The sequence below is a fragment of the Sorex fumeus genome, unplaced genomic scaffold (genome assembly GCF_029834395.1).
Source record: "Sorex fumeus unplaced genomic scaffold, SorFum_2.1 ptg000122l, whole genome shotgun sequence".
In the NCBI taxonomy this organism is placed as follows: Eukaryota; Metazoa; Chordata; class Mammalia; order Eulipotyphla; family Soricidae; genus Sorex; species Sorex fumeus.
This window is the reverse complement of record NW_026606179.1, coordinates 5,356,786-5,417,733: the sequence shown is the minus strand read 5'-3', so window position 1 is coordinate 5,417,733 and position 60,948 is coordinate 5,356,786. Positions and strand designations below refer to the sequence as shown.

Below are 60,948 nucleotides of genomic sequence, written 5' to 3'. Positions count from 1 at the left end.
TATCCCTGATTTCTGCAAGTTTCCCGGTTTTTGGTGGTCTAGCTAACTTTCTGGTGATCTTTCACTTGATGTGCCACCTCTAGCTGGTTTGCGTTGGGCAAGTGCATGTAGAGTGACACACTGACATCCGTGCTCTTACCTGTGGAATGTGCTTAGGGTTTAGCTGCGGCTCTGCTCCAAGGATCAAAGCAGTCTTCTAAGCCCAAGTTCCCAAAGACCAAAGCTGGGGACAGGATCTGCAGACTGTCAACTGCAGCACTGGCTGAGTCTGTAATCCACACAGTGAAAAAGTATTTTTCAGCAGAAAAGGTTGCATCATTTGAAAATTCATATGTGGGAGAGTTTAGGGGATTGAAGATCTTGGACCCCACATCTGGAGGAAGCAGTTCACTGGCCAGTGGACTAAAGCCTGTAGAAAACCATCCCCTTGTCCTGATAGGGTCCTGAAGACTAAGATCATGAGGAAGGGAGACAGTACTTCACCCATAAGGAAATCTAGGAACTCACTAATTTCACATGATAAGAGCGATAGCACAGTGGTAGGGCGTTTGCCTTGTGCGCAGCCAGCCTAGCAGAGCCGGGTTCATTCCTCCGCCCCTCTTGGAGAGCCCAGCAAGCTACCGAGAGTATCTTGCCCACACGGCAAAGCCTGGCAAGCTACCCGTGACACATTCAATATGCCAAACACAGTAACAAGTCTCAAAATGGAGACGTTACTGGGCCTCCTTGAGCAAATCGATGAACAACGGGAGGATAGTGACAGTGACAAACAATCTGTGGAATATTTGTGGGAATATTTTTTTGGGGGGGTAAGGGTACACCTAAGTGCTCAGGAGCAATTTCAAGCTCTGTGCTCAGGAGTGACCCCCTAGTAGTGATCAGAGAAGTATTTGTGGGGCTGTGGATTGTACTGGGTCAGCCACACGCAAGTGCCCTAACCTCTGACTAGCTCTCTGACCCTGGGAATGGATTTTGGAGATACCCAGCACCCGCTCATCTGAAAGATGTGCTCGCAGTGGGCAGAGATGGGCTCTGCTGCCTGTGCCACAGAGTTAGTGAATGCCTCCCATGCACGAGGACTCTCACCCCACAGAGCCTCTGACCAGGGCACTTGTCACAGAGAGGAAAGTGAGGCAATGGGCACTGCCTGGGGCCAGGTCCAACCACAGGCCCTGCGGGAGTGCAGACTCTCAGCAGGACGCCAGTGAGGCACAGATCTTCCGGGTGAAGATTTTCTTCTTCTGAAGAGGAAGCCAAGCCAGCTGAGACTCGGCCAAAGATAAGAACTTGGAAGAGGAAAGGAGATTGCTCAAAGACAAGGAACTGTGCTGGGCATATGGAAGGGCTGGGCTTACTCCTGGCTCCACAGATGCCCAAAGCATAGCCAGGAGTGAGTCCCTTGGAGCACTGACCCAAGAGCAGCTCCCAAACTAAACACCAGTCAACCAACCAGCCAAAAACTATGGACAAAGCAAAGGAGATGTGATGTTGTAATTCTTAGCATTGGCCTGTCATAATAAAGTGATGCAACTTTTTTGGAAGGGGAAGGCCACACCTGGCTGTGCTCAGGGATCATTCCTGGCACGGCTAGGGGACCATATATGGTTCCAGGGATGGAATCGGTATCAGACACATGCAAGGCAAAGACCCTACACACTGCACTATCTCTACAGTTCCTAGAGCGATGCAACTTTTAATTAATCTGTATCCCTCCCTTTTAATATATATTTGGATAGTGATAAACTGTCCTTTCTTTCCCCTTTGTTGGTGGGAGTTGCATTTACTAGTAGGAGTCAGAGGGATAGAATAGCAAGGAGCTGTCTAAGGAGCTGGACAGAGGGAGGGAAGAGAAGACTTCTCTTCAACCCTGTATGCAAACCTGTGGCACTGTAGCAAAACTGTCCTCCCATTGCTCCTCGATTTGCTTGAGCGGGCCCAGTAACGTCTCCATTGTGAGACTCGTTGTTACTGTGTCTGGCATATCGAATACATCACAGGTAGCTTGCCAGGCTTTGCCGTGCGGGCGAGATGCTCTCGGCAGCTTGCCGGGCTCTCCAGAGAGGGGTGGAGGAATTGAACTCGGGTCGGCTGGGCCGGCCTCGTGTAAGGCAAATGCCCTACCACTGTGCTATCACTCCAACCCCTAGGCAAGTAAAAAAGGTTGTGTGTGGAGCAGGGGTCAGCGAGTGTGGGGGACTGACCTAAGTCCAAACTCCCTGCCCCCAGGAACTTTGGGCTTGTGTAGACACTCTACATCCCACACTTTGGGGAGTGGAGGCCCAGTTTTCTTTGGAAGGCCTGTGGCTCTTCCTGCTGCCCCCTCCACTGGCTCATGCTCCCCACTCCCATCCCAACCTGGCTCAGGGAGGTGGGGATTACAATGGGGGTCTGGTAGAGGGCGGGGAGGGGATCGGAGGGTGCAGCCACTGACCTCAGCAGGGTATCGAGGAAGCCACCAAAAGAGAAAGCAGGCAGAGGGCAGGTTCAGAGCTGCTTCCAAGTATCCTCCTTCCTTCCAAAGCCCCTCTGCCCACCCCTCCCTGGTGAAGTGGAGGTAGTGGGGACCCCCTCCTGCCCAAGACCCTCTGCAGCACCCAAGCCACTCCTCAGGGGTTTGGCGGTGACCTGGTGGGGAGCAGGCTTAGAGCACCCATGACCTCAGCCCGCAACTGGGGCGCCGGAGGCTCTGGACTGAGACAAAGCTGAGGGCCCGAGGCAGCACCTCTAAGCTGCAGGCCCGCCCCCCTTACACATTAGCCAGGCTGAGGGGTGCCCTGGGCTGCGGCTGTGCAGCGGCCACAGCTGGGTGGAATGGACAACCTCCAGGACAGGGTCCCCCAGCGCCAGGGGGGCTACTGCCCTGCTTTGCAGAGGCTGCTTCCTGCCGGCTTTGCAGCTGAGGCCAGGACACTCTTTGTTCTTTCAGGACCCCTGGTAAGGAGGTGGGGTGGATGCTGTCACTGCTCAGACACAGCATGGGGGCGTGTGGGGGGGTTACAACACCCGCAGAACTGGGGCACCCCCCCCCAGGAGTAGGGGACAGAGAGGGCAGCTGCGGGCTAGTGCTGGGTTGATGAAGCCTTGCTCAGAGGGCAGGGGGCTGGGGAAGGAGCCGTGAGGAGGAGCCTGCTGAGTGAGCGTCTCAGGGTCCTGGTAGGAAGCCTCTGCCATGCTCATGTCCCCTGGGGAAATGGCAAGGGACATTTGCACATCTGTGCTTCCCGAGTGGCAGTTGGGATGGACCGTCAGAGAACGCGGCCTGCACAGCCAGCGCAGGAGGAGCGGGTGGAGTTTGGGTTCTGCTTTTGGTGACATAGACATTAGCCGGGGTTGGCCAGACCCCTACCACCCGATTCACAGGTTTCTCAAAGTCTCTGCCCCGTGGGCTGGGTCAGAGATCAGGCAGGACGGGCCATCCTCAACTGTCCAGTCTCCTGGGAGAGCTTGTTTCTGGTGTGGGCCGGGTGTGGTGACCCCGCCGCCCCCAGTTCCTATTCCAGCTGCTGAACTTCATGATCTTCGTGGTGAGCTCAGTGTTCTGCGGGCGCCTGGGGACTGTGGAGCTGGCCGCGGTGACCCTCTCGGTGGCTGTGAGTTCCCGGCATCTGTGCAGGGACGTCCTGGCATGAGGGCAGCACCACAGCAGAAAGGGTGGTGGGATCAGCAGCACCTGGGGCGCTGGTAGGGCGGTCTGGGAGTGAGGGTCCCCCAGAGAAGTTGCTGCTCTGGAGCCTGCCTCTGTGTTTGCCCCACTTCTGTCCTTTTTCCTCTCCTATCCAGTTTGTCAATGTCTGTGGAGTGTCTGTGGGGTTCGGCTTGGCCTCGGCCTGTGACACCTTGATGTCCCAGGTAGGTGGATCTTGGACTTCCAGCATGGCAGGACAGCACCCTTCACTCGATGCTGCCTGCTCTGGGGCCCTGTCTGGGGTGTGGGAGCTGCTAAACGGGTCTGGGGGCTCAGCCTCACCCAATGAAGAACCGGTGCTGTGCTGTTGGAAGCCAAATCCACGGACTAATTTAGGTGTGCCACACAGGCCTTCGTGTCAGAAAGAGTGCATTTATGGACTTCTCATTCTTGGGGTCTGCAGTCCAAAAGGGACTCATCTTCTGCGGACAGGGAGCTGTGCGAGGGGTGACTGTCACTTGGCTGCAGGTGGTCTGGTGGACCTGGGAACTGGCTGCAGCTGGGACAGAGAACAGAGCTGTTTCTGTATGTTGTTCTGGAAGGGCTGACTGACAGCTGCAGGGTCAGGGTGCTGGCTGGACTCCCCAGAGGCAGAGAGAAGGTGCTAGACACAGGAGTGGGGAGTGACCACACAACCTGGGGGCCCTGACCAGCTTGCTGTTTTGCAGAGCTATGGCGGCCCCAACAAGAAGCACGTGGGGGTCATCCTGCAGAGAGGGGTGCTCATGCTGCTGCTCTGCTGCTTCCCCTGCTGGGCACTCTTCATCAACACCGAGCAGCTCCTGCTCCTCTTCAGACAGGACCCGGATGTGTCCAGGTACCTCCTGGGTCCCCCTGAGAAGTGAGGGAGGGAGGCTCTCTCCAGGCTGAGCGACGGAACAGTGGGCAGGGAGCTTGTCTTGCATGCAGTGGACACGGGTTCAGTTCCTGTTACCACATATGATCCCCTGAGCCCCCCAGGAGTGCTGAGCCAGGCGTGACCTTGAGCACCCGAGCAGTGCCAAGTGTGACTCAAAAATCAACAGCAAAAATCACTGTGAGACAGACCCTTACAGACATCTTAGACTAGTCGTAACAAGCAATATAAAATAAACTATCTAGCATCTGCCTGTGGGGCAGGCATGAGCTGGTGGTGGGAAACTTCGAAATAATAGCGGTGGGACTGGTGTTGAAATACTGAATGTAATCAATTATGGTGAACAACTTTATAAAAAAAATTAAAAATTTAAAAAAATTTAAAATTTAAAAAATTAAAAATAAAAGTCACTCTCAGATCCCTCAGAGGAGAGGGAGATCTGCATTTGATTGGCCTTTGCCCCACGCAGGGCAGGGCTTCAAAGCTACTTCACAGGTCCAGAGGTCACATTCCAGAAAGAGAAAGAAAAGGGATTATATTTCTGAAAAATTAAGTTTAATGGTATATTTAGAAATGCCTTTTCAATAAGACAACTGGTTAATTTTTCTATATCATATATTTCACTTGATTCTTTCTTTCCTTTTTTGTTTTGTTTTGTTTTGTTTTGTTTGTGGGCCACACCTGGCAGTGCTCAGGGCTTACTCTGCTCTCTGTGCTCAGGGATCACTCCTGCAGGACTCAGGGGCCCATATGCCATGTCAGGGACTGAACCCAGATCGGCTGAAGCAAGGGAAGAGCCTGACCCACTGTACTATCCCAAAACAAACTGCATGTTACCCAGAATTTAAGTTCTCTAGTCAAGAGTCCAACATTGGTTAGATACCTTCCAAGCAGCTTCTTTAAACTTATTTTTTTCATTGAGTTAAGATTGTTTAATTTTTAACATTATATAAATTCCAGGGCTGGAGCAATAGCACAGCGGGTAGGGTATTTGCCTTTCTTGTGGCCGACCCAGGTTCGATTCCTCTGTCCCTCTTGGAGAGCCCTACAAGCTGAAAGTATCCTGCCCACATGGTAGAGTCTGGCAAGCTTCCCTTGGCATATTCAATATGCCAAAAAAAAGTAACAAGTCTCACAATGGAGACGTTACTGGTGCCCGCTTGAGCAAATTGATGAATGGGAGGACAGTGCTACAGTGTTACATAAATTCCAAGTATACATCATTCAAAGCCAACATGGAGGGATAGCACAGTGGGTAGGGCACTTGTCTTGCATGTGGTAGACCCAGTTTTGATCTCTGCACCACATATAATCCCTGAGAAGTGCCAGGAGAGATCCCAAGTGCAGAGCCAGGACAAGTCCTGAGCACTCGGTGTCCACCCACCCCCATGACAATCTGTACATACATGATAGGAATAAGTCCAAATCTAGCCTTCACTGCACTGCTTGAACTCTCTTTTGTACAGCTGGGATTGAACCCAGGGGCTCATCCTTGCAGAGCACCTACCAAGTCACATTCCCAGACCACAACAGACCCCTTTTGCCCAATTAGCACATCTTCTTTCCCCTGCCTTTCTGGTGACCACTATTGGTCTTTGGGTTTAAAAGGTATTTTTAGTTTTATTTAGTTCATTCATTTATTTAATATTTCCATTGAACCGTGAGTGAAATCATAGGTGTTTATCCATCTGACTATTCCACTTAGCATAAAGTCCTTTAGGTCCATCCATCTGTATTACTGCAAACAGCAGGATGTAACGGTTTTTGGTGCTTGATTTTTTTTTCTTTTTGGGTCGCACCCAGCTACGTACAGGGGTTACTCCTGGCTCTGCACTCAGGAATTACTCCTGGCGGTGCTTGGGGGACCATATGGGATGCTGGGAATTGAACCCCGGTTGGCCGCATGCAAGGCAAATGCCCTCCCCACTGTACTATCGCTACAGCCCCAGTGCTTGATTTTGTGAATCACACCAAGTGGTCCTCAGGAGTTCTAGCTTAGTGCAAGGTCATTGCTTCTGGTGTGCTCAGGGGACCATGCGGCATGGGTATAAACCCGAGTCTCAGCATGTCAACATGTGATCCAGTCTCCTGCTGGCCCCTGTCATCGTCTTTTATGTTGAGTGGGATTCCACCACATCTGCATCTACTCACCCATCCAAGGCCACAGAGATGGTTTCCAAGTGTTGACTATTATAAAGAAGCACTGTAGTGAACACATGAGTATTTCTTTGAGTATATAATACTGATTTTGTATTTTTGGATAAATAGATTTTGTACCTTAGAGTAAATGCCTAGGAACAGGGTAACTAAATCCCAGCCAGCTTCCTGAGTTCTTGTTGCTGGTACCTCCATAGCGTCTGCTAGCAGCACCCCTGGCTCAGGTTTTTCTTGTCCTGGGCAAGGTCTACTATGACCAGTAAAGCTGCACTTCAAACTTGCGGGGCCCTGGTTGCCCCTAGTCTCCAAGGCTCCAGCCTGGCCAGCTCAGAGCCCCCGGCTCTCTTGCAGGTTGAGCCAGGAGTACGTGCTGATCTTCATCCCTGCGCTTCCGGTAAGTGCCCTATCTGCTGAGCTTGGGGGAAGTGTCTTACATTCCCTTTAAATTCTGGCTTTTGCTGTCTCCCACCCTCTAATGGGGAAGCAGTGCCATGGTGGTGACTGCGGGGCCAGCAGCGGAAACACCGTCATGCCCGTTTGGGATGGGCAAGTGTTTAGAAAGTAACAGAACATATTTTTTCTCATTCGAAAACGGTTTGTGGGTGAAAATGCAGAAAGCATAGGAAGAAAGATTCAAATATCCTTAATCCCTTCACCCAGAGAGAACATAAGGTGGTATTTCCCTCCAGGATAGTTTCCATTCCTGAATGTGTGTATTCACATACACACACAGTTTGGAATGGGCCAGTGTGCATGATTTGTACTGTGACCAGCCTTTCCCCTTGCAAATACCATCAGCTTCTTGCTAGGACTCAGACCCTTCCAACACGTCCCGCTGGGAAGGCGCCGGCCAGTGTGAGCCCCTTCTCTGCCTGCTCTGTCCTCCTGACACATTGCTGCAGGGCTGCTGGGAAGGGAACAGGCTCCCTCAGCCAGGCCTGGAGGGAGAGGCCCATCCATGCTGGCCTGTCTGAGACTTGGGGCCATGACCCCTTTGTGAGAGAACCAGCTCCAAATTTCTTCCAGATCTTGGAAATCCCATGGAAAGTTTGATCTTTCTCCACCGTAAGGTCCCTACTTTGGCTTTTCAAAGCAAGGTGATGATAGCCTATCCAACAGGACCATGAGCCAGGGCGAGGAAAAGCCTCCCTTGAAAGAGTACAACACGGCACTCCTTTATCAGATAAAGCACATCCCATCCATGACAGGTTGTGATACAGCTTAACTGCCAATAAAACAGTATCAAAAATAACAATAAAGCCTAAGGAAACACACTTTATGCTTCCCTAAAGCTTGGAATGCTTGAATACATCAAATGCTGTTTTGCAAACACACTGCAATTGTAAAACATTAACTTTGATTGCATTTTTATATGCAAACACTAAATATACACACATTATTATATGCATTGCTAAGCAGTAGTTGAGAGTTTCTGGGACCCTTCCTGTCCATTCTGTGGATCAAAATTAGGTCTCCTCATGCATATAAAGGGCCCCAGAATAGCCAAGAGTACCTCTGACCCCTGAACTATCTCCCCTGCACCCTTTTATTACATTTTATAGAGGCTACTCTCAGCTGCACTACAGTGGATTTGAGGGGGCACCAAGGGTCTCCTGCCTGTGATACTCAGTCATGTTGGCATATGGGCACTTATTACATAGATTAGAAAACTGAAGCCCAGAAAGGCTAAATATTTTTCCCCAAGTCACACAGCTCATACAAGCAGAGGCAATACTTGAGCTCTGTGGTGTAACCCCATCACTGAGCTCCACAGAAGAGAAGGGGGTGCTAAGGAACAGTTGAGAGAGGCAGGTGCAGGCTCCGCCCACCAGGGGGTCCGGAACGAACTCAGGCGTCTAAGCAGCATCTATCCATGTTGAACTGGTGTTTTGTGTGTTTTCACTCCAGTGTGTCATGTGATTTTGTTTGCTTGTTTTTTTTCCCCACAGGCAATTTTTCTTTATGGCCTGCTGGCAAAGTATTTGCAAAATCAGGTATGGGTCCCTGACTAGAGGGGTGCGCTCCCCCTGTGCACACCCTGTTCTAGAGGGAGGGACCTGGGCCCAAGTCTGCAGCTCCCTGAGCCTCAGCCCAGCCTCAGCCTGCCCACGTCCTGGAGCAAGGCCAGTTTCCACTGATTTCAGGGCATCATCTGGCCCCAAGTCCTCAGCAGCGTCATGGGCAACTGTGTGAATGGCCTGGCCAACTACGTCTTGGTTTCCATGCTGAGTCTGGGGGTCAGGTGAGCAGGGGGACATGGCAGAGGGGGGACACTGAGAGGAGGGGCCACACAAGAGCATCATCCCCTGAGCACAACCAAGGTCAGTTGCCAGCCTTGACTCACCCATGACAAGGACTCTGCAGGCTGCCCAGGCCATCGGAAGTGTGTGTGTGTGTGTGTGTGTGTGTGTGTGTGTGTGTGTGTGTGTGGCGGGGGGGTCACTGAGATATGGGGAGAAGGGCTACTGGTTCTTTGGTCCTGGGGACTCTCCTTGTCTCTGTCCTCCAGAAGAACCCCAGACTGGGCACTTGGCGGGTGGCCTCTTATTCCTGGAAGGTCTGATTTGGGACGTGAGTGTGGACTTCTCGGTGCAGTGCCCCCTGCTGGCCCCACACTGCTCTCTCCTCTCCAGGGGTTCTGCCTACGCCAACACCATCTCTCAGTTTGTGCAGATGACCGTCCTCTTTCTCTACATTGTGCTTAAGAAGCTGTACCTGGAAACATGGGCAGGTGCAGAAGGCCATCTTGTACATAGGCAGAGCGTGGGGCACCCAGCGAGCAGCCTGCCCAGGCTCCCTGCCCTGCCCTTCCTCCCTGCCCTTCCCTGCCCTGCCCTTCCTCCCTGCCCTTCCCTTCCCTTCCCTGCCCTGCCCTGCCCTTCCTCCCTGCCCTTCCCAGCCCTCCCTTTGCCTTTGATCTTACCCGCAGCGCCCCACCAGGATTCCCAAGGTTCCTAATTCACAAGGAAATTGAGGCAGAGAGAAATTGAATAATTTGTCCCTAAATGGCAGAAATCATCGTTGGGGGAGAGGGAGGGCTGGGCTGGAACCCGTGCCTGTCTGATCCCAAACCTCGGGTTTGAGATTTTGGGCCTCCGGAGCTGACTCTGGAGGTCTCAGCCTCCTCTTCCCGGCACTTGGAGGAGCCGCGCTCTGCCCCAGGGTCTCATTTTGGGGGGGTCATAGAGTCCTGCGTGACGGCCCCCTCCTCAGCCCCTGAACGTGCAGACAGGCAGGCTCAGCCTCATGCTGTCCCCTGCCCTAAAGGCAGGGCAGACCCAGATCGAAGCTGGCCTGAGAGCACTTGGCCTAGAGGGCAGGGGAGGCCAGTTCCCCTCGGCTCCCCCGCCGCGTGCCCCAGTGCTCAAACAGCTGGGTGCCCTGCGAGTCCCCAGGGCTGCCTGCGCTGAGCCGGCAGCGAGTGGGGCATGTGGGGAGACTGCGCTCACTCCTGGGGTCCCCTAGGCTGGTCCAGTCAGTGCCTGCAGGACTGGGGCCCCTTCTTCTCACTGGCCATCCCCAGCATGCTCATGATGTGCGTCGAGTGGTGGGCCTACGAGATCGGGAGCTTCCTCACGGGTACGTGGGGCCACGCAGGGATGGCTCCCCCAGTGGGTCTGGGGCTTGCCCCTGTCTCCACCAGGCTGTGAGATCCCAGAAGCAGGTCTGGGGATGTGGGGTGGTCACTCCTGGTAGGGCTCAGGATCAGACACGCTTTGCTTGAGCCCTTTGGGTTATCATAGCTCTAGTCCCTAGCAGGTGCATTCTTGTTTGGGAAAAATCTGTCCTTAGGAATTCCTAGTCCTGTCCTGGAAGCTGCAGGGCTCACCCCCCACCCCACTCTCTCATAGGTCTGCTCAGCATCCTGGACCTCTCTGCTCAGGCCATCATATATGAGGTGTCCACAGTTATCTACATGGTGAGTCTCTGCAACCCAGCCCACCCTCCACGGCCTGAGGGACAGATTATCTGTCCTCCTGAGGCCAGCACTGAGTACTGGGGGCCCTCCTGACCTCCCAAGCCCCTCAGTGCCACACACAGGGGTCACAGACACTGTCCCACAGGCAGTAATGAACACATATGAATGTTAGAATTATTTTTTTAATTAGCTACACTTCAAAATTGGGAGAGTTTACATCATTATCTGGAGTTTTGCATTTTCTTGAGAAGAGGGACATTCCACATTCTGCACTCCTCAAAGGACAGTGTCCTCTCCACGTGGCCTCTGCAGATCCCCCTCCCTATCTCCAGAGGAACACAAACTGTAGGGGCCACGCGTGTGTACATTGGCAAACCTCCTGGGGACATTTAGTCCATGACTCCCGTTTCAAGTAAAGGACTCAGGAAAACCCACACTTCCAGGGCCGGCTGGTAGCGTAAGGTCAGGAGGTGCTCTGCATAAGTGGGTGCCCAGGGTGACCCAGCACTGCATGGACCCTGAGCACTGCTAGGGAAGCCCTGGCAGTACCAGCACCCTAGGACCTGTGCAGTAGACCGTCCAGCCTGGCTGGCTGAGCATCACCAGGAGGGATCCCTTAAGGCCTCCTTAACCCTGATTGGAAGGTCTCCCCCAATCCCCAGGAAACCCCAGGAAACATGATTCTTTGTGGGGAGGGGCGTTGGGCCACACCTCAGGGCTTGGGGCTTACTTCTGGCTCTGTACTCAGGGATTATTTCTGGTGGGCTTGGGGACCATATGTGGTAGAGACCAGATTGGCCACCTGCAAGCAAGCCCCAACCCACTGGACTATGTCTCTGGTCCTACTCTTATTTTTGCAAATGCCTTCCATTGACTTTATTTTCCTTACAGAGGTTTTTCCGGCCTCCTTAGGCCATACTCCCTCCTTCAGAGGCGTGTACTCATGCTTTCTTGTTCCACACTGGCTCCCCTTGAAGGAGAGTTGGCCCCAGAGGCTCAGGGCTGGGGGTGTGGGCAATCAGTACCTCAGGCGTCACTGCCCACTTCGGCTGCCAAAAGGGTCATTGCTGCTCCTGCTGCCTCCCCAGGCCCCACTTTCCTGCTCAGTCCCTCCTGGTGGCAAGGGCGACCCCACACCTCCCCTCCTGGCTCCTGACCCCATCTGCACTTCAGCGACTCTACCTCGGTGCCCTCTCGTTCCTCACCCAGGTCCCTATGGGGCTCAGCATCGCCGTCTGTGTGCGAGTGGGCACTGCCCTGGGAGCTGCAGACACCGTGCAGGCCAAGCGCTCAGCTGTGTCGGGGGTCCTCTGCACAGGTGGGTCACGCGTCCCCAGGAACTGAAACGGGTAATCACAGTTCAGGCCCCAGGGGAACCCGGCTGGCCACCCAGGGTGACCTTTCCAAACTGCTTCTAGTCATGCCAGCCCTGCTGGAGTACTGATGGCAGCCCATGGGCAGCACCTCTCTATGGTCACCTCTGCCTTCCTGACACCTCCTGCTGGCATGCTTGCTCTTCTGGGAGAGCTGGACATGCCATATCTGTCCCGAAGGGGACCCTGCAAAAGTGCATCGTCCTTGTCCCTCCAGGGGCCCCTGCAGGCTGCTCCCTGCAGCCTTCAGAGCCTCTCTGGGTTGGGTCAATCTGTCCCAAGGCTGAGGCAGGGCCAGTGTCCTGCTCCTTGTGCAGAGACACCCCTGGTTTCCCACTGGCCAGAGTCCCCACCTCATGCTGCAGTTGCCTGCCATCAGAGGAGCCTGAGAATCCGCATCTTGAAGTGATGCAGTAACACTGAGGCTGCTGCAGGGAACCCACTCTGAAAACTGACAGAGGAATGCAGTCTCCTTCCTGAGAGGCTGCATATGGATTGGGGAAAGGGGGGTTCAGCTCCTAGAGAGGGACTGGCTGGGGGTGGCTGGGGCGGGGCTCTCCCATGGCTAGAGTCCGCCACTTATCTCTTCCAGTTGGCACCTCGCTGGTGGTGGGAGTCCTGCTGAGCGTCCTGAGAAGCAAACTGGGGTACATTTTCACCAATGATGAGTAGGTGATTAGTTGTCTTGACTGGTCTCTGGGAAATGTCAGAGTGGCTCCCCATGGGCCTGAGGCACGTGCTGGGCTTGGTACTGGGTTTAGAAGAGTGAAAACTGCCTCAACTTCTTTTTCACTAAGTGGAAATCAGCCTCTACACTCTGCGGCGTGACCTCCATCACTTGCTCATCCACAGATAAATTCAAAGGGCAAGGGAGCAATAGTGGCTCTGCTGAAGTCTCAGATACGACCCAGAGCCAAGGACATAGGCAGAGAGACAGAGACAGAGACATGGATATAAACAGAGATGGGAATAGACATAGACAAAAATAGAGACAGATATGAGCACGGGCATGGGTACGGATGCAGAGACAGAGACAGACAGACACAGACAAAGAGAGACAGAGAGGGACACGGACATGGACACAGAGAGACACAGAGACATGGACATGGACACTGACTGAGACACAGACAGAAGAGACAACGAGAGAGAAGACCTGGACACAGGGATGACAGACATAGACATACTAGACTCTAAGGGTGAATTATGTTTGGTTACTCAAAAAAATGTCAGGAAGGCCTGCACTAGAAGGCATGAAAATGGAACTCTAAGAATGTGGTCTTGCACATGCTAGGGGAAAAGGGAGCTCACATAGAGAAGGGAACACCAAATAAAGGGTGTTGGGAGGATCCTCCCAGGATGCGAGAAGCATGCTTAAAGTAGAATATAATCCAAACATGATTGTCACCCATTGCTCTTTTGCAAACCACAATACCCAATAAGAGAGAGAGAACAAAAGGGAAGGCCCTGCCACAGAGGCAGGGTGGGATGGGGGGGTGGGGGGTGGGAGGGATAGTGGGATCCGTGGTGGTGGGAAATGGGCACTGGTGGAGGGATGGGTATTTGATCATTGTATAATTGAAACCCAAGCACAAAAATTTGTAAGTCTACAACTGCACCTCATGATGTCTCACTAATAAAAACTAAAAAAAAAAAAGGAAAAAAAATGAATGTGGTCTTGTCTTCAGTGCCAAATTCTCCCCTTTTCTTCTGCAGAGAAGTCATCAGCTTGGTGGAGCAGGCACTGCCGATTTACACTGTCTTTCAGCTCTTCGAGGCCCTCTGTGTGAGTACGTTTGAGAGCAAGCCTGATTCCCCATTCACAGGCCCTCGTGGGGGCCTTGAGAGCCTTACTACAGCAGGTCTTCAAACTCTGTCATCCCATCTAAAGTCATTTCCTCAAAACGTTACAACATGATAGAACTCCTACTGACACAAAAGGAAACATGATTCAAGGACCGGCTTTTTATCTGTTATACTCTGTTTTAATTTAAAATGCCAGTATCCAGGAATCTAACAAGGATTTTCAGAGTGTGAAGGGACAAACCTAGTGGTTGGTACCCAAAGTGTTTGCTCACATCAGTTCTATTATCACCCATAACAGCGACTTCCTTTCTCTTCTGCTCTACCAGCAAGTGAAAAGATGGATGCAGATGAGCAAAAAAACTGAACAATGGTACCAGTGTAGACTTTCATTTTCCGCTCTTATTTTTTGCCAGCAAGGATCAGTTTGGAATCAACTGCCTCATTTCCATAATTAAGCATTGTGTGTTTAATTAGCAACACTCAGCACCTGTGTTCCAGGGAGAAAACACCTCTACAATACTGAACTCATAAAATATTATGGTGAACTTTTAAATCCAATTATCTTTATTATTTTTCAGTTATAAAGTTGTTCGTGGTAGGGTCTGTCATACAATATTCCAACAATGGTGAACTTTTCCAAAAGTCTCAGTTTAGGGGCTGGAGCAATAGCACAGCGGGTAGGGCATTTGCCTTGCATGCGGCCAACCCGGGTTCGATTCCCAGCATCCCATATGGTCTCCTGAGCAACGCCAGGCGTAATTCCTGAGTGCAGAGCCAGGAGTAACCCTGAGCATCGCTGGGTGTGACCCAAAAAGCAAACAAACAAACAAACCAAAACAACAACAACAACAAAAAAAGTCTCAGTTTACTCCAGTTTGCTGCATGTTCTAGGAATCCCCTCTGGGTCTTGCTGAGTATTCAGAAAGAGGCTTGCAAGGGGCCGTGTGCTTTTCCTCAAGAGAACTGCACTCTCTGGGCTGTGTTTTGTCATCATTTCCATAGCTTTTATCATGAGCCATTGAAAGAGATATTATGAAACCTATTGTTGCTTTTGTCCTAGGACATCACCAGAGATTCTTTTTTTTTTTTCATTTCATTTCATCATCCTGTTATTCGTCGATTGCCTCGAGCAGGCCCCAGTAACGTCTCTTTCATCCTAGCCCTGAGATTATATTCAAGGCTATTTAGGAGAATGAGACCCATCATTGTTACTGGTATTTGGCATATTTGGTACGCCACGGGGAGTTTGCCAGACTCTGCCCTGTGGGCAGGCTACATTCGATAGCCTGCAAGTTTGTCCAAAGTAGGAATAAGACAATAAGATGTCATAAAAAAAAAAAGTTCTGATAAGATGTCACGCGGCCGCAAATGCGGCCGCGCGGTTCCGGGATCTGGATTTTATAGTCTCTGAGTCTTGGCCGCTGATGGGATTACACGGCACCAGGGGGCCAGGTGGTGGGTGTGACCCCCGCCTACTGGAATTTGGAGGATCTGGGTGGAAGATGCTCGACTCCAATTCGAGTAGGCTTGGAGGTCTCGGCCCCGGAACCCGCGTGGCTTTGTCCCTCTGCCAGTACCTTCATGTGTGCGGAGAGTGGTCTCAGCATGGTGGTGGCTGCTGGTCCTGGAGGTTCTATTCAGATTTTTTTCTAGCTCCAAGGTGAGGCCACAAACTAAGGAATTCTTCCACTAGTTAATTGGAGGATGTCGCTAAGTGAAGTGAGTCAGAAAGTTAAAAAAAAGAAGCAGATAAATAGCAGATGATCTCACTCATATGCTGAGTATAAACAAACAAAGAAAGGGACTAGACAATTCCCCATGGAAGCAACCCCTAAGGCAGGATCAACAGAGCAGGGGGATTTTTAAAATGTCTTTTTTTCCTACCTCATAGTTTGGATATAAAAATTTAAGATTTTATTATTGATTTTGTATCCTGTCATTTTACCACGTCTTCTGTTTCTAGGAGTATTTTGAGAGAATCTTTAGAATTTTTTTACATACAATATCATGTCATCTGAAAATAGTGAGTTTGACTTTTTTCCCCCCAATCCATATCCCTTTAGTTACTTTCTCTTTCTTGTCAAATTACTGTGGGTAAGACTTGTGATATTATAGTGAATACTAGTCATGTGAATAGGTATTTTTGTCTTGTGCCTCATCTTAAAGGAAAGATTTTTCAGTTTTTTACAATTGACTGTGATATTAACTGTGGATTTGTGATGTATGGCCTTTACTAGTTTGGGGCAGTTCGGTACCCATACTTTTAGACTTAAAAAAATGCTTTCTCTGCACTTGTTAACATGAACCCATGATGCTTATCTTTTCTTTTGCCAATGTAGTATATCTTGCATATATTGAACCATCTTTGCATCTTTTGAATAAATCCAACTTGACCATGATTTATAATACTTTTAATGTATTATTGAATTCCGTTTGCTAAGATTTTGTTCAGGATCTTTGAATGTATGTTTATCAGGGATGTTGGTTGATATGTAATTTTCTTAGTGATATCTGTCTACTTCTGGTATCATAGAAACTGAAAGAATTCCTGTTTCTTTGAATTTCTGGAAGAGCTTGAGAATAGGAAGTAGATGTTTGAAGGTTTGTGAGAACTCACTAATGAACTCACCTGGACATAAGTTTTTATTTGGAGTGGTGGGGGCAGTAGATGATAGGAGGGGGGGAGGGGGGAGGGACTTTTGATTACTGTTGCAATATAATACTGGTCTGTTCAGATTTACTACTTTCTCTTGATTGACTCCGGAAGTTTTAGGATTATAAACATTTATTCACTTCTTTTAGGTTCTCCAACTTTGTGACATTAACTTGTTCATAATATTCTTGTGTGACATTTTGTATTTCTCTCTCTTGTTTTTGTGGCACACTTAGCTATGCTTAGGCCTTTCTCCTGGCTCTGTGCTCAGAGATCACTCCTGGTGGGGTTCAGGGGACCATATGGAGTACGAAGGATTGAGCCCAGGTCAGCCAAATGCAGGCAAGCTCCTTACCCACTCTACTATTTTTTTTGGCCCTGGTTTTTGCATTTTTGTATATCTGTTGTAATTGCCCCTTTCATTTCTAACCCAGTTTATTCTGACTCAGTTTTCTCTTATTTTCTTCATTAATCTAAAGATTTGTTGACCTTATTCTAGCAGGTAGGGTGTTTGCCTTGCACGCGGCCAACCGTTCTGACCCGAGTTTGATTCTTCCGCCCCTCTCGGAGAGCCTGGCAAGCTACCAAGAGTAACTCACCTGCACAGCAAAGCCTGACAAGCTCCCTGTGACGTATTCAATATGCCAAATACAGTAACAACAAGTCTCACAATGTTACTGGGCCTGCTCGAGTAAATTGATGAACAACAGGAGGACAGTGATAGTGATTCTATTTTGGGAGGACCACACCAGCTGTGCTCAGGTCTTACTCCTGGCTCTGTGCTTAGGGGTCACTCTTGATGGTGCTCAGGGACCATATGTGGTACTGAGCATTGAACCCTGGTTTGCTGCATGCAAGGCAAACATCTCACCTGCTATACAATTTTTCCTGTCTCTGTTTATTCTTGTTTCATTATTTAAAAACAGCATTTGGTTTCATTGCTCTTTTGTTGTTTAGTTTCTATATCAAATTGGTTTCCATTCGAAATTTTATTATTTCCTTCCTTCTATTTACTTTGTGCTTCCTTTGAAGATATTTCTCTAGTTTCTTGGGATGTTAGATTATTTATCTGAGCCTTATTTTGCTCACCAATAAAAGCTGGCATTGCTATTAGTTTTTGTTTTTTCTTATTTGTTTTGATAACTCATGTCTTAATTCTTGTTTCTAGGATTTTTTTTTTCTTTCATAACCTGTTTGTCCTACTGGTTGGTCAGTAGTAAGTTGTTTAGTTCCAATGTATTTGAGTTTTTCCCATGTTACTGCTTCATGGTTTATTTCTACTTTCAAAGAGGTGTGGTCTGAGAAAATACTTGATATTCTTTCTTTCTTTCTTTCTTTCTTTCTTTCTTTCTTTCTCTTTTCTTTTTTTCCCCTTTATTTCTTCCCTTCCTTCCTATCTTTTTCTTTCTCTCTCTTTTTTCCCCCTTTCTTCTTTTTGAGCCTATTCTTAAATTCAAGGCAAGTGAACTTCATGGTCAATGTATAAGACTCTGGTGCACTGTGCGGGCTAAGGGTGAGAGTCTAATTTTGTGTAGGCCTGGACAGCATGTTCACCAACTCCAGGCAGAGCATGTGGGGCTGAGTTTTTGTGGCTCCTGACAGTGGTTGGACATTAGCAGTACAGACCAGTACTGCCCCCTGGGGTTCATAGTTCCTGGTGCCTCAAAGTGACTGTTTTCCATTTTTAATTTCAGGCTTTCACACACAGCAAAACTTCTTTGGAGGTCTCCTTTCTGACTCTTGGATCACATTTTCCCTCAGCCAGATGCCACTGGGGAAGAGGCAGCTTTGTGCTCATCTGGAAAGGGCTCACCATTGCTCTTCCTTGAACTTGAATGATTGAAAGTTGTTTCCATGACTGGGAGGGAAAATGTAATTGTAATTGCCAGCCATGGTCTAGCCTCCCTGTCAGGTGATGTGGAGATTTGCAAGGTGGGGGTGTAGATATGGGGCCTGTTGCTTCTTCCCTTACCCCATCAGTGCTCTGTATCTCTATTTCTGCTGAGCACATCTCCACTCCACAGGCCCCAAAGTCCGTGTCTGTCCTCCAGTTGAGTTCCTCTGGGAGGTTCACTGGACAGACCCTACACTTTGGCTTTGGGGTCGCACAGCTGATGTGCATGGTTGTGGAGGGGGTACCCAGCATGTTTCTTTTCCATCTTTAGTTTTTTGGGAGCTAGGGGCCACACATGGTGGTGCTCAGGTGGTGCTCGTGCTTGCGAGAACATTTGGCACTAGCGAGTAAAGCCAGGGTCACAGCAGGTGAGGTATGCATCCCAGCTCAAGCATCTCCCTGTCAAGGAACAGTTGTAGATTTATGAAAATTGGAGCAGAAAATACAGTCCCCAAAAGACCCTCTCTTAGTTTTTCCTGCTATTCACATCTTATATTAGTGTGTACATTTGTTAAACAAATGAGCAAGCATAGGTCCATTATTAACTGAAGTCCAGATTATAGAAGGGTTTAATTGAAGTCCCGATTACATAAGGGTATACTCCATATTGTATAGCCAATGTTTTTTTTTTCAGGATTTTATTTTACTAAAGCATCATGGATTACAAAATTATTCATAGTTGTGTTTTTGACATACAATGTTCCATCACCAATCTGCCACCAGTGTCAACTTCCCTCCACAATTCAATAGTTTTTTAAGAATAGTAAAATAACATCTATTCACAACCATATTATCACAAGAATAAATTCACTGCTAAAAGTCCCAAATATTACCCTAGTAATCCTCTTCTGGTACCCTCTTCCCCCAGTTCCTGGCAATGCCAATCATTTTGCTGTCTCTACAGTTTCTCTTCTTCATTTAACCTATGGCTGGGTCACATGGTACACGATCTTTTAGCGATAGCACAGCGGGTAGGGCGTTCGCCTTACACGCGGCCAACATGGCCGACCCGAGTTCGATTCCTCCGCCCCTCTCGGAGAGCCCGGCAAGTACCGAGAGTATTCGATATGCCAGACACAGTAACAACAAAGTCTCCAATGGAGACGTTACTGGGCCCGCTGGAGCAAATTGACGATCAACGGGAGGGCCTTTACCTTACCTTTTACCTATCTTTCACTTAGCAATATGCAGTTATGATTCCTCACTGTCTTTTTATGTCTTGATAGTTCATTTGTTTTTAGCAAATATAGTTCAAATATGATAATTCACTTATTTTTTATGTCTGGATATACCAGTTTACCCATTCACCTACTGAAGGACATCTTGGTGGCTTACACGTTTTGACAATTATAGAAAAAGTTTCTGTAAACATTTTATTTTGCATTGTTGGGAGACTCACACTGGGTGGTTCCTAGAGGTTCCTGTGACACTAAGCTGAAAGGTCGCTCCCAGCGGTGCATAAGGGGCAATGCGTTGCTAGGGACTGAGCCCAGTCCTACCCCACCTGTGTGCAGAGCATGTGGTCACTCGGCCTGTTGAAGTCTTACTAGCTCTCTATAAACATTCTTAGGACTTTGTTTTTTGGTGGACATAGTTTTCAACTCTATGTAAATACTTGGGAGCATGATTGTTAAATAGCATGGCAATACTCTTAACTTTTTATTGTTTTGTTTTTTTGGTCACACACCCAGTGCTCAGGACTTATCCTGGCTCTGCACTCAGGAATCACTCCTGGTAGGCTTGGGGTACCATAAGGGAGCACTGAGGGTTGAACCCAGATTGACAGTGTGCAAGGCAAGTATCCTGCCCACTGTATATTGCTCCAGCCACTATGTTTAGCTTTATTAAAAACTGCCCAATTAATAAGTAGCTTCAGAGATGATGTGACATTCTGCATTCCATCAACAACGAATGGGGCTTTCTGTTCCACAGACTCTCCAAATTGATACTGTTAATGTTTTAACTTTAGCCATTCTAATAGGTGTCTGGTGGTATCTCATCGTCATTTTAATCTGTATTTTCTGAGGACATCTGATGTAAAGCACCTTTTCATGAGCTTATTTTCCCAGTGTATCTTTGGTGAGGTGTTCTTCCTTTCTTTCAGTGTTTTATTTAAAGATTGTTTTCACCATACTGGAGCAATAACACAGTCGGTAGGGAGCTTGCCTTGCACATGACCAACGCAGGCTCAATCCCCAGCATCCCATAGGTGGTCCCCTGGGCACTTCCAGGACTGATCCCAGAGCCAGAGTAATCCCTGAGCATCACCAGGTATTGCCCCCAAACAAAAACTCATGTTATGGGTTGGGGGTTGGGTTTTTTTTTTTCCCCTTGTTTGTCTGGGCCAGTCAGCAGCTCTCAGGGCTTAATCCTGGCTCTGAGCTCAGGGACCACTCCTGGAAGGCTTGGGGAACCATATTGGGGTACTGGGAATCAAACCCCGATTGGCCATGTACAAAGCAAGTGTCCTACCTACTTTATTATTACTCTGATCCACAGAGTGATATTGTTGCTGTTGATTATTAAGAACCTTAGTGTATATTTTAAATACTAGCTTTTTATCAGAAGCATGCTTTGCAAACTGTCCCCCACTCTGTGGTTTTTCATATCATTTTCTTAGTTTTTCCGTTTTTTCCACAGAGCATGTTTTACAATGTTTAATTCAAGTGGTAATCCAACTGGTAAATCCAATTTACCAGTCACTCCCCAACCATGAACTGTTATTACATGAAATGTATCTAAAAAAACTCTCCTATGTTATCTTGTGTGCATTTATTTTGCTTTTTGCCTTTAGGCATATTATCTATTTTAATTTTTGTACATTTTTTTTCAGTTGTCTCAAAACTGTTTCTAGAAAAAGTTATACTTATTCCTTTTAGCTGCCTTTACTCCTTTGACAACAATTGATCAACTATTAGTGTAAGTCTGTTTCTGGGCACTCTATTCTTTTGGACTTAGTTTGTCTATTTTTTGGCCGATAGCACATGATCTTGATGATGATAGCATTTAGAGGCATTATGATTTGCAAAGCTTTAATATGGTTTCCTGCATCATACAACATTCCAGCACCACACTGCCTTCCAGCATCCACTTCCCTCCACCATTGTCTCAATGCATCCCCTGAACCCAACCCCCCAGTCCCTCAGCTTTGGCAAGCACAGTGTTTTGATTATTACAACTTTCCAATTGTCTTAAAGTTGTATAGTGCTAATTTTTAACATTGCTCTCCTTCAATACTGGGTCTTTTGCTTTTCCACAGAAATATAGTCGGTTTGCTGATGTTCTCTAAAACAACTTTCTGGGGTTATTCCTTGTCTTTATTATAGTGACCTACAGGGTCTGTACTGGTTTCTACCTGTGGTTTCTTGCTCTCTTTTAAAAATATTGGAGGTCCACACCTGGAGATTCTCAAGGGTTACTCCTGGATCTGCACTCAGAAACTATTCCTGGCAGTACTTGGGGACTAGGGATTGAACCCAGGTCAGTCTTGTGAAAGACAAGTGCCTTACCCAATGTACTATCTCTTCGGTCCTTCTGGTTGTGATTTCTTCATTTCACTTTTATTCTTTTTCCTTTCTCTTGTGAGGAAGGGTATAAGGCTCTAAGATGCATTTTCCTACTAATCGTGAGCTCCTTTTTGTGTGCTTATCATTCCTTTGAAAGTATTCTTCAGTGGAATGTCTAGTCACATTTATTTTTTTCCACTTGAAAAATTAGGCTACTTGGACTGGATCAATACTAAAACAGAGTATTTGCCTTGCACATGACCAATCTGGGTTTGATGCCCAGAACTCATGTGGTCCCCTGAGCCCTGCCAGGAGTGATCACTGAATGGAGAGGTAGGAGTAACCCCTGAGCATAGTTGGATGTGGCCCTAAGACAAGAAAGAAAGAAAGAAAGAAAGAAAGAAAGAAAGAAAGAAAGAAAGAAGAAAAAGAAAAATTAGATTACTTAAATTAGCTTGCTAGAGCTGTCAAACAGAGTGAAAAATTCAAGTGGCTTGATGTAACAGAAATGCACTGTCTCATAATACTGTAAACTGGAAGTGCTGAATCGAGGGGTTGGCAGATTCTTCCACTGAAGAGACTCGGGAAGGATCCAGGTCTCTCAACGAGATCTAGTACCTTGAGAAGTTGCTGGCCTTTTGATGGCCATATTGTCCTTGTCTCTCTCCTTTGTGTAAGAACATAGCCTATTGGTTAAGGCCTAACCTCAAGATTTCAACATGATTTAAACAAGATCTTTGCAAAGATCTGTTTTCCAAATAAAGTCATATTCAGTCCCCAAACTTAACTTTATTACTGAATCGAGAATTTGTCGATTTTTGTTTTATTTGGGGGCCTCTCCCGGTTGATGCTCAGGGGTTACTCCTGGCTCTGCACTCAGAAATTACTACTGGTAGTGCTCAGGGTATCAATAGATGCCGGGGATCAGACCTGGGTCAGCCACATGCAAGGCAAGCACCTTACCTGCTGTACTACCTCTCTGGTCCCAGTCAAAGAATTCTTTGCACATTCCACATTTTCTTATCAGACATCCGATATGTAAATCCAGTCCATGAATTGCCTTTCATTTTCTTACCAGCACGTTTTGAGCTATTAAAAATTTCACTTTTAGTTCTCTTTAAAATAGTATCTAAAAGCTATTCTAGTTTGGACCACATATTTATAGTAAACTTTAAATTTTGATGTACAGTTGCCTCACCTCACAACCACCAAAGTGCCCAAGACATTCCACCAATGTCTTTGTTACATTCAGTTCTCCTCATAAATCCTCTCCCACACGCCGCTTGCCATTTCCTTACTTCACATTTTCAGTTCTGCAATGCAGGCCTAAGAGTTTTCATCATTGCTGCCTTCATTTCCTTATTTTGTTTCTAATTTACCATAGGTAAGTGAGATCCTGCAGTATTTGTCCTCCCTTAGGTTTATGTGGCTTGACATAAAACCCATCTACACTGCAGCAAACTGCATGTTGCCTGATTTCATCTTTTATGGATGCATAGTATTCCATTTTGTTCATAGTATCCCATAACTTATTTGGACATTCATCTGTCATTAACATTTATTCCATATCCTGGCTACTGTACTAAGTTCCCCAATAAAAATAGGTGTGTGTGTCTGTATATATATATATATATATATATATATATATATAATTTTAAATTAGTATTTTTGTGTTTTGGGGGGTAGATGTCACGAAGTGGAATTGTAGGGTCATAAAGGAGCTCTAAACATCCTTTTTTTGAGAAACCACCATACTGAACCAGACAACACTTCCACCAGTAGGAGGCGAGTTTCTTCTTCACTGCTCCTTAACACTGTTTCATTTTTTTGATATGTTATTCTCACTGGTATGGGCTGGAGCGATAGCACAGCGGTAGTGCGTTTGCCTTGCACGCAGCCAACATGGCCGACCTGAGATCGATTCCTCCGCCCCTCTTGGAGAGCCCGGCAAGCTACCGAGAGTATCTCGCCCGCACAGCAGAGCCTGGCAAGCTACCCGAGACGTACTCAATATGCCAAACACAGTAACAACAAGTCTCATGATGGAGACGTTACTGGGCCCGCTCGAGCAAATCGATGAACAACGGGAGGACCGGGACCGGACTGATTCTCACTGGTGTGTGGTATCTATGTCATTTTGGTTTGCTTTTCCCTAATAATAAGTGACATTGGGTCCAGTGAGATACAGCTGATAAGGCACTTGCCTTGCATGTGGCTGACCCACGTTCAATCCCCAGCATCCCACTGGTTCCTTGAGCCCCTCCAGGAGGAATCCCTGAGTGAGAACCAGGAGTAAGCTCTAGGCACAGCTGGTGTACCCCCACCCTCAATTTTTATTTATTTAATTGAATCACTGTAAGATAGTTACACACATAATATCCAATTGTCTTAGTACCATTTCTTGGTGTGCAGATAACTTCTCCCTAGAGAGCATTTTGGGCACTTTCATGGAAAATCAATTGGTCACAAATATAGTGGTTCATTTCTAAATTCACAATCTCTCGGACTAAGTAAATCTCCCTATGCCAATACTGCACCACCTTAACTACTACAGCTGCAGAGTGAGCTTTTAGTTTAAAGCTTCCTATTCCAGTCTCTTTTTACTTACTGTGGCTCTTCTAGATCTTCTGTGTTTTCATATTGTGAATGAAATGGATTTCCTAATTTCATTTAGTTTGTTCATTACATACAGAAATATAACTGCTCTTTTATTTTATAAGCTTGTTCTAACAAGTGAGTGGATTCTCTAAGACTGTACTTACAGAACCATGATCCTGTCACTGTCACTGTCCTCCTGTTGTTCACTGATTTGCTCGAGCGGGCCCAGTAAAGTCTCCATTTTGAGACTTGTTGTTACTGTGTTTGGCATATTGAACACATCATGGGTAGCTAGCCAGGCTTTGCTGCATGGGCGAGATACTCTCGGTAGCTTGCCGGGCTCTCAGAGAGGGGCGGAGGAATCAACCCGGCTTGGCCGGGCTGGCTACTCACAAGGCAAATGCCCTACCGCTGTGCTCTCTCTCCAGCCCGCAGAACCATGATATCATTGAAATAAAAAACTTTATTTCCTTTCCAATGACTAGTGCTGCAATGAACATTGCAGTACAGATGTTTTTCAGGAGTAAGCCCTGAGCACCAATGGGTATGGTCCAAAAACAAACAAGAAAATTAATGAATCGCTGTGAAAGGCTGTTTATTTGTTTGTTTTGGGTCACACCCAGCAATGCTCAGGACTAATTCCTTGCAGCCAAGTGATCATACAAGGTGCTAGAGATTGAACCCACGTTCGCCACGTGCAAGGCAAAATGCTCTTACCCACCGTACTATCACTCTAGTCCCGGGCGACACCTTCTCTTACCACCCGTGGTAGGCAAACAACGGCCCCCAGGATATTTGCATCCTAAGCCAGAGCTGTGACTGCACAAAAGGGGACTCTGAGGATGAGTTTAAGTTAAGCCTCTTAAAGTAGGAAGACTTGCCTGTTTTATCAAGAAATCAAAGAGGGAGGCAGAGTGAGAGATGAGACAACAGAAGATAAAATTGGAATGATGTCCCCGCTGCTAGGGGCCATAGCCAAAGAGCACAGATAGCCTTAAGAAGCTGAAGAAGGCACAGAAAGCTTCTGCCCTGGGCCTGCAACTGACCCTGCTGATTTTAGTGCAGTAAGAACGGTAAAATACTGTGTCTTCTTTTAAGCCATTCTGTGTGCTGTGACCTCCAGCACCCCCATCTCGTGTGCGCCCGTCCTGTCTCCCTGACCGCTGGCTAGGGAGGAGCAGCCGCATCACAGGGTACAGGGAGGACTGGCGGCGGAGCTGTGTTCAGATGGCAGCTCTGCAGTGTCAGCTCTGGGCAACCTGTCTCTGTGACACCCGTCCTCAGGAGGGAGGGGGAGAGCCTATGGCAGTGCTGGGGGAATGCAGTGGGACCTGGGGTGTGACCCGCAAGGACCGCTGGCGCACTGTCCTGCTGTCCAACTGGCTGCTTGCTTTCTCCCTTTCTGTCCCAGTGTGTCTTCGGTGGTGTTCTCAGAGGCACCGGGAAGCAGGCTTTCGGAGCAATCGTGAATACTCTCATGTACTACGTCATCGCTCTCCCTCTGGGCATCGTGCTGATCTTTGTTGTCAGAATGAGAATCATGGGTATGTGCTCCATGCGAGGGAGAGCTGGCTGCGGCCGTGAGCCCCAGACACGCTCCCACTCTCTGTCTTCCACAGGCCTCTGGCTGGGCCTGCTGGCCTCTGGCCTCGTGGCAGTTGCTGCCTTCGTTGTTTACACCTTCCGCCTGAACTGGAAGCTGGCTGCGGAGGAGGTGAGGAACAGGGAAGCAGCTCAGCCAGAAAAGGCCCAAATGCGCCACAGTCTCAGCAGTGAGCTTCAGTGCTTCGGGGGAGTCACGGCTGGGTGGGGAGGGGGGCGGCGAGGGGGGAGGCGCACCTCAGCTACAACATCTGCTCTGTTACTCACCACTGGACAGTACCAGCATAAGCAACACTCTCCAAGACCCAGAAAACACAAATTCCCAAACCTTCCTTAGCCAGCCCCAGCTGCTGGCAACCAAGAGGACCAGAAATTCAAGAGTCTGAATCTGGATGAGCTGGAGTGCACCATGATTTGTACCGTGACAGAGGAAATGAAATCACCTTGCCCACACCCTAGAGGAACCTCCAACACCCAACACAGGGCAGAGGGCATTTGGTTTTCAGACACCAGAGAGGCACAGCCCAGCTGGAGGGGGTGGGGACAGGGGAGAAGGGGAACAAAAAGGGAGGGGAAGGAGAGGGAAAGGGGGAGGAGAGGGAGAGGGGGAGGAGGAGAGGGAGAGAGAGAGTGTGTATTCCTCAGTCCCAGCAGGGTGCGTAGATCACCTCATCATGGCACCTAAACCATTTCAACTTTGACATCGCTCCCCAAATTACGAACATGCTTTTACCCAGTGGGTGGTCGTGCTTTAAGGGCTGGGCAGAGATGGGGAGATGGAAACTGGGATGCTGAGAGGCTGACCCCAGTGAGTTCTCTCCTGCAGGCTCAGAAACGCATGGGGCTGCCCCAGCAGAGTACAGAGAGCCCCGGGAACCTTGCAAGCACGGTCCACAGACCTGGGCCTGAGAAGGAGGTTGCATCCTCAGGTAATGCTCTCACAGCCTTTCAGCAGGACACAGAAACCAGGCTGCTGTGGGTTAAGGACCTTTCTTCCTCTCTGCATAGAAAAACTGATGTCAGAGATCTTGTATGAGGCAGTTCACCTTTACCGCCTTATGAAGCAAAGAGCTGCATCCTTTTCTTAGCTAAGGAGGCCGGGAGCTGAACTTCTCCAGTGTCCCAAAATAGGAAACGTAAGAGGCAAGACCCGAGCAAGGACCTCTTAGATTTGAGAGTGTTCTCACCACTGAGCTCTGTCCCAGGGAGCTACCTTAGCCTGGCCTACATCTGTTAGGCCACAGTCGTCAGTGTGGCTGGATAACTGATGATGTGCCCCCTCCCATCCGACAGACGGGCTGCAATGGTAATACAGTGGATAAGGGGTTTGCGTTGCATGTGGCCAGCCTGGATTCAATGCCAGGCACCTCAGATGGTGCCCGAGCCCACCAGAAGTAAACCCTGGATGCAGAGCCAGGGAGTTAAGCTCTGAGCATTGCTAGGTGTGGCTCAAGAACATAAAGCAGACAGATGGCACCTTGGGCTAATGGGATGGCTCTGGGCATGGCACAGGGAGGCTGCCTACCAGCTGGTGCCACATGCCAGGCAGGAGTGCGCAGTCTCAAGCTCTCGTTCATCCTGGCCTGTGCCCTGAGGGACGCAGGAGTGAGTCAACGAAAACTTGGATCTGAAATTGCGCACTGCTATGTGAAAGTGATATGCATACTCACATCTGATCATAGGTAGTTTTTTATGTATATGAAATTGGGTTTAAGATGCTTTCCAGAGCTGACAGTTCCACAATCACTGCCCAACTGACCCCAGAAGGCTCAAAGTAGCCCCCTCCACCTGACCTGTCCCATATCACCAGGTGTTATCACCAGGTGTGGTCCAAAAGCAACAACAAAACCAAGACACTTTCCCACATAATCGTCCCCAGACCCTCTGAAATGGTGGTCCCTGCAGCCAGGGAGCTGCTACCCAGTGGCACCAACTGGGCCCTGTCGGAGGGAAGGCCTCTCCCACCCACCCCTGCTGACTCTGCTTGTCTGCTCCCACAGTGGCTACAGGCAGCTACCCTGGCATTATCCTGACAACATACTCAAGGCCCGAGTGCCACCTGGATCTGTCCAGGACTCCGGAAGCAGCCTGTGCCTTCTCAGTGCCCGCCAGCCAACCTTCGGTGAAGCAGCTGGCTCTCCGCCGGACACTGGCTCTGGGGGCAGCCTCAGCTCTGCTGACAGTGGGGCTTGTTATCAGATGCTTGACCAGCAGCCACTAGCAAAGCAGCGTGGACACAAACATGCCAAGGAGATCTCTGGACCATAGCTCAAAAGATGACCCTCAGCCAGTGCCTCCTGGGACACAAGGGGTCCGGAACTGCACAGACAACACTATCGTGGTTACAACGGCCTTCCAGGACTGCTCTTTGATCTTAAACAACAAAAAGAGCAAGGACTAGGGATCACAGTATTATTCAATAATGGCCACAACTTCCTACTAGCAATCTGAAAATCTCTTACATTAAACACTAAGATATTTCCTAAGCCCAACTGCTGCCCGAGTCTGTTCATAAAGTCTGTGAAGTTCTCCCCGCCTGCTCCCTGCCTTGTGCACGGGAACTGAGGTGAGTGACCACTGGCTGGGTCTGCTCCTCTCACCTCAGGAGCACTTTCACTTAGCCTCGGCATAACTTGTCCCTAGCACACCTGTTCTTACAGAGAGGAACGGGTATTGGTCACAGAGGCTCTGGACAGAATTCAGTATCGATCCAAAATCTAGGACACTTTTATTTGAAAACCCAACATGCTGTGCCTCTAGTATCACAAGTGAGGGGCCAGACCACCTTTCAGGTTCAGGAGGTAAAAACGTGCTCTCACACACACACAATACACCAAGGCCTACAGAAAAAAAAGATGAGTGCAAAGCTCTTTTCCTGTTTTCTTTTTCCTGCACCTCTCAAGTAGGGAACACTGGAGGCCCCTTCTGGTGATTCACCCGAGTTCACCCGAGTCAGAGCCTCACTGCAAGGGTCCAAAGATGCAGTGCTTTAGGTGCCGTGCAGTGCTGGTGATTAATTGGGCTTCGCACATGTGCTTCATTCCATGTACCATGTCCCCAGCCACTAGTTCCCTATTTCCAGAGTCCACAGCAACACCCCAGGCCCCCTGCTTATCAGGGAAGAACCTCTACCCTGGCTTATAATATGAAACACCTTTGCAGATACACAGAAAGAGAAACAGTTCCAGGCTTAAGTGAGTTTGGGAAACAACAAACACTACCATTTCAAAGGCTCAACTAGGATTATTTAATATGCTGGCGTGCTTTACAGATCCCTGGTTGCAGGTCGATGGTTATTTTTGTGTAAAGAGTTGTGAAATGAGTTTCCAGTGAGTATGCCAGCTGACATTTGTCTTATGGTACGAATTGAAAGATAGTTGGAAAACACGGATTGTACTGGGACTTAAAAACAAACAAAAACCCATGTGTGACAAAAACCAAGCTTGAGGGGCTGAAACAGTAGTACAGCAGGCCTTGCACATGGCTGACTCTGGTTCAATCCCCGGAACCCCAGATTACCCTGAGAAACAGAGTAATTTCTAAGTGAAGATCCAGAAGTAACCCCTGAGAATTACCAACTGTGTCCCAAAAAACAAAATAAAATAAAAATTTTAAAAAGCTTAAGAGAAATCTTGGCTGAGATTTCTTTTTAAATAAGCATAAGCTCATAGGAAGTTCAGAGCTGGTGAGGTGGCTCAGAGGTACAGCACTTGCCATGTGTGTCTTTGGTGCCCAGAACTTCAAAATAACAAAAAAATATAAAAAGGCTGACAAATACCATTTCTGATAAATGCAAAAATTAGATTTATAGTTAGACTAAAATTTGATTAGAAGTATCTCTAATAGGAAGTCTCAGGTTTCAAAAAAAATGCTAGTAAAATGCGTAACAACTGTTTATTTTGAGCAGAATATATTAATAAACAAGTACATAATTTACTTCATATAATGTACAATTTAATATACTACATGGAAAGTCCCACTTAAAATTGTCTAAAATATTTTGTAACTAGTTAACTGGATAAAATCACAGTTCAAATGATTAATTCTTGGCATCTCATACAGTGATAAAGACATACATAGAGGCAGCCTTAATACAACAAACTCATTCCATTTGAATGATCGTACGTTCTAAAAAGTGAATCCACTGTCTAAGTGGACTCAATCTGCTTGTATAGATCAGAGGTTAGGTGCCGGGGCAGTTCCGTTCAGTCAGAAGTCACACGGTCACTCACCAGCAGGAAGGCTGGACTCACGCGGTTTCATCGCTTCTCCTCTGAGCCAAAGCACCTCAGGTCTTGGCCACATTTAGGAGCACCTTGTCCAGTGTCCTCCAGCCCCTCCACATGGTCAGTCACTGTAGCTCACAATTCTCCAGCTTCTCCAACGATCCACTGTCAACCCTGTAAGGACCTCAGGCTCCAGAGTCTTGATTATCCAAGGGCTCTTTCTTGTCCATAAGAAATGGCTTACTTTCAAGTTCTATAGGCTGAATTTATTCAGAAAGGGATTTCGCTGAAGTTTAAAAACGTGAAATTTAGTTGCACTGTGCTACAGAAATAAACAAAAGATTTAGCTTTAAAGATCTATAAACGTACAACTTTAGGGTCCTGAGATAAGTGTTATTATACAAGTATCATAAAAAGTATTATTGAAAAATATTTTTAAATGCTAGCTAGATTTTATAAGATAAAAAAATTCTACAACTCCTACACCATTAAGAATAAAAATTAATCTTGTGTAAAACTGGTGACTACTTCAAGTAAGCCCTAGGATTTACAAGGTGCTGAGAGGTATTAGTCACAAAGGACCCAATGGACAGTCCCAGAGACTGTCACAAACCAAATACAGGTCAGAGAATGGAGGGAGAAGAAACATCACAGGTGAGATGGGCCAACTCCTGGAGGTCTAGTCCTCAAGTCCCAGTGGTCAGATAGAGCACCCCCCATCTCATCACTTCCCCTAAGCTTCAGGCAGAAGAGGAAGATCTCGCTTCCCCTGCTGGATGGAGAAGACGATTGGCCACTGTGGGGAGGCCTGGGCTCTTAAACGCTTCACAGAGAATAATGAGGACAGCAGAGGAGATGTGGGTGGGAGGAGTGGCGATGCCTGTGTTCCATGAACTAGAGAGACAAGCCACTGGGCAGCTAAGACTCCTTTAGCTAAGACCGCCCCATCCCCCACCCCAAAGAACTCTGATTTAGCTTAACAGAGTGCCTGCCCAATCCTAACCCAAAGCTTTAAGGTCTAGGAAACACAACCTGGGAGAGATTCTCCAGGTTTCCTTACTATACTGGGACTTTATTAAAGGGCAAGGTTTGAAAAATAAGCGATTGGCAATGACTCGTAGACTTAATGATAGTGCAACTTGCATATTTTCTAACAATTCTTGATAAGATTAAGAAGTGCTGCTTCATTAATAGAGGAATAATCTGGTAGAGGCAAGTAGGAAGTTGAAGAGGATCGTTCTTCAGTAATATCCAGCCTGGAGAGAGAAGACCCAGGTTACTCACAGCTGATTTAAAAACCCACCCACCCAGTCCTGGAATGACTCAGTGTTGGGACACTAGGATCTCCAACCTTCAAAGACGCTGACTGCGCTGCTCAAAGGCCTCTGCATCCCTCAGAAGCCTAACTGCAGTTGGGCTGAAGAGAAATGAGTAGGACCTCCCCACCCCCACCTCCCTGCCCTGCCAAATAAAAACCACTGTGTGGTAGGGAGCTTGTAGTCTGTCCAGTGTCAGTGAAACCATATCAGAGGAGAGTGAGAGGTTGAAACACTTTTCTACTGCCATAGCACTGTAAGGAAGTAGCTGGAATCTCCACATGAAATCTGAAAACTTATCACTACATTTCTAAAAATTCCAAGGTAGTGTTGAATTTATCCACGTCTACTGAAGTTTAAGAGGTGCCATTACCAGCTCAGAGTTCAATGTCATATTTAATTTTCAAGGGCTTAAATAATAAATGCCAATTAAAAATATTTCTATTTCTCAATGATTACAAATCTACAGTTCCACATTATTTTTTGTGTTTTGTATTAAGCTTTATAAGCATTTTGCTTTATGAACTTATGTATTTAATTTGTATTGGGGGGGCACACCTGGGGGTTCTCAGGATCTATTTCTGGGTCTGTGTTCACGGATCACTCCTGGCAGTGCTTGGGGATCCATATGTGATCTCAAGAGATCTAAATGGGGTTAACCATATCACTATGTACCATCTCATGTCTCTAGCCCCAATTTTTAATTTCTGTATGTGTTGTGGGACCCTTGGTGAGCAGTGCTGGGGACAACCTGGCCCTCCCAGCAGCATTCAAGGGTTCATGAAGCAGCAGGGATACATGAAGACTGTTCACATATGTGGCATTTGCTTTATCACTGGAGTTGGCTCCACAGCCCTATTATAGACATTTCATGTGTAAAGGAAATTCTTCCCTATTCTGATACACTCCCTGTAGACTGATAATCACTGATTTTAACTTCCCTTTTTAAAATGCCCAATATTTATTCTAATTCTAGCAAAACGAGAGTAAATAAGACTAAATCTAAGCTCATACCCATTAAATGCATAAACTCGATTTAGAAAACGTCTGTAATTAGAATAAAAGCTCATTAAGTAAGCAGAGATTCAAGAGCTATTTATTTCAAATAAAGTGATTTGATTTAAAAAGAGCAAAAGCTCCAAGAGAAGCAGAGAGAAGTGATAAGGAGGAAAACTAAGCCAAATCTCCATGAACCAAACACACCAGCTGATGACTATGAGCAGTGAAAAGTAGAACTGAAAGGGTCGGGAAACCCCATCACCACTCTTGTCCCCTTCACGAAGGGGGCACAGAGAAAATGGGCTCAGACAAGGCCTAGTGCAGACTCAAATTTAAGTCAGTCTCAGAACCAGGAAATCAAGGTTGAATTTCTTGTTCCCACTAAACGTTCTTATACACTGTAACTTCTCCAGACCCCAAAGAGAAAGTTCCAAACCCTTCTGGCAAGATGTGTCTTGGAGCCTTGAGACCAGCCTGGGCCTCCGAACCTTCCATGAAGCTACGAAATTCACCGCCACCCAGGTCCCTGCTTCTCAGGCTGGGGACCAAGTCTTGGGAAAAGAAGCAAAACAGGCAGATAATGATCCCATGCATGCCTCCAACCTCAGGAAGAGACCACTGCTAACAGAGCAAACCGCTAACCACATCTGAATGTGAGTCACTAAGTTTTCTAAAGTCAAACTGGGGGTCTGGGGATAGAGAGGTAGGGGTCTCCCAAACAGTGCTACCTGGGGGGGGGGGGGGGTGTGAGGCCTTTATTAGTGAAATGTGGGCTGCCCACGCAGGTCTGACAGTTCAGTGCTTGGGCGTGACAATACGACGACACTCAGGCCAGTGGTATGGAGGGCCACCTGGTGGTGTCAGGACTGAATTTGGGTCTAATCTACCCAGAACATGCGCTCCAACCCTTTGATCTATATTCTTGTCAAACTTCTTAAAAATCCTAAAGATGAATACTCAAGAGATTGAGAATAGACTGTTATTCTCAAGGGCTTTGGGAGATTATTCTCATTTATGTCTAAATGGTGCATATAGGTCTGATCAGTCAGCCAGCACCTTCTCCAGGATAGCCGAGCATGGGCAGAGGACAGAGTGCACAGTTGCTCTCCTTCTGCTGGGAAAGACAATGCTTAAACAAGACCAGCTCTACACACTCCTCAGAGTCAAGGAATCCACCTTCCCCCTTCAAAAAAATATATGGGTTAGCTGGGTTTCAACATGTTAAATAAAGATCTGGAAACAAATTCAAATTCTAGTTTTGGATAACTCCCAGTCTTCAACTGTAGAAACACAACTGAAATACATATTATATATCTCCCTCAGTTTGACTTACTTTACTTACAGAAAGAAAACAAGGAATTCCTACCTCGCTCTTAAAAGACAGAACTGGGTTCTGACATCTGCTGTTCATCTCAGTTTACTGGAAAACACAGTCTGTGAACTGCCAGAAAAATCAACAGGGCCTTTCTCTTCAGCACAGGTTGGTATTTCTGAGAAAACCCAAATGAGTTCAAATGCAACCGGTATCTCCAATTCCACCAAAGCTCTGACAATGTAAGGCAAGTCAATCCCCTTGAAACTTAAAATACAGATACAGACACCTCCTCCATACAATGCCTCTCTGCCAAGCCTATTCACAGTGTCTATTTTTTTTAGTGCAGCTTCTCAGTGAGTTGGGTGATGGCTCCAAAAGCTCAATCATTCTCCCACCCCCACCCCACCCCAAGTCATTCCATTTAACTGTTATGATTTTAGACTTTCGCCTTTACCCCAAGGATATGCTTCAGCTGCGTGAAGGCAGTTGTCGGGAGGGCCTCTTAAAAACACCAATCATCAAAGACAAACTTTATATGGCAGCCAACTACAGAGGAAAACCAGTCAAGCTTTCCTCACCAAAGCTGCTTCCCACCATCGTCCACCAGAATCTCTCCTCCATATCCAAGACATGCCGATTTCATGCACATTCAAGAGCAAAACTGAAACTCAAACACGAGTAGCTGAAGGGTCAGCAGGTTAGACAGTTCAGAATTCTGCAAGTAAGTTCTGTAAATTTAGGAATATAGATCAGAGCTTGGCAAGACTTTCTGTAGCAATTTCGGCTGTGTGGGCCACACACTCATGGAACACTCAACTCTGCTACTGCAGCAAACAGGGCAGCTGGGAGCATAAAGGAAGTGAGCATGGCTGCGCCCCCAGCAGCTTGATCTGCACAAACAGGTGCCCGCCAGCAGGCCACAGCTGTCCATGCTGCCCATCCTTGTCCTAGACTCTGGAAGTTAGTATGACAGTTTTCTTAGAAAATCAGGAGTGTCCAAGAGGAGAAAGAACAGCACCAGACAGGTCTAAAGGCAGGTGCCACTGAGTCATGGGACTTACCTTGATGAGCACAGCCACCACAATGCCCAGGAAGGCGAGGAACAGAAGACCAAGTTTTCCTTTGTTGAACCGTTTCAGGATAAAAAATTTGGCCCAATCCACCTTTGACTGGCTATTGGGAGGGTATCTAAGTTTGTTAGCACTTTCTCCCTTTAAGCTTTTCAATAAACAGGGACGTAGGTGAGAAAAGGTGTCAAAACTGTGTTTTCCGTGATAAGCTCCCATTCCACTTGACCCTGAAATAAAGTGAACAGATAAAATAATCTTCACCATGATACCAGCTACTTTGCTGTCTAAGCACTGCACAAGGAAACACACGGCTCTCCAGGTAGTGAGCACTGTGTTCTCAGGGACGAGAAGAAATGCTAAACAAACCCTTCTGCAATCGCTATCTTCCACTGAGTCATTTTATCCCACCTTCTCTCCCTTCCCATGTATCTGTAGTTCATGATTATTTCACACCTTCAATGTCTTCCCTCTCCCCACCACTGTTCCCTGAATCTTTGATCTGTTATTACAATCCATTGTCTTGTCTTTTTTTTTTTTTAATCTGTATCAGTTTTACATCCTGGCACACATAGATGATGTCATTCAATACTTGTCTCTTTCCTTGAGAATTACCTCCCTTCATACAGTTTCAAGCACCTTCCATTTAGCTGTGGAAAGTGACATTTCTTTTTGTTGTTGTTTATGGACCATATCAGTAGTGCTCAGGAATTACTCCTGGATCTGTGCTCAAGGGCCTATATGCAATGCCAGGGATGGAACCAGAGGCTGGCCTTGTGCACGGTATACACACTCCTCTACTATCTCTCTGGTGCCTATTTAATCTTTTTTTTTAATAGTGGAACGGCATCCCATTGTATGAATGTACCACATCTTTTGTATCTAATGCTTCCATATTTAAGCTATTATAAATCGCTGCAATAAACATTGGGGTGAACATAACTTTTTGGCTGTGGTTATTACCAGGGTTAAATCTAAGACTTTATGTAAGCCAAGTTTGTGTGCTACTACTGAACTACATCCTTGGCCTTAACTTTTGTGTTAATGTTTTCATATACATTGAACAGATCAAGTGGCATGGTTAAGTGTTCCAATAAGGTGAACCCCCATGTCAGCCAGATGCTATCAGAGAGCAGGGCAAGGATGCACAGCTCCCAATGGCAGGGCTCAATGTGTAGATGCCTCCTCTGAATTCGCACCATTACCCATCTGTCTGAAATATCACCACCTGCAGTCCTGGGAGGTGCGAGGGGAGGAATAGGAGATTATCAGGGTCAGGTAAATCTGCCCACGGACAAAAACATGAAGTCGGACGTGGCCTTTCCCCATATTCCCTGTGGTTTTATTTATCCACAGTCCACTCACCCACTTGCTCTAAGAAAAATGGGGAGGTCCTGCAGAGGGGAGACGACACCGTGCACTAATCTCTGCTGTCTCAAACAGCATGTCTGACAGCTTTCATCACTCTCATCTATTACATACATGGGGCACACACATGTCTGGCAAGAAGATACAAGCAACTTGGGGGCCCGGTTTCAAGTGCATTAGATAACTTCACTGAGGTTGAAGTTACAAGACCATCTGACAGTGTGTCAAGAGCTATGACTTTGTAAAGAAAAATCTAAATTTTATTCCAGATTACTACATTTCTGACAACTTTCTATACTGTTTTGTGCCTTCTCTACACATTCTCATCTCTTCTCTCAAAGACTTTTGAGGGAAGAGATTATATTTAGAAGTAGAGGAAAAGCATTTCATTTTGGGGGAAAATATGTCTATGCCTTTTAACACAGCAATAATACTCTTAGACATTTTTTCTTAGGAATTTATCAGAAAATGCATGAAAGTATTCAAAAATAATTACACCCAAAAAACTGAAATTGCAATAACCCGATCCCAGGGACTGGTTAAGTGAATGTTACATTCACATGTGGTGGTATGCGGCTTCTAAAATCTTAACTTTCAAGTATCCTGACAAAGAAAATGTCACTATATTTTCACATACCCGATAGAAAGTGATGAACAACAGAGTACCATTTTTTTGTCTGTTTGTTCTGTTTTGGGGTCATACCGAGTCTTACTCTAGCTCTGCACTCAGGAATCACTTCTGGCATATTTGGGGATCAAATGGGGTTATAGGGGTCAAACCCAGGCTGGCAGTGCAAAAGCCCTACCCACTGCACCACTGCTCCAGCTCCAGAGTACCATTTTTTATAAACTTCATGCTTTTACATATGTGTGTACCTATTACAGCAGAAAACAGAATTTTAGGAACATAATTGAGATTATCTTTAGCTATCAGGGTTATGTTATGTGTTATCTATATTTTTATTTTTTATTCTTTGGAATTTTCTATTTTTTCTAAGTTTTTGTTGTTTTCTTTTGTTTTGAGGTTATGCTTGGCTATATTCAGGGATCATCCTAGAAGGGCTCAGGGGGTCATATGGGAGGCCTGGGGTCGAACTTGGATCAGTCGCATGCAAGGCGAGCACCTTATCCACTTTAGTATCTATCTGGCCCATCTTTTCTAATTTTTCTTAAAAGTTTTCTCTTTATGCATGCTGAAAGTAGACTACAGACCGAACATGATTGCCACCCAATGCCTCTTCTGCAAACCACAGCACCCAAAAGGAGAGAGAGAACAAAAGGGAGTGCCCTGCCACAGAGGCAGGGTGAGATGGGGATGGGGGAGTAGGAGGGATACTGGGATTGGTCGGGGTGGAGAATGGGCACTGGTGGTGGGATGGGTACTCGATCATTGTATAACTGAAACCCACGCACAACAACTTGTAAGTCTACAACTGTACCTCACGGTGTTTCACTAAAAAAAAAAAAAAAAGTCTTCTTTTCAAGCCAAGAAAAAACTATGGGTTGAATGCATGCATGCAGGAGGCTGGATTCAGTCACCAGCACCTCATAGTTCAGGCATGGCTGGGAGAGACCCCAGCATACCAAGCTGGAGCAGCCCGAGTGCTGCCACATTTGTCCCCAAAACCAAATACACAAAAGCTTGCATAACTGTGGCTCTGAACGACAGAGAGGTTTTATCTTGGTTTAGAGAAGGTCAACAATGCTAAATGTTACCTAGCCCAGTAAGGGATGAGTGAAGCCATGGATGGTTCAACAGAAGCCTCTGTATGCAGTGGGGTGAAAGGACCCCTGGCTGCAGAGAAACTATAAACACTCTTCAAAGGAGCGAAAGCAAATCCTTTAAAGAATCTGGTCACTAAGACAACAGTAACTCAGGTGCAAATCCCACCAACCACTCTTTTGGGATTCTACTCCCCTCCTCCCCTCCAAATACATTCAATCCATCAACAAATCCTGCTGTCTGACCCCCCAAAATATCCATGCCCACTTGGCCCAAGTCACTATCTCATCTGGATCCTGTAACACTATCCCCTGTCCAGCCTCTTCCATCCTGCCCTCACTAAATGACAAACACGTTGGTGGGTGCTGGAAACATGTTTACATTCTAGAAAGGGACAGGTATGTAGCAATCAGAAGAAGCAGGGCAGAGTGCCAAGGGGAAGTCTGCTTGAATGAGGAACACCTGGTCCTCTCACAGGAGTCACTTCTCACCCAAGCTACCATTATGGGAGAGAACAGAGCAGGAGCTCAGAAAACAATGGTTCGTATTCTTTGATTTCCTTTCTGATAATTTTTACAGGCTTGCTGTTCTGCATTATTTCTAAGAGATAAAAAGGAAGCCTATTATCTAAGTTCCAAAGGAAAAACAGAAAGCCGAGTCAATGGTCTCAGGTGTCGATGGTCAGGCCTGGACAACCTGGCTTCAGAGAGTCACTAGAATGACTTTCTGGTCATCCTCTCTAAAACATGGAAAAATCTAATTCCCCAACAACGAAACAATTAAAAGAGAAGTGGCCTCCCCCACAGAGGGCTGAGGAGCAGTGAAGGAACTGAGTGCTACTTCATGTTATCAGCACTGGGACATTCCCACATTCCGAATCTGTGACTCACTTGGGGGAATTGGGAGGGTGGGGATGGGAGGAGGGACCTAATTGTAGGCCAAAACAGTTTCATAAAATCTGGCAAAAGGACAACAAAAAAGTCTGTCTGTCTGTCTGTCCTCCCGTTGTTCATCAATTTGCTCGAGCAGGCCCAGTAACGTCTCCATTGCAGACTTCGTTGTTACTGTGTTTGGCATATCGAATACATCACGGGGAGCTTGCCAGGCTCTGCCGTGCAGGTGAGATACTCTCGGTAGCTTGCTGGGCTCTCCAAGAGGGGCGGAGGAATCGAACCCGGGTCGGCCATGTTGGCTGCGTGCAAGGCAAATGCCCTACCTCTGTGCTAAACAGAAAAGTAAACCAATGAAAAGAAAAGGCTCCTGACCGTGCTAAGTGCTGTGAGAACAGAGACTATCCCCTAATTAAGGGCTAGGGGTCAGGGTCAGCAGGTGGGAGACTGCCACCTGGCTGTCGGGGTATCCTCTCACACGGCCACCAGCAGACTGCAGAGGCGACAATCTCGATCCCCTGGACCAAGGACTGAAACAGTGGTTGAAACTATAATGAACAGGAGAGAGGACTCACCAACTCCTCCGAAGGGTAAAGAATTGAGTGTGAAGTGCATGATGACATCGTTGGCTGTGACCCCGCCACTGGAGGTTTCATCAATCATCCTCTTGATGAGCTGAGGAACAGAACAAGACTAAGGTGAGTGGTGCAAGGTGAAAGCCGTGTGTTCCAGGAATATGCTTCGAGGGAGAAGGAGGCTTTGCGCCCAACCACTGGGAACTGGGCTGCACAAAATGGCAGCAAAGGAGGTCTTTCTGAAAAAAGGGACAATTCGGGGGTGTGGTGACACCAAGGGGTCAACCTGTACCTGTGAGGCAAGTGCATCAGCAGCCTGATGGAGCCTTCAGGCTTCCTGATACCCCAAAATTGCCACTGTGCCTTTAGCCAGACTCCAACAACTTTGGACCAAGTTTACCAAGAAATTAAACGGCCAAAAGTTAAGTATGTGGGATCCTTGCCCACAAACCACCTCTGGCTCAGCTATACAAGCTCATTTATTGGCCTTTTTATTTCAGAGACCCAAAGATAAATCTCTAAAAAAAGGCACAGATAATCTTAGACCCGTGCATGGCTGAACAGATTGGGATAAATTGGAGGGGGGCAGGTTGGCTTGTGCCTGCCCAGAGCCCCCAGCAACCACTTGCTTCCACAATTCAAAATCACAACCACAGCCCCAGTCTGAGTGCACAATTTCAGGCCAGACCTCACCAAGATATAATCTGCTGAAAATTCGGGTATGCAGGTTTTGTGACTGAAATCCCCAGGCTTTCCAGGACTTGGGATGGGCTACCTCCCCCCACTTCCCAATACACATGGAAGCACTGGCAGTCACCCCCATGAACCAACTCAAGCGCCACTCTATTACTGTAAACTCTATTACTGGCCTTGCTTCAGAGACCCACAAATAAATCTCGAAAGAGATCAAAAGCCAGAGACACAGCAGCGAGTCCCAGAAGATACCAGAGTGGTGACTTTTAAAAAAAGGAATGTGGAGTTCATGCACAATTCAATCGGTATGAGGCCAGAGATCTCTCCCCATACCGAGTCACTTTCACCGGGCACCCCAGATGGAGCAGGTGCAGTCTCCCCGCCTACTCCAGATGGAATCCCAGCGACCAAGAGCTTCCACAAGCAAGGCCCAAGGATGTGGGTTCCAGGACTTAATCTCCATGCTACATGGCAGCAGAGGCACCAGGCTGTCCTTCCCTGGCTCCATCAGTCTGACTGTCACACTCACAATGTGCTTCTGAGCACCATTTTAGCGCACCAACAGTCCTACTCCAGAGACGCCCAACTGAATCCCATAATGGATTAATACCCTACAGAAATGTCTCTGGAACCCAACCATCTACAACCTAGGATTCCAGAAGCATGTGGCTGCAGCACCCATGAAATTCAAAATGAGCAAGGGATAATAAATGATCTAGCATCTGACCCTGGCAGGCAGGCATGAATGGTGGTGGGAAAATTCAAGCAAAACATAATGACCAAAAGTAGAGAGTACTCAGGAAATTGTCATGGAAGCAGGGTGAGGACTGGGATGGGGCGAGGGGGTAAAGTGGGAGGATATATTGGGGACCCTGGTGGTCGAAAGTGTGCACTGGTGGAGGGATAGGTGATCGATCATTGTACAGCTGAATGTCGAACATGAATGCTTTATAACTATCTCATGGTGATTCAATAAAAAAAAAGTAATGTGGAGTTCATGTCCAATTCAATCAGCTTAATCAATGGCTGAATAAATAGCAGTACTCCTACATTTAAAAAAAAGATAGACAATTTGGGGACAGAATGATAGTATAGCAGGCAGGGCATTTGCCTTGCATGTAGCCAACCTGAGTTCGACCCCTGGCATCCTATATGGTCCCTGGAGCACTGCCAAAAGTGATTCCTGAGTGTTGCTGGGTGTGGCTCAAAAATCCAAAATAGAAAGAGGCGGCAATTTATGCCATGATCTGATTTTTTTCATTGCTTATTTATTTATTTTTGTTTGTTTATGGGCCATACCTAGCAACGGTCAAAAAAGCAAATCCTAGTTCTGCACTTAGGAATTACACCTGATGGTGCTCAAGGGACCATCTGGGATGCTAGGAATTGAACCCAGGTTGGCCACAAGCAAGGCAAGTGCCCTACCCTACCCATTCTGCAAATACTATTTAAGATTCAGACTTAGTTTCCTATATTTGAAAAAAAATAAATGGCTGATTCAAGAAACATATAGGCAAAATGATGACAGACTGTTAACTGTCATGTCATGGGGCTGACACCAAACCCTTCAGAAGTCCTTTGTAAAGTGTCACAGCATAATGTAGTTGCAGCAGGTCATCCAAACACCAGGAAGTACTTCCACCACCCTGACGCTGGTGATGACATACCAAGCTTCAGGATTCCTGTCCCAACCCTCTTCCTAAAGCTATCTGAAATACAGACCACTGACGACTATTTGTTAACAATTCATTCTTGGGTCAGACTATGGCTCAAAGCATGTGCAAGATCCAAAACACCGTATTGTGCACAGCTCCCTAAGCACTCCCAGGAATAGCCCGCCACAACAAAAAAGCAAAGACCCTTTACTGAACCCCACACATTTGTTCTCATGTATCTGTAGAAATACGAATCTCAATGGTCTCACAAACGTGGGACCATGAACTTTCCGAATGGTGGTTCTCCAGAAAGTGACAGATTTGTGTACTCCACAGATCCTAAAGAGAACTATCTCCTGCTTTCAGCTGACCCTTTTCCTTCCAAGGGCTCCCAGCAACTCTGCCCATCTCAGTCACTGTCCCGATTGCCAGTGACCTCATGAAAATCAGTGCACCATGCTGGAGACTGCAGCAGCTCGTCCTGTTATGGTTGTGGTGTGACATGCTAACTCAGCTGACATACTTCACCAAACAATAAGAAGAACAGCATAAGAGAAAGTACTCTCAGGACAGCATCAAAGAGCCCCACTGCACAGGCCCCGGGAAGAGGCTGTGAACCCCCATGCAGGAAGACAGGAACGCTTGGAACCAAGACTGCCATACTCCAGAGCCTCAGGAGGAAAGCTGCTAAGGCAAACACACCCAGTTCTCCCATTATACCCAAGATGTTTGGGAACTAAGAAGCCTGTGACACCTACCTCTGAAGATTCAGATTAACCCCCGGGGTTTGGCAGAGGTTACAGCGATAACCCCCAGAGCCTTATTAATAGAGACAGCAATCTTTGGAGTACAGTATCATTTTGTGGACTCTGACATTATACAAAATAAACCATTATTGGCTCTGTGGTAAGAAGGGAATGACATGATGATGACTTAAGATAATGAGCTATTTTCCACCAGACTCACCTTATTGTTACGAGAAAATACGTATAATGCCAGGGGCTTTTCACGGTCATTTATAAAGTTTATGGCTTCATCTACATTCTTGATAGGCACTATTGGAAGAATTGGCCCAAAAATTTCTTCTTGCATCACCTTGGTTTTAGGATTAACATCAGTAAGTACTATTGGGGCTGAAAAAAGAAATAAGCAAAATGAAAACATTAAAGTAGAAGACAGAAATGCAAAATCCCAAACCAGGCATTGAGCTATATGACCCAGGAATTCCACTCCTGGGACTATACTCCAAGGGCCCAAAAGCACAAATCAGAAAGGACACTTGCACTCCTATGTTGATTGCAGCACTATATACAGTCAAAATATGAAAACAACCCAAATGTCCATAAACAGATGACTGGATAAAGAAATTATCATACATATACACAAGAGAATACTACGCAGCCTAAAGAAAAGATAAAGTCATGCAATTTTCTATAGTGTGGATGGATCATGTTACGTGAAATCAGCCAGAGGAAGAGGAACAGACTCAGACTGATCTCTTTCATATGTGGGACAGAAAGAAACCTCGTTGGGAAATATCAAATGCCCAATGGCACAGAAGGAAGAGCAAGAGAACTGGTCTTCAGTAAGTAGGCTGGACTGGGACAGGGATGAAGGTGATAAGTTAGGGAAAGAAATGCTAGGAGAGTGTGGGGAGGGGAAGAGTATCTGCCAGAGTCAAATCGGGGGGTGGGAAGGAATCGGGACATTGTGGAGGGTATGGGCACTGAAGAAAATTGGTGTTAGAATAATATATGCCTGAAACTCAATCATAAATATCTTTGTTTTTTTTATTAGTGAAACACCATGAGGTACAGTTATAGACTTATAAATTTTTGTGCTTGGGTATCAGTTATACAATGATCAAGCACCCATCCCTCCACCAGTGCCCATCCTCCACCACCACAGGTCCCAGCATCCCTCCCACCCCCCATCCCCCCGTCCCACCCTGCCTCTGTGGCAGGGCATTCCCCCTTGTTCTCTCTCTTCTTTTGGGTACTGTGTTTTGCAAGAGAGGCATTGATTGGAAATCGTGTTTGGTCTATAGACTACTTTCAGAAATCATAAATATCTTTGTAACTTTGTAATTCATAGTGATTTTAATACAAAAGAAAAAATAAAAACCGTAAATCCAAGTATTATTATTATTATTATTTTGCTTTTTGGGGTCACAGCCGGCGATGCACAGGGGTTACTCCTGGCTCTGGACTCAGGAATTACACCTGGCAGTGCTCAGGGGACCATACGGTATGCTGGGAATTGAACCCGGGTCGGCTGCGTGCAAGGCAAACGCCCTTCCCACTGTGCTATCACTCCAGCCCCCAAGTATTATTTTTTTAAAAAGTCCTAGATGATTTGGACATATTAAATCTCCAAGAAATGTGAACTCAGGAACTTTGTGTAAATCAAAGAAAAGATAAAAACTTGGCTATAATCTAGTCATAGTTAACTGTGTTCATGGTTTATTCATACATGCACATGCTATCTTTTTTTTTTTCTGTTTTTTTTTGGGTCAAACCCAGGAATGCACAGGGGTTACTCCTGGCTCTGCACTCATGAATTATTACTGACGGTGCTCAGGGAACCATATGGAATGATGGGAATCGAACCCAGGTCAACTGTGTGCAAGGCAAATGCCCTACCCACTGTGCTATCGCTCCAGCCCCCAGGCTATCTTTCTATAGACAGATGGTTTCTTACCACAAGTTCTTAACTAAAAATTTTTCTTCACATCGGAGAGCCCGGCAAGCTACCGAGAGTATTCGATATGCCAGACACAGTAACAACAAAGTCTCCAATGGAGACGTTACTGGGCCCGCTCGAGCAAATCGACGATCAACGGGAGGGCCTTTACCTTTATATTACTTTTTTAACTTTATTACAATTTCATTAAGAAACACGTCGGGGGGGTATGGTGCCGCCAGCAGGTCAATCTGTACCTGTGCGGTGAGTGATCAGCAGCCTCATGGCGCCTTCGGATTTCCAGATACCCCAAAAGTGCTGCTGTGCCTTTGGCCAGATCCCAAAAACTTGGGGCAAAGTTTACGAAGAAAGTAAATGGCCAAAAGTTAGGTATGTGGGAAACACACCCACAAACCACTTCCGGCTCAGCTATATAATTGGAGGCAAGGCCTCTTTGGTTCCTGATTGAACTGCTTAATGGCCATGATCTCAGAGACTCAGAAACGAATCTCGAAACCCAGCGGCTTTAGATAGAAACGTATCCGGTCCCTGCAGTAGGCTACCGGTGCTGGGACAACCCAGGTGGGAATAGGTTTCGTGCCATGGCCTGTTCCCCCTGGTGACCCAGTGGCCACCATCCTTCAGAGGCCACTGGATAGTCACATTTGGGCCCCCAATGACGAGACACACAGGGCCTTATGGGATGGGGGTGGAGCCGGGCTTGTCCTCCCCACCCAAACTAGACCCCAAGTCATCGCCCACGAATGGCCTTCTGGCTCCTATCAAGCTGCTTAACAGCCATGATACCTGAGACTCAGAAACAAATTTCAAAACCCAGTGGCTTTTGGCAGAAATGCGTCTGGACCCCACAGTATGTTACTGTCGCCTGGCCGCCCCAGGGAGGAAAGGGTGTTGTCCCTCCGCCTGCTCCCTCTTGGTGGCTTGGTGGCCATCATCCTCCAGAGGCTACTGGACAGTCAGGCTTGGGCCCGCAGTGACGAAACTTGTTGGGCCTCACGGGATGGGGTGGAGCCAGGCCTGTCCTCCCCACCCCAACGAGACCACAAGTCATCGCCCACGAACGGCCTCTCTGGCTCCTCATCAAGTTGCTCAACGGCCATGATCCCAGAGACTCAGGAGCAGATCTTGAAACACAGTGGCTTTTGGCCGAAATTCCTCCAGATTTAAGTGTTAAAATTTTGGAATTTCAAAATCCCGTGGCCACTACTGCAGCCACGTGACATCATACGTTATTTATAACCAGCAATAGGAAACAAATTGTCTACTGTTGCCTTTTCAGCAGATCTGAGTGTTGGTAAAATCACAAATAATAATGGCGGGTCTAGTGTCAAAATATTGAATATAATCAAAGTAGAAAGAGAGTAATGTGGAAATTATCTGCCCCACAGGTAGGGGGAGGGTGTGGGATGGGGGTATACTGGGGTTTTTGGTGGTGGAGAACGGGTGTTTCATTGTATGACCGAGACTTAGACCCAAAAGCTTTGTAACTGCTCTCACAGTGATTCAATAAATAAAATTATAAAAAATGGAAAAAAAAAAAAAAAGAAACATGTCAGGGCTAGAGCAATAGCACAGCGGGTAGGGCGTTTGCCTTGCATTCGGCCAACCCTGTTTCGAATTCCCAGCATCCTTTATGGTCCCCTGAGCACCGCCAGGGGTAATTCCTGAGTGCAGAGCCAGGAGTAACCCCTGTGCATTGCCGGGTGTGACCCAAAAGGGGGAAAAAAAAAAAAAGAAACATGCCTACTGGAGTTCATGCCCGATTAATCGGCCTAGTCAATAGCTGAATAAATAGCAATACTCCTACATTAAAATTGAAAAAAAAAAAAGAAACATACCTAAATGATCAAGATTCCCTTAACCTGGTAAGACAGAGTGTCCTGCCCCTCTGGGAAAGGGGTCAAGAAGGGAGGGACAGGCTGATGCAGGAACTCTGCAGTATCCCAAAGTCCAAGTCTCCAGTTAGTGGCACTCCAAACAAGTAACCCTACACGCAAGCTCCCTCGTGAGCTAAAAGAAGACATCTGACAAGAAGCAGTTTGCACTTCTTCACACCTAGTTTTCTTTAGCATTATCTCCATAGAGTGATTGAGGATGATTCTTCCCAATGAAATCCAGGGGTATGTAAGCTATCCAACAACCACCTGCCCACCACTCTCCTAGATTAGAGAAATGATGTGATTTCTGTGTCTACCCCTTCCGTGGATAAGGTGACTTTGCCCTAAAGTCAGGAAAAGGTCCCCCAACTAGTTCGGGTAATCATGACAACTTTCATTTTGTCATTCATGAGTCCAGAAGTGGCGAAGTCAAATGCCAAGGATGGGAGTCGACACAAATGAAAGCACGAGGAGTGAAGGGAGAGTTGAGCCATGGAATTCACTGGCATTAAAAATGCCAAGGAAAACTAGGTGTAAAGAAGTGCAAACTGGTTCTTGTCAGATGTCCTCTTTTAGCTCACGATGAGCTTGCATATAGGGTGACTTGTTTGGAGTGCCACTAACTGGTGACTTGGACTCTGGGATACTGCAGAGCATCTTTGTGATAAAGAATGCTTTAGTCTTTTTTTTTTTTTTAAATTAGTGAGACACCATGAGGTATAGTTGTAGACTTAGAAATTTTGTGCTTGGGTTTCCGTTGTACAATGATCAAATACCCATCCCTTCACCAGTGCCCACTTCCTACCACCACGGATTCCAGTATCCCTCCTACCCTCCAACCCCCCCTCCCATTCCATCCTGCCTCTGTGGCAGGGCATTCCCCTCTGTTCTCTCTCTCTCTCCTTTTGGGTGTTATGGTTTGCAAAAGAGGCATTGAGTGGCAATCATGTTTGGTCCATAGTCTACTTTCAGCATAAAGTAACAAAATAAGAGACTAACACCCAAGAGTGGCCGAGATCAGTACCAGGAATTTAGTCTTTTTTTAAGCTGTTTTGTGTTTTATTGTCTGGAGGCCTTTCCGGTGGTGGTGGGGGATGAAGACCAGAGCTACAAGCGTGTAGCAGTCATGGAGTGCTAGGGATCCAGCCCAGAGCCCAGCGCATGTCTGGCATGTTCCAGCCCTTTGAATTATATCCCCAGTTAAAAACTGTTATCTGATAAGAGGACTTGGTTAAAGCTATTGAGGCAGCTGTTTTGCCAAGTAAATGCATTAATACTTCTATGTTATTTCAGAAAAAATGTGTTTAAAATTCAAAAGCAATACATAAAAATACAAAAATGAAAGTCAAACACAAAAAGAAAGCAAATAAATACGATCACACACAATAGAGCAAACTAGCCTTTCCATGACGGTATCACCAAATAATAAGACAACTCTATGCTACCACACAGGGTTGTAAGGAAGAAAAAAATATATGAAGATGAAGTACATATATAAATACGGTTGGAGCAATATAGTACAATGGGTAGGGCGCTTCTCTTGCCTGTAGCTGACCCTGGTTCAATCCCCAGCATCCCGTATAGTCCCATGATCCTGCCAGGAATGACCCCTAAAAGCAGAGTCAGGAGTAAGCCCTGAGCACCGCCAGCTGTACCGCCAGCTGTGCCCCCACACACATACAAAAAAAAAAATCTGAAATCAAAATATATGAGAAATCAAAAATCTAGTGCAAGAGAGCATTATTAAATGTATGCACACATGTATTATCTAGTTTCTAACTAAAGTAGTATATCAGACAATACTTAACAATTTCCTAAATTACAGATACTATGAATCAAGACTGTTAATAAAATTTGCCCAACTGCCATCATCCCCTAAGAAAAGAGGAATTTCCATTACCTATGTAGCGTGTGGCTTCATCCATCTCCCCACCAAAAGCTATCTTTTGTCCTTCAAGCAAACTCTGTATCCTCTTAAAATGACGAAGATTGATGATTCTTTCATAATCAGGAGATTCTTTAATATTTTCTCCATAAAATTCCTATTTCAAATAACATTATTTGTCACAAAAGATCATTTTCAGTTTCTTCAATAAGCATAAAATCTGTTCACATTCAAACAATCTGGTTTCTATCCTCGCAAAATCCCAAACCTCATATGCTTTCAAAGCAGCGGCCGTCAATAAGTAAACTGAAAGACTTAGGCAGATCAAGGACAAGAATCTATCTGCACACAATTCTATCTTGCTTCAGCTTCAGGGGTTTCTCCGTGGTGAGCATGGACTTGTGCTATTGCTCTGCACCAAGCCTGTGGACTGCCGGTGACTACCTTCCTTCCCCATCTTCTCCTGCAGTAAGCTAGGGAGCTGCAGCACACACCCCACTGCCTGCAGAGTCTAAAATATTGACTTCTTGGGGGTCAGAACAGTAACACAGCAGGTACGGTGCCTGCCATGCATGTGGACAGGGTTCCGATCCCCAGCACCACATATGATCCCTGAGCACAGAACCAGGGGCAAGCCCTGAGCACAGCTGGCTGTGTCCCAAAAAACAAATAAAAGAAATGCTGACTACTTAGCTCTTTCATTGCCTTTTATTCTCTCTGGGCCAATTCTTCTTGCTACTAGTCATAGATGATAGCAAAACTACTCAAAAAGATCAAAAGACAGTTTGGTGAGTTAATCAAGGTGGAAGAATATTTAAAAAAAAAAACAACCCTGCAATCAATATGTAATACGTAAAACAAAACACAAAATGAATTGCTACATCACTTCAAAATCTTTAAGAGCTCTCCAGTAACTCTACACTCAACAAACATACTCTCCAATAAATTTTAAGTCCATATGGAGAGTCACATGGTCACTTGTGTTCCTGGATTCCAATTTCGGTATCAAATTCGGTGATTTTCAACACTAGCTGTGCCTTGGAGTTGCACAGGGGACCCAGACCAACTGAATTTCTGTACTCTATAGATGAAAACTGGAATTTTTTTTTTAAATGACTCCTTAGGGAACTTTGTGTTTAAAGAATATAAACACACCAAATGAAGGCAGAGGAGCTCTTATTGCTTTAAACCATGCTCATTACTACAATTAGCCATGAATTGTCCAATTTCCAAATATTTCCCATTTCACAGGAATCTTAATCTCTTCTACCATCCACAATGGCAGAGTCTTGCTAATTCTCCTTCACATTCTCCTTGTCTAGTTCCACCTTCAGTCTCACTGTTAACATATAATTTCCATCAAAAGACCCTCAGTACCGGATGCCCAGAGGTACCCCATCTAGTCAACATCCTAAATTTCCTAAACTTTAATATTCTGATCATATATATTGTGCATTGTATTCTTCATACCACCTTTCTATATTAAATAGCACCCACCTGTTGAGTGTTTCAGTTAACTTGTTCCATTCAGGAGGCTTAATGATTCTATCAGTGAACTCAGTCCCACTGGCTCACCGGCTCTTTTTCTAATCTAATCTCTACACTTATTCAAGATTTAGCTCAGAACACTATCATGCAGCCTCAATTTATTCCCTCACTAGTGCTCTTTAAACACCCTGACTCTTAATCATGTCAAGTGTATCTTAAACAGGTATTTAATTCACTCACTTCTCCAAACCACTTGCTGTAACTCCATACATACACAAAAACTAACCTAATCTAGCAATGGAAAATATAACAAAGGGCCTCTAATTTATACTTTGGGAAGGGGAAGGGAGTTGGTTCAAGACCACACTTGACAGTGCTCAGGGATTACTCTTGACTCTGCACTCAGAAATTACTACTGGTGGTGCTCAGGGGACCATATGGTATGCTGAGAATGGAGGGCTCTATTATTTCTTCATCCCTTCTAATTTAAACCTTAAAACGTGTCAACATTCACTCAAACCAAACACATGTAATCTTTTTTATAATGTATAAGCCATAACCAACTGTTCAATGACACATCAATCAACAAATCAATAAAATAAGCTTCTTTATCCAAGCATTTTAGAAAGTGTACAAATAATCTTCATGAGCCAATAAATTTAGTCACATCTGCAAATGGAATTTTCCTTGATAAGGGGACTGAGGGAAGATGCTGCCTATAAAAAAAAGTGACTCTGTACCATACTAAAATCAATGTAATCAGATATGTTTCTCACAGACCTTCACAGTCTCCTTAATCTTCTGCACGACTTGACTCTGGAGGGATGGTTCACAGAGAACGTAGTCAGGAGCAATGCAGGTTTGACCACAATTCATGTACTTCCCCCAGGCTATGCGTCTGTAGGTAAAAAACCCAGAATAACTATATAGTTTCATCTACTAATCATTTCTTACACATCTTTGTGTTGATTGAATGTTTTGCAGCTATAATGTATCAACAGATTTACTTGGTAATCTTTATTTAAAAAAAATTTTTTTTTAAATTCTCTAATCGGCTGGCTGGAACTCGGCATTTTTTAACTGAAAGAATATTCTAGGGAGCAGAAAAGTTCTCACAGAGGCTCATGGAAAACAGTATTTTACAAGCAGTGAAGTCATTGCCTGCCACAGGAACAGAAAAAGGTCCACACCCTTTCCTCCTCCAGGGAGAGAGAAGCAGGCTGTGTTGACAAGAGCACTCCAGCACCAGCTCCACCTCTCCCGGGCCTGGCTTTAATCTGTGTGGCCAAACTGCTCAAGCAGAAAAGAGCCAGTCTGCCCTCCTTTCTCTGGCAACCTCCCCCTCCCCAGGAACACCACTCCCGCAGGAGAATCAAAGCCCAAGAACTGTTCCCCCGATAAAGGCTCTCCCATTCCGACAGCTTCTGCTTATGCAGTGGACTGTCAGCTGCCAGGTACCCTGCACCTGCTCCATGCGCTCCACCTTCGAAGTCGAGAATCAGCCACAGCACACAGTGGCACTTCCTGGTAACTCAACCAAATGTTGCGAGAACCTGAAACCTTTTGTTCTTTAGTTCTCATGCTTTTCTCAGTTAAAAGACAAGAAATACTGGTTTTGTCAACAACCAAAAAATTAAGGTAAGAGATATTAACATAATACCCTTGACGTTGGAAAGATTTTATTAGGTGTATTATCTATTTCCTGAATCATCTGCCATTAGGCAGTAAGTTTTCTTGCCAAATTTATAATCTCCAGAACAAAAATTTTCCATAACATCTAAGAACCACATGATTGCAAGAACCACTGCTCATTTTTCAGTGGCAGCAAGAGATATAGTTATGTGATGCTTAAGACATTGCCTGTCAAAACTTAACAAGTCAGAAATAACAAAGTTCTACCTATCTATAAGGAAAAAGCCTCCACCATGCCAGAAAAATCATAAAAAGTCAGAAAGCCCAGAAAGCCAGTCTGACCTGCAGGCAACATCCAGGTCACAATCTTGGTCAATATAGCATGGACTCTTCCCTCCCAGTTCCAAAGTGACAGGAGTCAGATACTTGGCAGCAGCTTCCATGACAATTTTTCCAACTGCAGTGTTTCCAGTATAAAGAATGTGGTCAAACCGCTGTTTCAGAAGTTCTGTAGTTTCCGGCACACCACCGTTAATAACAACATACAGATCCTACAAGAGAGGAACCAAACATCAGCATCGCCAAGCTAAGTCTACTGCAAACATGAGCTGTATTGTCAACATAAGGATGCAATGTTTCCATCCCTCTGCGGAAGGAAGCAAGAGAACGGTCTCTGATATACTTCAGACAACCTACTGTGAAAATGACCTGAAGACTACCCAACATTTCCCACACAAGCTCAGCAATGAAGATACAAAACACATCAGAAAAAAAACACAAGAGAAATGCATGAAATTGGAGAATGGATTTTGAGGATTTTGGTGACAAAGTAGGTGCTGCCAATGACCTCAGGACAGGTCTAAGATGAATGTCTTAATTTGAATCATCTCTACACAAGACAGCAACGCACTCTGCCTATGATAAAAACCAAGTAAATGTCTCCTGAATGGATGATAAGTGAGGACTTGCTTTTGAAGTCAGTCAGCTCTGGACTAAAGTTGGGCTCTGCCACTCATTAGTTTACCAGTATGTATCCCTGAGCAATCTACTAAATGTTGCCAAGTCTCCGTTTCCTCACCTGTTGCTGCAGAATGTGTTGCTTTGGACTGAGCCCTTGTATGCACTGTTTTTATTAGCAGCTACTCCAAAGAAAGAAGATCTTGGATAACAACAGCACAAAAATCAGTGACAGGATAGATGGCAAGGAAACTTGAAGTAGAAGCTGACTTATACACTTACTATTTGACCCCCCCTGCTAATTAGGGGAGCTAATAATCGAGTCTCATTTGCTTCATACTAACTGCTCAATAAATGCTTCATTTTAAAACTTACATATGGCTTAATCTCCACAGCACAGGTGATTGGTGGGAATAATGAATGATCAAACACAAGAGAAACTGAGTACATGAGAATTGGTAGGAGACATACCACCTGAAGCGGGGAGGGTGTGTGTGTGGGGGGGGGGGGGTAAGACAGGATGGGGCCAGGTGACAACTACAGTAGAGGGAAGATCAAACGGAAGGACGATGTAGTGCTGAAAGGAAGTAAAATGTTATGTATGAACCCCTATTGGCAACAGTATGGTAAACCACAATGTAAAAGCATATAAGTTAAATTGCCCTGTGGCAAGAGCAACAGCACAGCGGGTAGGGCGGGCATTTTCCTTGCACGTGGGCAACCCGGGTTCGATTCCCAGCATCCCATATGGTCCCCTGAGCACCACCAGGAGTAATTCCTGAGTGCATGAGCCAGGAGTAACACCTGTGCATCTCTGGGAGTGACCCCAAAAAGCAAAAAAATAAATAAAATAAATTGCCCCTTGTAAAGACAGTCTGGTGGGTGGGAGGTTAGGAGGGTAGAGGAGGAAACTGGTTGGGGGAAATGGGCACTGATGAAAGGATTGGTGTTGAATAAATGTATACCTGAAACTTTGTAATTTCACAGCAAATTAAAAAAAAAACTATTCTGTGGGTTGTCATAATAGTGATAAAACAAAAAGGAAGACACAAGATCAGGCTCCTACATCACTGGTTTTCAACCTTTTTGTCTGTTTTTTTTGGGGGTCATGCCTGGCAATGCTCAGAGTTTACTCCTGGCTCTATGCTCGGGAATCACTACTAGCAGGACAAAGGGGACCATATGTGGAACTGTGGATCAAACCTGGGTCAGATACATGCAAAATAAGTACCCTACCTACTAAACTATCTCTCTGGATTATCAACCTTTTTATACCTACAGACCAGCAAAGATTTACAGATTGATGGTTTAACAGCATTGCTTAATTATAAATCAATGTGTACAACTCCAAATGTGATACTTTTAAAGTAAAGTAAAGTAAAGGCCCTCCCGTTGATCGTCGATTTGCTCGAGCGGGCCCAGTAACGTCTCCATTGGAGACTTTGTTGTTACTGTGTCTGGCATATCAAATACTCTCGGTAGCTTGCCGGGCTCTCCGAGAGGGGCAGAGGAATCGAACTCGGGTCGGCCATGTTGGCCGCTTGTAAGGCGAACGCCCTACCCGCTGTGCTATCACTCCAGCCCGTGATACTTTTAAAGTTACTTTTTATGAAACTCGAATTGAGGACCGTTCTCTGCAGCAACTCCAGTTCTAATTTCCTGGTGGCACCATGAAACTCCACCCCAATATGCCACCATGAAACTCCACCCCAATATGCACAAGAACCTCTAATTCCAGCAGGGACAAGCTACTTTATGTAGGAGGAAGTCTCTTTATTCAGCCTTTTTTTTTTCTTTTTTGGGTCACACCCGACAACGCACAGGGGTTACTCCTGTCTCTACACTCAGGAATTACTCCTGGCCATGCTCAGAGCACCATACGGGTTGCTGGGAATCAAACCTGGGTCGGCTGCATGCAAGGCAAACGCCCTACCCACTGTGCTATCGCTACAGCCCTCTTTATTTAGCTTTTGATATTCTGAAACGCCAGCATTTTAACTCCAATTTGAGGGGCAATACTCTGAGGCTATTTTCTTTCTATAGTTTTCATGCCACACATATGCCCATTTTCAAAGTAGAATCAGTCATCAGTACCAACTGTGCATTTACTAAAAGGGCAGCAGCGCTCTATCTCTCTGGCACTCTATCTCTCTCACCACCCGTGTTTGGTGGTCTCTGCTTCCCCACCCTGGGGAGGCCGATGGCATGGGTAGGCGAAGGAAGGAAGGAATGAGAGCCAGGCTGAGAGCCAGGCTCGTCAGTATCAATTGCAGTTTGTTCTAATCTATTCTCCATTCTCTGGTTCTCCTTCTGCTTCTCTCTCTGGATCCCCCAGCCCACTATTACAGCCTAGTTTATATAGAAATCATGTAGGGTGGTGATACAAAGGTGGGATTAACAAATCAATAAAGAAAGGTAAAGCCACTCCTCCAGGAGATTAACTCAAGGACAAAATCTCATCTAAGATTACTCCAGATTACTAGGAGATCTGCTCAAGGGCGGGATTCCATTCAGGGTGTGTTACTTTCTTCTTTCCCCAGCTAATAATCCACTTAAATAGTTGTAGTAAATTTACTTCTTATATTTCTAGCAATGTCATTTTGTATGAGGACAGTAAGAGACATATTAACCTAAAAGTTTGGTTCTTCCTGAGGACATCTAACTAGATATTCCAGACCACAATCCTCAGGCCAGGCTAGTCTTCCTAACCCCAGCAATGTCCTATTCAGTTACCTCTTTTGGGTCACGACAGAATTTGTCCTTGACTGTGCTCTTAACTTATAGTTAAGTATTGTGGAACCTGGCCTGGCCCATTTTGATGCCAGGGTAGCTCACAGCTTGCCCTCGGTCCATTCAGTTCCTCATCGGGACCCTGCTTTTGGGGTGCTAGGAACTAAGGGCAACTGAGGCTTAAGTCGAGGAAGCAGATGTTCAAGAGTGAATATTATTCAATTAGCTCCCAAGTAACAGAAGCATAATATTAACTGTCTTCCTGTGTCCACACAAAAAAGGACATTGCTTTAAAGTAAACTACGCAAAAGATGGGGAGAAGTAATATTTAACTTACAAGTTTAGTGTCCTTATAAGGATCTGATCTTACAAGTTAACATAATCTGATTGGGGGAAAAGGTGACTAACTGGTTGGGGCGGAGAGCACAGAGAAGAGTTTACAGATAAACAGAGGAATGGGAGTGACTGGGAGCACTGTGATGGGTATAACCTGATAAGCCTAAGCTCCCTGTGGCAAGGGAGAAAGGACAAACCAATGTTATCCTACAATGAGTACCAGTCCCTCATTAAATAATTCAGAGTATACTTAAAATTATGCTAGATCAAATTGGGATTAACCAAAAATGTCAAATGATAGAATAGGAGCTATGAGTAGCAGCTGTACCTATGAAGCCAGGTCAACATATACTGTACAGCCACAAGAGCTAAGCTATTTCAGTATATTTTAGAACTTAACTGCTGATTAAGTCAACAGTTGAAGACTTAAGAAAACTGATAACAGTTCCCTGGCCATCAACAAGATGTACTAATGTGAAGATTAAGTACATGTTTCCCATAATAAACAGACAAGCTGAAGATGGCTCAAGATCTTACCTGATCTAGATATTGAGGAAGCAGCTTAGCCAAGACCTTGGCTGTATTTTCACTTAGTTCAGAAGGCTTGATAATTGCTGCATTCCCTAAACAGAGCAAAAAAACAGGGCAGTTGTGTCAAACATTTGAATGACTTTAATAGCTACCAAAATGATGTTCAGGTGAAGAATACGAGATAAGTACAGCTGTTAATTCTGCTCTTCCTCAAAAATGTGTAAGAGGTCCTCTCACTTAATCTTCCTTTTCAACTTTGTTTTTCTTCAGATCATAATAGAATTCACTGGTCTATTATTCTTTCATTTTCTCTTACTCCTGGATCGTGGATGTTTCTCCCTACTTGTAACAGTTGGGCAATAAGCTATGTCAACATAAAGCTGTTGATCTTGCAGAAGCAAAAAATTAATCTCTTGGCCACTTGCCATATGCCCCAAGAGAGCACTGCTCCCATAGACCTTATCTGAACAGAGAAACTAGTCACACAGAATCAAATGATTTATTTACTGCAGGGCTGGCAACTGAAAGCAAATTAGACTATAGATACCTGACTACAAATTCTTGGATCTATCAGGCTCTGATAGTACATCCTCACAGGTTCATTCCCTGGGTGCCCCCCAAAATACTAACATGCAAATCTTCTCTAGATCCCATTTAAAAAATATATATACAAGGGTCCTGAGTAATAGCATATCAGGTAGGGTGTTTGCCTTGCATGCTGCTGACCCAGGTTCAATCCTTGGCATCCCATTAGGTCTCCTGAGCACAGCCAGGAATGATTCCTGAGTGCAGAGCCAGGAGTAAACCCTGACCATCACCAAGTGTGACCCAAAAAAGCAAAAAAAAAAAAATTGTTTTAATACAAATTCTGTCTGTCCACGTAAACCAAGGCAATAAACTAAATAAAACAAATGTCCTTAATTGGCAACCATCCTTAATTTCCAACTAATAGGAGTAAATACATCCCACTAAAACAGTATAAAGACAAAAGCTGGCTCCTGACCTGCGGCAATGGCTCCTATGAGAGGCTGAATGGTGAGAACAATGGGGTAGTTCCAAGCTCCAATAATCAAAACAACTCCCAGGGGTTCAGGTTGAACATAGGCCTCATCCATCATGGTGAGCAGATTCTTCTTAGCTGGTTCAGGAGTAACCCATTCAGGAAGCTTCTCCAGCACAAGATCAATTTCCCCAAGGATAGTAATAACTTCATGACTGTACGCATTGAGTTCACTCTGTTATTAAAGAATCACAGTTAGGGGCCAAAGAAGGTACAGCGGATAGGATGCTTCCCTTGCACGCAGCTCACCTGGGTTTGATTCCTGGAACCCCATATGGTCCCTTGAACACCACCAGGAATAATTACTGAGTACAGAGCCAGGAGTAACTCCTGTGCATTGACAGGTATAGCCACAAACAAAACAAAACAAAAAGAATCAGTTAACCCTGCATGGATAGGACATGTGTCATCCTGAAGTTTGAAAACCTCAATCCAGGCAGCCAGAGAGACAAACAGGCTTGCCTTGCACACGGCCAACTCTACAACAAACATGGTGCCCTAGAACCAACAGGAGGAAGCCCTAAGCATGGCTGGCTATAGTCCAAAAAAACAAAAGGCACAACAACAAAATCAACCCCTCGGACCTGGAGTATCTGGTAATGACAAATGGCATCAGACTAGTTGGTTATCGTTCAGCTTCCTTTTGTACCTCTAACACCTCCAGAGGGGCTTGCTAACACAGATTCCCTATGTCCTTCTCTACTAATCCAACCCATGTAAAATCAGGCTTAAAAGTTACCTCTGTCAGGAAGATGTCCTTACTAACAATGTCTACCCTGAACATACTTACAAAGTATTTAACACCGCAGCAATTACACTCTTGATTTGTATCTTGATATTTCAACCCAGGACCCTGAAATAACTACACTCACTTTTTATGTTCGTATACTCTAATTGCTTTGTGTTGTGCTTCCCACCCAAATTTAAAACCTTTAAGGGTAAGGAAGTTACTGTATTTTTTTATGTTCCTATATAGCAGACATTCACACAAACATCTGACACTTTAGAACGAAAAGTCCAGACCTTTTAAAAATCTCAACCACACCTGTTTACTTAATCATATCCCCTGTCCACCAAACATAATATGAAGGTAATTTTACAGTTACTATTTTACTACTAATCGGTGAAACAATCTTTGGTGGAAATTGGGGGAGAGTCACAAAGTCAGAGCAAAGACCGGCTACCTCTAGAAAGAAGGCAAAAAGTGATATTACAAAATATAGGGAAGCACAGCAGGTACGGCATTAGCCTTGCACAAGGCCCATCTGGGTTAGATTCCTCTGACCCTCTCAGAGAGCCTGGCAAACTCCCCATGACCTATTCGATATGCCAAAAACTGTAACAAGTCTCACAATGGAGATATTACTGGTGTCCGCTTGAGCAAATAGAGTGCTACACGCTACCCTAAGCATTATCGAAAACCTTGGTATTCTAAGCATGGTTCCAAAAGAGGTTGCATTAAGAATCACTGGGGAGTTCATTAGAAACATGGACTAGGAGACCTCATCCCAGTCCTACCGAGCAATTATTTATATTGTAATAAAATCCCCAGATTTTCCAGCACACTGGAGAGTGGGGAGCACTAATGCTGAAACAAAGAAGAGAAATAAAACTGAAATAAAAATAATAACTGAAATAAAAATAAAATAAATTAAAAAAATCAGCTGAGACAAAAGAGAAATACATCTGCAAATGTCGACAGCTCGGAAAAGTCCCAGGAAACTTCGCTCTAATCTACAATGCTCTACTTCCACAGTGCACAATCAAAATTTCAACTGCGTAATCAATTGCATAATAAAAAAAATTAAATGTCAGCGCTCGGTGGAATGCGGCCGTCCCGCCCGCTTACCTTGCCCAGGTCGGCGCGGATGGCCGCGAGGATGTCCTTCTCGCGCTCCTGGACCATCCTCCGCAGGGCCTCGAGCTGCTGCAGCCGGAACTTCAGGGGCCGCGAGCGGCCCGACCGAAACGCGTCGCGAACCTGCTGCACTCTGCGCTCCATGGCCTCGATCTAAAACAGAGAAGGGAGCTGGAGAGGCGCCGCGACCGTGCCCCCACCGCCCGCCCCGGGAGCAGACGGGCTCGCTCCGGCAGCCCCAGCGTAGGACCTGAGCCGCGTCGCCGCCGCTGCCGCCAGCCACCCAGCGCCCGCGGAACCCGCCGACTAACTGCCCACCCGCGCGGGGCCCGGCCGGCCCGACCCCCAGCCACGCGCCTATTGGCCGGCGTGCGGCACGTGATCTCCAGGCCCCGCCCTCGCCCCAGCCGCACAGGCCTGGGAGTCGCGGCGCGGGGGGAGGGCGCGGGAGGCCACGCCCAGGTGGGCGGGGGCGGCGCGGGGGCCGGGGCGGCTGCGCGTCCGCGGCCGGGAGCGTCAGGGTAGCCTGACTGCAGTCGCCGACGCCGCTGAGCCGCTGACGAGACCCGGTGCTGAGCGGGAGGCGCGCGGCATCCTCAGGGCACGCGGCCCTGAGCTGCCGAACGCCGCAGGGCTCTCGCCCTTGCCCGGACCCCGCGGGACGGACTGCGGCGGGGTCCCCGCGTGTCCGAGGAGCCGGCGCCTCCCTCCGCCCGGAGCGCTCGCCCGGGCGGCGCCGCCCTGTGCGCTCCGGTCGCCGCGGAGGCCGGGACGTCGCCAACTGCGTCAGCATCGCCCGTGCCCGGCCGAATCCTTCCTGGCTGCCCGGACGCCCGGATCACCCCCATTTTTCTGTTGCCCTTCACAACGGTGCCCCAAAGAGCGACCCCACTCCAATTAAAGTTTTGTCCTTCGTGTCTGTGGAACGCAACGTGGCAGAGATTCTCCCTGCTCATCTCTCCGCAGTGGCGCAGCCGCCCCGCCGCCCGCCGCCGCCGACTGCGTCCCGCCCGCGCGACCCCCGAGGCGGCCACGTCCTGCCCGCCCCGGTTCGGGCTTCAGGCTGGTTAACTTGGGACAGCCTATTCTTTGTCCTTCCCACTGTAGTGCATCCCTCCCCCACGGTCCCTCCCGGTGACAGGCAGTATCTCAAAAGTCAGGACAAAGTTCTGAGAATGAATCATCTCTGGCTCTGAACTTTAGAAATCTATTGGATCCAAATACGGACCCCCTCACCCGCCCTACCTAGTCAAGGCCCAATCTTTCCTACTGGAGTGGACATCCTGCCGGTTTCCACCGTGCCTCCGGACCCCGAGGAGTTCTGGCACTCCTAGTCCCGCACCCGCCTGGTTTACTCTCTACCCCCAGGACCGGGAGTATGTAAACTTCCTCTTCCCAGTTCTCATGCTGCCTGGGCTTCCAGAGAAGCTGCACCAGTAGAAGGCAGAGCAAATCCATAATTTGGCAGGAGGAGAAAAGTAACTCCGGATTCAGTCCTGGCAGCTATCAGCCAGTTCTACGACAGAAGTGAGGGTAGCGTGGTTCTTGATGAACATTTTCCTTATTGGCCAGTGTGGCTCTTTAGCAAATGCCAGATAGTTACGACCATGTCTTCCAGTGGCTCACAAGCTAGGGCCAGTTCCTCTAAATTCCAACCATAGGTGTTTTTACTTCTTGTTTGAGGGCACAACCCCGCAGTGCTCAGGGCTCACTCCTGGCTCTGAGCTCAGGTATCACTCCTGGGACCATCGCTCCAGCCTGCAAAACTCAAGATGATTTTAGCAGCTTCTAGTCTTTGACACCAACACATTTTTGCTTTTGAGGACTCTTACTCTTAAAGTCCCCCTGTCTGAAAGTGGTTTCTTTTTACACAGTTGGAGACTGAAACTGCTTCCTGTTACTGACACATCCAGAAGGTACTTTGACCATGGTACATCCCTGCCCCAAACAGTCCCACACCACAGTCCACATCTACATAATCTACTTTACCTCCGGCATTCCTTCCACCTCCTTTTGGG

General features: G+C 46.5%; 2 protein-coding genes across 3 annotated transcripts; one reads left to right on the top strand and one right to left on the bottom strand.

Annotated features, from left to right (window-relative positions):
- The first annotated feature begins 2,811 nt into the window (after nucleotides 1-2,811).
- On the top strand, nucleotides 2,812-28,267 carry SLC47A2 (solute carrier family 47 member 2). Its single transcript, XM_056136880.1, has 17 exons — nucleotides 2,812-2,934; nucleotides 3,489-3,590; nucleotides 3,781-3,849; nucleotides 4,354-4,502; nucleotides 7,050-7,092; nucleotides 8,648-8,692; nucleotides 8,843-8,940; nucleotides 9,332-9,429; nucleotides 10,164-10,277; nucleotides 10,550-10,617; nucleotides 11,827-11,935; nucleotides 12,583-12,658; nucleotides 13,704-13,773; nucleotides 25,856-25,988; nucleotides 26,064-26,158; nucleotides 26,873-26,975; nucleotides 28,047-28,267. Exons 1-17 carry the CDS (start codon nucleotides 2,812-2,814, stop codon nucleotides 28,265-28,267), a joined length of 1,716 nt encoding a protein of 571 aa, XP_055992855.1.
- A 1,659-nt stretch (nucleotides 28,268-29,926) lies between these two features.
- On the bottom strand, nucleotides 29,927-59,249 carry ALDH3A2 (aldehyde dehydrogenase 3 family member A2). Of its 2 annotated transcripts, XM_056136878.1 has the most exons (12): nucleotides 59,181-59,249; nucleotides 58,922-59,083; nucleotides 57,016-57,247; nucleotides 56,019-56,104; nucleotides 51,801-52,009; nucleotides 50,607-50,724; nucleotides 48,354-48,495; nucleotides 42,840-43,006; nucleotides 39,526-39,625; nucleotides 34,964-35,199; nucleotides 33,954-34,077; nucleotides 29,927-31,528 (listed from the first exon to the last, which is right to left on the bottom strand). In XM_056136878.1, exons 2-11 carry the CDS (start codon nucleotides 59,072-59,074, stop codon nucleotides 34,000-34,002), a joined length of 1,521 nt encoding a protein of 506 aa, XP_055992853.1. In that variant the 5' UTR covers nucleotides 59,075-59,083; nucleotides 59,181-59,249; the 3' UTR covers nucleotides 29,927-31,528; nucleotides 33,954-33,999. The 2 variants fall into 2 exon arrangements, with proteins under 2 accessions (XP_055992853.1, XP_055992854.1); XM_056136879.1 differs by lacking the exon at nucleotides 33,954-34,077.
- Between the last annotated feature and the right edge of the window lie 1,699 nt (nucleotides 59,250-60,948).

Coding starts and splice junctions, on each gene's coding strand:
- SLC47A2 (XM_056136880.1), top strand. CDS start 2,812: ATGGACAACCTCCAGGACAGGGTCCCCCAGCGCCAGGGGGGCTACTGC. Junction 8,693..8,842: donor CAAAGTATTTGCAAAATCAG/GTATGGGTCCCT, acceptor CACTGATTTCAG/GGCATCATCTGGCCCCAAGT. Junction 26,159..26,872: donor GGAAGCTGGCTGCGGAGGAG/GTGAGGAACAGG, acceptor TCTCTCCTGCAG/GCTCAGAAACGCATGGGGCT.
- ALDH3A2 (XM_056136878.1), bottom strand. CDS start 59,074: ATGGAGCGCAGAGTGCAGCAGGTTCGCGACGCGTTTCGGTCGGGCCGC. Junction 57,248..58,921: donor TCCGCGCCGACCTGGGCAAG/GTAAGCGGGCGG, acceptor CTTTAATAACAG/AGTGAACTCAATGCGTACAG. Junction 48,496..50,606: donor AGATTAAGGAGACTGTGAAG/GTCTGTGAGAAA, acceptor TATTTGAAATAG/GAATTTTATGGAGAAAATAT.